The 71,194-nt window shown below is 41.5% G+C and overlaps 5 protein-coding genes across 8 annotated transcripts; 3 read left to right on the top strand and 2 right to left on the bottom strand.

Annotated features, from left to right (window-relative positions):
- Window positions 1–14,937: 14,937 nt before the first annotated feature.
- On the top strand, window positions 14,938–19,422 carry LOC147860551 (uncharacterized). 2 transcript variants are annotated; one of them, XM_087324991.1, is made up of 4 exons: window positions 14,938–15,047; window positions 18,288–18,410; window positions 18,516–18,613; window positions 18,705–19,422. In XM_087324991.1, exons 2-4 carry the CDS (start codon window positions 18,312–18,314, stop codon window positions 18,793–18,795), a joined length of 288 nt encoding a protein of 95 aa, XP_087181117.1. In that variant the 5' UTR covers window positions 14,938–15,047; window positions 18,288–18,311; the 3' UTR covers window positions 18,796–19,422. The 2 variants fall into 2 exon arrangements, with proteins under 2 accessions (XP_087181117.1, XP_087181118.1); XM_087324992.1 differs by lacking the exon at window positions 14,938–15,047 and adding an exon at window positions 16,680–18,136.
- Window positions 19,423–21,505: 2,083 nt separating this feature from the next.
- LOC147860550 (pentatricopeptide repeat-containing protein At3g09040, mitochondrial-like) lies at window positions 21,506–24,361 on the top strand. Its single transcript, XM_087325055.1, has one exon. The coding sequence runs from the start codon at window positions 21,765–21,767 to the stop codon at window positions 24,309–24,311; it is 2,547 nt and encodes an 848-aa protein (XP_087181181.1). The 5' UTR covers window positions 21,506–21,764; the 3' UTR covers window positions 24,312–24,361.
- Window positions 24,362–25,989: 1,628 nt separating this feature from the next.
- On the bottom strand, window positions 25,990–30,423 carry LOC147860549 (uncharacterized). Of its 3 annotated transcripts, none has more exons than XM_087324483.1 (5): window positions 30,111–30,423; window positions 29,052–29,172; window positions 28,438–28,605; window positions 27,723–27,985; window positions 25,990–27,269 (listed from the first exon to the last, which is right to left on the bottom strand). In XM_087324483.1, the coding sequence occupies exons 1-5, from the start codon at window positions 30,296–30,298 to the stop codon at window positions 26,228–26,230; spliced, it is 1,782 nt and encodes a 593-aa protein (XP_087180609.1). In that variant the 5' UTR covers window positions 30,299–30,423; the 3' UTR covers window positions 25,990–26,227. The 3 variants fall into 3 exon arrangements, with proteins under 3 accessions (XP_087180609.1, XP_087180608.1, XP_087180607.1); XM_087324482.1 differs by having other exon boundaries at window positions 25,990–27,985; window positions 30,111–30,341; window positions 30,384–30,400; XM_087324481.1 differs by having other exon boundaries at window positions 25,990–27,985; window positions 30,111–30,422.
- A 4,418-nt stretch (window positions 30,424–34,841) lies between these two features.
- Window positions 34,842–50,527, top strand: HAF01 (HAC13 protein (HAC13)). Its single transcript, XM_087324875.1, has 20 exons — window positions 34,842–35,308; window positions 37,925–37,987; window positions 38,070–38,109; window positions 38,472–38,759; window positions 38,849–38,946; window positions 39,388–39,547; window positions 40,639–41,731; window positions 41,833–42,038; window positions 42,108–42,345; window positions 43,478–43,817; window positions 44,490–44,699; window positions 45,086–45,178; window positions 45,263–45,469; window positions 45,546–45,752; window positions 45,879–46,356; window positions 46,474–46,685; window positions 46,767–46,886; window positions 47,573–47,638; window positions 47,725–49,419; window positions 49,680–50,527. The coding sequence occupies exons 1-20, from the start codon at window positions 35,177–35,179 to the stop codon at window positions 50,097–50,099; spliced, it is 6,366 nt and encodes a 2,121-aa protein (XP_087181001.1). The 5' UTR covers window positions 34,842–35,176; the 3' UTR covers window positions 50,100–50,527.
- Window positions 50,528–52,565: 2,038 nt separating this feature from the next.
- Window positions 52,566–69,118, bottom strand: LOC147860547 (uncharacterized). Its single transcript, XM_087324120.1, has 4 exons — window positions 69,089–69,118; window positions 68,785–68,808; window positions 66,680–67,216; window positions 52,566–52,614 (listed from the first exon to the last, which is right to left on the bottom strand). The coding sequence occupies exons 3-4, from the start codon at window positions 67,201–67,203 to the stop codon at window positions 52,566–52,568; spliced, it is 573 nt and encodes a 190-aa protein (XP_087180246.1). The 5' UTR covers window positions 67,204–67,216; window positions 68,785–68,808; window positions 69,089–69,118.
- Between the last annotated feature and the right edge of the window lie 2,076 nt (window positions 69,119–71,194).

Raw genomic sequence — 71,194 nt, 5'->3', positions numbered from 1 at the left:
TAACCGGGTACTCCTCATCCGGTAATCACCGGGTCTGTATCATCCGGCTCTCCGTAGCCGGGTACTCCTCATCCGGTCTTCACCGGGTCTGTATCATCCGGCTCTCCGTAGCCGGGTCCACCTCATACGGTTTCGGCCTCGGCCGAGTTTGTTTATCGGCACTGTTCTTCTCCCTTCCCATCCGGAGGGACCTGTCTCCCAACAAATGAGGGCGTGTGCGATCTACACCGTCCAATCTGGATGAAGAAAAAGCGCGAAAAAGCAGGCCGTCAAAAGTCCAATTTTTGGGGAGCCCGACTCTATGAATGGGATTGAGTATAAAAACCCATACCTATCATTTTTGCCTGTTTACAAACAGGTAGCCAGAGGTTTAGGGTTTAGGGTTTAGGGTTTAGGAGCGAGGCGCACCACCTGCTGGTATGTATCATATTTCTTGTCTATTTATGAAATGCTTAAGATTTGTGTGTTCAATTTGTGAAGCTCAGAAATCTCATCCTATTTACTGAAGATGACATGCCCATGTATTTTTCTCTTGGAATTGTTGGAGAAAAAAAATGATATGATATCTATCCTAAACAAGTCTTTCTAGCCTTTAAGCTAATTCACAACGTTTCTATGTACTTGGTTTTTTTATGAATGAGGAACTACTTAGAAGGCTATGCATGCTAATGTGACAGCATTTATGTTACTTAAAATCCTCCATGAGATAACAATAATGTTCTTATGGTGTATCCTACTCCATTTTGTATTCAATCAACCCAGACAAAAATAGTCTTCTCCAGTTTTGGCCATGTTGCAATACTTCCTTCTCAAGTTGGTGACATACTCTTGATAAACTTAGGTAATAAGAAAAAACCTAAACAAAACATAGAGTCTATTTAATAGTCCATAAACTCCTCAATATCATAATATGGTGAAGAATAGGATCATGATGAAATTGTTCTCTCACATAATCTGAAGCGTTTAGATTGTCCGTAAAATATGATGATGAGCTTCTCTATGAGCATGGCATAGTCATGTAATTGTTCTCTTGCATAGTTTGAAGTATGATAGGTTAAGTGTTTAAGTTGTCCACTAAAGCAACTACAATGAGCTTCTCTATGGGCATAGCATAATCACGGTCCTGAAGCCCCTTTATAAATTCTTCTTGTCTCTACATTTGGTTGCATTCTTAATTTGAAAAGCTGAACAATTGGAAGCAATGAAAGTGATGTGACTATTATCCTTACAAATGAAGGGGTCAATCTTTTGCATCAATTTGATTTATAAAAACCATTCCAGCTAGTTTGGGATGTCTTATAAAGTAAGATTGATACAATTAGTAGTAATTCTAAGTTATTTTTAGATGTCCAAATATGATCTTAGATCCATTGGTGGTTTTTGAAGATGGCATATGTTTTGTACAGATGGCTAGTTGGTCCAAGACCTTCATAGACTTTGATGCGGATTGGGGTGAAACAATACCCTATGAAGGGAGGTATGGCCTGAATAATTTCTGAAGTATATATTGTGTATAGTCGGTAAGTTCCGTTATCGAAAACTTTCCAAACCTCATATGGCCCGAACCACCTTTTCGCGAACTTCCGCATCGTTGTATGTTGATGATCCAAACTACTGTCGTAGACAATCACCCAATCTCCTTCTTCAATCTTCCGCGGTCGTAGTTGGTGCTTTGTGTCGAACCGGCCTTTATTCCGGAATCGCGCTTCTTGTTGTCGGCGTATTGCTTCCGCTATGTCTTCCGGTCTTCCCTCCAGTTGTCGTATCCGGACTGCTAGTAGTTCTTCCTGGCTCATCTCTTCCTTCCATGGTAGCATTGTCCATGTCGCGATTGCGGTTTCCATCGGCATTACCGGTGCTTATCCGGTCATAAGTTCTGCCGGCATGTAACCGGTTACGGAGCTATGCAACGTTCGATCCACCCATAGTGCATACGGAAGCATCTGCGGCCAATCCTTCACCCTTCCAGCGCATGCCTTCGCAAGTGCTTTGACAATCGGACTATGTCCTCGTTCGATCTTCCTGTTGGCTTCCAGATTGTATGTCGTTGTCAGTGTTAACCGAACTCCATGTTTAGTGAAGAATTCCTTAGCTTTAATAGAGTCGAGTTCTCCCTGATCCGCAATCACTTGTCCTACGCACCCGTACCTGCAAAACACTTCTTCCAAAAGGAATTGGCATACCGTAGAACACGTTTTCCTCCGTAGCACTCGACCTTCTACTTGGTTTGTGAGATCTTCCCGAGCTAACACCAAGTACTTCTTTTGTCCGATCCCGGTTGGCATGGTTACAATATCGACCATCCATTTGAAGTTGATTGTCTGTGAGAATGTCGGATGTAACTCATCTCGGTGTTGAACTCCGGAGTAGATTTGACACTTCTCGCAGCTTTCCGTGAACTCCGCTATATCTTTGTACATGTTCTTCCACCAATATTTTTGTTTGATTTTCACAAAAGTTGCCCATGTTCCTCGATGTCCAACCCAATCGGATTCGTGAAATTCGGACATTATCCGGTTTCGTTGCTCTTTCGTCCCGACTACTCGAAGTGGTATGCCATCCGGTCTTTTCGGCTCCCTCCATAGTAATCCACTTTTCAAGAAGAACTTTCGGACTTGCCGTTTTTTACTTTGGATCTTGGCTCTCTTCTCTTTATTGTCCGATGATTCCTCGATTTCTCGTAGCATTTTCCCGATCAACAAGCTTTCTCCCTCGTATTCTTCTTCCCGGAATTCTTGGATTACGTCCACCCGGCATATGTGCTCCGAAGCAAAGTAGTCTTTGGAAACTTCTTCATTATCGGATTCGGTTATGTCATCTCCAAACCGCGCCCTTGATAGCATATCCGCTACAGCGTTGTCTTTTCCGGAGATGTGTCTTACCTCCGGATTAAGTGACTTAACATATGCAATCCATCTTAGCATAGCCACATCCGGTATTGTGCAACACCACATCATCCCGAGTATCGGAAGACAATCCGTTTCGATCACTACTTCGTCTCCGATCAAATAATCTCGATCCGATTTGATTGCCGACACGACTCCCCATAATTCTCTTTTAACTTGTGCATATCCGCGTTGCCTTTTGTTGAGAACCTTTGCTCCAAATCGGATCGGATATCGCGAACCTTCCGGATCGGCTTGATTGATGACCCATCCGATTCCGGTTGGACTTGTGTCAACCGTTACTATGATCGGTTGGTCATAGTTCGGCTTCTTTAGTGCTTCTGCCCTCCGTAGTGATTTCTTGAGCTTCTTCATGGCTTTAGTATGCTCCGGTTTCCATTCAAACTTCTTACCCTTCCGCAACAAGTGATAGAGTGGGTCCGCTATATGCGGAATCCATATGTGGTAGAATGCACATGCTCCAAGAAACCTTCGAACTTCGGATTGTGACTCGCATACTTCTTTCATAGCTAAACTTTCTTCTATTAACATGGAGGTGCAAGGTTCGATTCTTGCCCTATGCATGTAATATATAATTTTATACTTTCTTCTATTTACAAATATGTCTCTTCATCTAGTGAGAGACTCTCACCAGCCTTCTTCATCCGGCTCTTGCCGGTTCTACTTCATCCGGTTCTCACTGGTTTTCTTTATCCGGTTCTTACCGGATCCTTCTTACCGGTCCTCTTTGTCTGTTTCTCACCGACTCTCACCGGCCTTATTCATCCGGCTCTTGCCTGTCTCCTTACCGGTTTCGGTCCTCACCGGTTCTTCCTTCCGATTCTCACTGGGTACTCCATATCCTATCCGGAGAAACCAAAAATGTAATTTTTCACGTAGTGTGCGAATTACACTACGACACCGCGGTGCCCGGCCCAGGGACTCTCATGGTAGGCCTCCAACAACTCCTCCTGTTCCTCCTTCTTCGCCACCACTCGGAGTGGGATGTCGTCCCTCTTCTTCGGGTGCTTCCATATGTACCCGCCCTGGAGGAAGAATCGGTACGCTTTCTTCCGGATCCGGTTGGTCTCTTCCTTTGTCCACGCCGCATCCGGTGTCATTGTTTTTAGGAGCCCATCGATCTGGAGTCACTCCCCGTCATACTTGCTCTCGTCGAATTCGTTGAGCGCCGAAGTGCTCCCCTTTCTGGTTGTCACGTATGCCGCCTCGAAGAAATCTACGCCGACTTCCTCGTCCTCCGAAACCATGTCATCTTCGTTTTCGAACCTCGCCCTTGAGAGCATGTCAGCCATGGCATTGTCTTTTCCGGAAATGTGTCGCATCTCCAAATTCAAGGACTTGATGTACGCTATCCACTTGAGCATTGTCAGGTCCGGCTTCGCGCATCCAGAAACCATGCCGAGAATCAGTAGGCAGTCCGTCTCGATTATTACCTCTGTCCCGATCAAGTAGTCTTTATTGGTCTTCACCGCCAAAACAATACCCTAGAGTTCGCGTTTAACCTGGGCGTATCCTCGCTATCGCTCACTGAGGACCTTCACACCGAACCAGATGGGGAACCTTGTGCCGACGTCATCCTCTTGGTTGATCACCTCGGGCTCGTGTCCACCGTCACGTAGATGGGAACGCCCTTGCCGTAAGCCGCTTTATGGAGAGCTGGTGCTACCATAAGCGCCTTCTTTAGTCTCCAGACCGACTCCGTGTGCTCCATCCTCCACTCGAACCTACGCCCTTTCTTCAATAGCCTGTAGAGCAGCTCCGCAACATGCGCGTAGTGCAGAATCCAGATGTGGTAGAACGCGCACGCCCCCAAGAATATGCGGACCTCCGTAACTGACCCGCAGTCGTCCTTCATTGCGGAGATGGCTTCTACCTTTGCCGGAGACGGTTTACCACCGTAAGGCCCGCACAGGTGTCCGACCACCAAGATCTCTGACTGCCCGAACGCCGATTTTTCTCCGGAGAAGGTGAGTCGCGCGCTCTCGAGCCTCTGCAGCACCTTCTCGCAGTCGTTGATGTGGTTCACGACGAACCTCAGGCATCCGTTCGGCCCGACAGTCTCGTCCGCATCTCCCACCGAACACCCCTTTATTGGGATGTCGTCCAAGAATGGCATGGTGATTTTCGGGATGCAGTCCCTCAGCACCTTGTTCATTGTGTTCACCATATGTGCCACCGAATTCGTCCCGCCTTGTGGTAGGGTACACATCCGTACTAGGCCAAGAGGAGTCTGCATCGTCGTAATGTCTCTGCTCTCCACAGCTAGTTGGAATTGATCGTACCCCGAGTACAGATCACCGACAGAGTATATCGACCTTCCGGCGAAGGCCTCCGCAAACTCGTCTATGGTCGGTCTAATTCCTGCGTTCCGAATGGTCACCTTGTTGACCAGTTGCATGTCCTGAATGAAGCGCAGCGTGCCATTCTTCTTTGGCACCATAAACCACTGATTCAAATATGGGGCACTCGACGGTTCGAGGATGCTCATCTCCACCTTTTGCTTCAGAAGCTCCATCAACTTCGGGATGTGAGCTCCCGGCACCGGAATCGGTTTGAGGTTCCACGGCACATGCGGTACCGTGAAGATCACCATCGGTTCCACAGCTGTCGGGTCTACGCACCCGTGCCTCCTGAGCATTCTCCGAAACCGGTCCTCTTCCACCGGCAGTAGAAAGCCACCCCCAACGATCTTGAGCTCTCGTAGCGTTATGTCGGTGAACCGGTTCCCTATGACAGCCGGATTCCAAAAAACTTGGGTCCGACGCGACCCCTTTTATCCGTTCCTCGCTGCCCTCTGGCAAGGGTGCCGCGACCGGCCTTACCGTCCGGTCCACAGTCTTGTACTTTGTACTCACGCGGGCCATCCGATCCGACCCGATCCTTTCCCCGAAGTCCGCGATGACTTCGTACATTCCCATCGAACCTACCGGAACAGTCCGATCTTCTCTAAGGTCTTCACCGATCACCTTTCGCAACTCGCCCAAGGTGTCTTCAAAAGAGACCACCTCCACGGCACCGCTGATCTCTTCGTCAGGGGAGAGGACTCCGTGTCCCCTGAGCCGCTCCTCCGCTCGCTTCCTTTCCCGGCCGTTGACGCCGGCCATAGTACAACCTCCGTTGTTGGAGAACCAAAATTTCCTACCTATGGTACAGGTCTTCTTCCGTACTGTACATTTGTGGGGGTTTTCCGGGGTGTCCGGACTATCGCGGCCCCACGCCTTGATAGCCCTCTCTAAAAATCCCCTCGGGTTTCGCCACCGAGGGTCTCGCAGTTACGCTCATGGTTTGGTCGCACCGTCAGGAACTGGATCGAGTGACGCCCGTCCTGGCTCTTGACTCTTGCGTAGGCCGAACCGTTGTCCAGCACCTTGGTCTCCATCCGTGCCGCCGTGATGTATGGTTCTCCTAGTATAACCGGATGTGAGGACGTCTCCTACACGAAGAAGTGTTGGTCGATCTCGACATCGCTGATTTTCACCCATACGTTTGGGCAGGCTCCATGTAGTTCTTCCGTGGCACGCGTCGTTGCCCGTATTTTCCAGCCGTGTTTGGTGTTGATTGGCCATTTCCCCTTTTTGTAGAAGTCCATGGACATCAAGTTGATTTCTGAACCGTGGTCCACCAACGCCACCACTAGCTCCTGGACATCCCTGATCTTAACAGGGGTCTCCGTGGTCGCTCTGGCCTAGTGCGGCCTCGAATAGTGGCTCTCCGCCAACTCGTCTTCTAGCACCATGTCCTCTATGTGCGTCATTCGCACTTCCACCGGCTTCTCCGGCTCTGGCTCTATCGACAGCCACTTCTTCTTCACCAAGTCTACGATGGAGTCGTGGAACTCCTTCTTGGCGATCCCGAGCACTTCCCTCAGCGACAGTTCCACTTTGTTGTCGAGGTTACGTTCCTCTAGGACCTTTCGTAGGTCCGTGGTCCTTTCGATTTCCATGCTCAACCAGTACCCAGCCTTCTTGGCTTTATCCGGTGCGCCGGTCGCACCAGCCTCATTATGCCTTTGACCGAATCGGGTCTCGTACCGTTGCGAGGGCCCAGCCCCTCCGGTTTTACCTACTTGCTTGTCTTCCACCAGAGCCTCGTAGTTCTGGCATGCGGCTTCAACGAAGCCCGTCTTCTCTTCGACCGGGTCGCTCCACCCGGTTACCTCCCGGACCCGTTCTTCCACGAGGTCCGCTTCTTCTTTCCTTAACCATGCGCCGGCGAGGCCTTCCAGCATCAGCGACCAGAATCCGGCTTCGTTCGTCTTCCGAGCCTCACTACCTCCGACCCGAATCCCAGCCGACGCCAAGTAGTGGACAGTTTCCACATGGCGTGCCGCCACTTCTTCCATCAGCCGTTTCATACCCCCTCATCCGACATTCAAGTCCAGGGCCCTTCGGGTCTTGCTAGCATGCACCCGACCGTTCCATAGGTACACCACGTTGGCTCTCATTGCCTCGGCGAAGTCCCCCCAGTCCTTCCGGACGTGGCCAACCGCGTCGCACCACAAACACCGGTTTCCAGCCAGAGGCTTTCGGTCACGGGCCTATTCGTCGTCGTCCCTCCGTGCCTGTGCAATCTGGAGGTCCTTTACCATCCTAGTCAGCTCCTCTAGAGTTGCTCCTCCGGACGAGCCTTTGACCATGCCGGTCGAAGTCGATCCGGTCTCGAGCCAGTCTCGGGTCTCTTCCCTTTGTGTTGGCGGGGTTGGCTCGAGTTTCCTTGCTGCTACAGAGCCCACCCCTGTTGATCCTTTATCGACCCACTCTCACCGTTTGTCGAAACGGCCACAGACTCTCTTCACCACGGCCCAGTTGGTCGTCAGCCCGTCATCAGTCTCCAGCAGGAGGCCCACTTGCTCTTGGTCCCTCACATCCACCGACTTAACGAACAACAAGATGCGACTTGTGTCTAGTACGGTCCAATCGAGCGCCGAAAGACACGCAAAGCGTTCTTCAAACTCCCGGAGGAGCACCGACGCGTTTCTCCCTTTTTCGGGGGTCTCTACCCATTCCATGAAGTCCCGCTTCGAGAGCCGAAGCGCGTCATCAAGCCCGTTTTTTTCGAGGAGCCGACCTTCAAACTCTTCCCAGGTCCGGCTCTCAGCTCGTACCTCGAGCACCTCCGCATAGATTCCCGGCATCACCACCCAAGGGAATTCGGTCAGTCGCCTTTCTTCCGGAATGTCTCTCATTACCATCTCAGCCCGGTAGGCCTCCAAATAGCTCGTGGCGTCTTTCCCACCGAAACGGCCTATCGTGTCAACGACCACTTCAATAGCCCTATCGAGGGCTCCTGCACCTTCGTGCGCACTCACTATCCAATCCACAGCCGAAGCCATGGCTTCCGCGAGATCCGACCCCCTCATCTTCTTATTCCTCTGCCGCTTGTTTCACGTCGGGTTCACCAAATATGTCGCGTTGTTACGCGCGTGCGTGGGGAACGAGGCGGGACCATCGGGGTCTTGGACCGAGAAATAGCTGAGAAGGAGGAGAGCGGAAAGGCAACGGACGCACTTGCACATGCACAAACACGGGAGCACACAGGAATCACAGTCCAACAACACAGCAAAACGAGACGACTAGAAGCCCGAGTATATGAACACGTATGTATATTAATATATATATATATATATATATATCGAGACGGTTACAACTAACATGCCAGCAAGGCGAACACTGACGCCTGTTCACTCACACACACAGAAGAGCGAGATGGAGACTCTGCCGAAAGCACATGGGCATTCCACAGAGCAGAGTCGGCCTCCTGAAAACCTGCGCAAAAAGGGCTATGGAGAGTGGTAGAAGAGAAGGGCTCGGTCCCAGTCCGGCAGCACTTCGTCCTCTCTAATGCGCGATACCTTTCCCTATTCCTCTCCCTCTCTTTTATAGCCCAAGGAGGGAGGCCGTTATCATCTGTTACATCATATTAATTCTCTGTCCTTTCAGGCAGAGATACACCTCGATTCACTCCCTATTGAATGCATGCTACCTAGGATTTCCTCTCAGCCGACTTGTACCTACCTACTTACTATACAACGAAAAGTGTGATCGCGTGTAAGGGCCGGTTTACACACACTAAACTCGGTTTCCGCCTAGGGACGGTTTTCTTCACGACAATGTATGGATGGAGTACTCGTTGCCCCCCAAGATCAACAAGCGGTTTCATATCGTGGATCCACTATGGGTACAACTAGAAGGCCAAAGCGATAAGGGTGAAGACATACTCACTTGGGTCCCTAAACGGGAATATGTCTTCATTCTGATATTGCACTCAGGGCATTGGGTGCTTTGGTTGAAGATGCGACAAACTCCTATAGGTCTCGATGCCAAGGTGAGGAGCCCAATTGTTTTTTGCGATCCACTAAATAATCATCTGACTGCCGGCATGAAGACATTGGGTGATTTGGTTGTACGACATATCTCTAGCGCCACACACGACCATTGCATCATCAACAACGAGCGGTTCTAGGTATTGCATATCCCAACCCAACCTAATGGGACGGATTGTGGGTATTACGTGATGCAAACCATTTGAATGTTGGTCGAGGAGTTCATTCAAGGATTTGAGTCTGATCAATTTGTAAGTATTTATGAGAATTGAATTTGAGCATTTGTTTTTGTAAGGGCTTAGGTTGATGGCATCTTGTGGTGTAGGGTAAGGAGCAATGGTTTGGATTCGAAGATGTGGAGCTCCTTCAGAAAATCATGGCAAAATGGACACGAAGGACTCTAGGCATAGGGTTATTTTAATCACTAGCATGTTGTACTTTGTAACATCAAAGATATGATCTCGATTTACTATCTCATGCGGATTGCCAACTTTTTTGTAATATCTGGAAAATAGTTGAATCTCATTTTGGTTGTATATGACTCAATTTGATGTACATTCTGGTTGTGAGTCTTATTATTTGAATCTCATTCTAGTTGTATATGACTCAATTTGATGTACATTTTGGTTATGAGTCTTATTATTTGAATCTCGTTCTGGTTGTGAGTCTTATTATTTGAATCTCATTCTGGTTGTGAGTCTTATTATTTGAATCTCATTCTGGTTGTGTATGACTCAATTTGATGTACATTTTGGTTGTGAGTCTTATTATTTGAATCTCATTTTGGTTGTATATGACTCAGTTTGATGTACATTCTGGTTGTGAGTTTTATTATACAATACTAGACAATGCAATGTACAATAATGCAATACTAGACAATTTAATAATATCAATAATGGAGAAGGTAGACAAAGCAATGTACAATTTTTTTTGGTGTAGGGAGCCCGACTGATTAATGAGGAGCCCGACTCATTAATAGTCAATTGCCCAACTACGTGTAATGATGGTGTTTCAATGATCATACTAACGACTACAGCAAATTGATTCACCAAATTCAGTAGCATGCACTAAGAGGTAGACTCATTGAACTCATTCCCTTCCTTAACAGTCTATTAATCACTCACATTAAACATTCTTGAACTAAATCATTGAAGAAGAGCTGAAATAATCCACTCCATTCATGTGAATTATTTGAATTCATTCACTTCATTCATTCGCATAATCTCTCACATTCACTTAATTCACCTCAATCACTGGCATTCTCGATCATATTGTATTTGTTGTGGAGAGCACAATGCATTATGGTGTCTTCGCCATGTCGGAGGATACGTCATGGTCGTCCAATGCATTGTTTGTATCTTAGGACGAATTTGAGATTCCTTTTGAGTCATTAGATTCTGATCTTGAGGATGAGGCGGTCGATCCCTTCATGTATTGTTCCCCCAGGTATTTTGCATTTTCAAGAGGTACGTATAATTTGATGGTTAAAGATTTATTGGGACAAGTTAAGGTAACATTGGAAGCGTTACATGATGTCGCAAGGGGAGCACCTCTTTCACTTCATGCATGGAGGCGCCTGAAGAGTCTTCTCATACTCGGGAATGAGAGTGCAATTTACCTTAAAACATCACCTAATCTTCAAGTATTATATGTTGAGAGATGGAGGGAAGTAGTATTAGCGTCACATGGTGACACATCCCATCACACGTTTTCAAAGACTCTTAAAGAGTTAAAGCTAGTTTATGCGACTGATGTACGTGATTATGGCATCCCACAGGAGTACGTAAAAGCACTCATTACAAGTTTTGGTTGCCAAATGGTATCGAAGGTCGACCCGATAGAAGGTTTGGGATCAAGCATGGCCAAATATAACAAGACCCTACCCATAGAAGTGATCAAGGTAGAAACCCACCAGTTAGATTATGTGCTCACAGATTTGCAAACCAAGTACCACACACGTTTAAGGAAAGGAGTCAAGAAGGGTATGCGTGTGACTAGGTATAGTTGTCATCGTGTTGGGACATCTTGACTTGCATCTAATTCCACTCGATGACGCAGGTGCACACCCCGATGTGGGTGCACATTCCCTGTGGACGTTAGAATGAATGACTGTGTTGACAATGAGACACTTACCATTTCAATATATGGACCTCATAGTGGTCATGTACCATGTAGTAGGTCGGATGTGTACCATTTGTCAGTACACCCCAATGTCATAAGTTGCAAAGATGACCTATTTGATGTTGGGTGTGCAAGGCATGTGGCACGAATGAACATGCGTAAGGAAGCATATCATAAGTCCAAGGCTAGTCCATTAGAGCTTGTTAGCGATCAGTTCTTTATGATACCAAAGGAGGTCCATAACATGGCAAATAGGTTAAAATTCGGGAGTGCCATGACTAAGGTTGATTGGGTTTTGATGATGCAAGATGCTTATGCACTTCAAGATCTTGGGAAAGTGGTTCATGTTCAACCCTACCTGCCTGGTGAACCAGGATCTCCCACCAAACAACCATTTATCTTGATACTTCAAGATCAATGGATGTTGGAAATGTGTGAGCGGTTGACCCTAAACAACTCTTGGGCAATTGACTCAACATTTAAAACAAATCAATTCGGGCTCCCATTATATGCAGTAGTTGCCCCCAACACCACAGGAATTGGGATCCCATTATGGTACATGCTTTGTAGTTCTGATAAGGGGTCAAACCATGAGCAAGTCGCATTAGAAACTTGTTTGAGAGTCATATTCACAAGGATGCCCACGGTGAGGCCAAATGCGATAGTGATTGATAAATGTTGGACATCATATAATGCCATAACTAATGTGGTTGCAACATACCGTCAATCTTGGATTGTTGTAAATGGGCAACGGTCATAAACACATTGTTGACTCCTGTGTGTTAGGTTCACGCCAAAAAGTCATGGGTGGACAACTTGTTGCCAAAAGTAAGTGCAACTTAGAGAAGCCATCTTTATCAACGAATGTGCCAACTGATGCAATGCATTACTGAATCCACATTCAATGCGATGTGTGAGGAGTTAAAGGTAGAATATGCAGACAAGCCCGGTGTTTGGCAATATATAGAGGAGGATGGTGTGGTCTAACATGTGTGTGGAGGAAACTCTAGCCCAAGTTTGGTAGAATGTTCAACTATGGACATGTTGACACTGCCAATATTGTGGAAAGACATTGGCAATTTATCAAGTATATTGCCTTGAGAGGAACAATAAACCAATCAATTATCAACCTTCTGCATGTCTTAATCGGGAACAGTGAAACTGGCACTTGCATAGGAGGGACGGTAATAGAGTGGTACAAGCAACAACAAGAAATATGTGAGAGTGGTCGGTTTGCACCCCGTGCGAATTGTAGGGATCAAAGGTTCCGACTTAAAGAAGCGGAGAGAATATTGGAAAGGTATGTCGACGATACTTTCACAATGGAAATTGTCGACGAGGCCCAATATTGGTTTAGAATCTTGAGCATGACGACTCCCACTCTATGGGATAATGTCTCACTCCAATGTTCATATTGTGATTGCCAAGACATTGCGAGTAAATGTAAGCATTTACTCGGTATCCGAATGATTATTGAGAGGCATATGCCACATTTATGTGGCTCATTGCCTTTTATAGATCACGTGACCCAAATGCGAATGGACCATAATACAAAAATAGAAGTGGAGGCAGAGGTAGAACGAGTCAAGGAGACAAACCCCACAACATCCGAGATTGAATAATTCAAGTCCAAAATACAAACGGTCGTGAAAGCGCTTCAATGTCTCGAGCAAGGGTTAGGAACCTTCGACCGTGCAACTACTGTCGAAGGTATACAAACATTGGAAGATGTGGTTGAGAAGGTGTATTGCGTTGGTGCACCAAAATCAACCAATGAAGAAGATGGCAGATCAATAAGTCGTAACCAACAAATCGGTGCCAAAAGAAATGCAACAATAGACATCTCACAAGAACTTACTGGTAGCTCCCCAAACACTTCCAAATCCCACTCCGGAAAACTACAAAGAGGTGCAAATCGGGCTAGGTGACCATGAGAAGGTTCGGTGTTTGCATTGCGATGGCTTGACCTTGACTTCAAGGGACTCGAATTTTACATGTAAAAATTGTGGTTGCATCTTGCAATCATCCCGACATGAGCCATAATCTTAATATGTAACGTGTATATTCATATTTCATTTTAGGGTTGTCAACATTTGATGTTTTAATATTTTATGTAAGACTTGTTATTTGAATCTTTAGGTTTTTTTGAGAAATTTTATGATCATTTTCATGGCAAATATTTGTTGTACACTTACCACTTTTTGGAGTTTTTGATGTTTGTTTTTAAGTCGGGCTCCTTCCTTGAGTCGGTCGGGCTTCTGATGACAAAGGTTGTCAAACAGCGAGGCTCCTTTTGACAGAGTCGGGCTCCTTTACATAGAGGTTGTCTGACAGTGGAGCTCCTTTTCACAGAGGATGTCAGAGAGTCGGGCTCCTTTACACAGAGTTGGGCTCCTAGTGATAGACGTTATCAGCTTTTTATCCATCTTGGACGGTGGAGATCGAACGCGCCATCAGCGGTGCGACCTACACCGTCCCTCTCCGCGATTCCCTCACTTGCCCTCTTAAATATTTGGTAGTAGTTAGTCACGAGCGTATATGTATATGCATAGAACGTAATATTCGTGTTCGTGCAAGCATTCCAACGTTTGGAAACGTTTGGAAACGAACACGTTTGAAATGGGAAAAATATGTGCTCCTTTTTTTTTCTTTTTTTTCATTTATTGTTATTATAATTTAGCTTACTCTAGTGGTGATGAGTCATGCTATCGTTGAGTATGTCTTAGGTTTAATTCTCAATTTTCTCATCTCTTTCTCTCTCTCTCATTAGTACCATGTCATAGCAAAATTTTATATTAGTGTTATAATAGTTTTTTTCTTTTACTTTTATTATTTCAACTATGCACAACTTAGTGGTAAGTTGTTATGCTACTATTACTTGTGACTTGGGTTCAATTCCTAGCTTTCTCACATCCTCTTGTTAGTGTCATGGCAAAATTTTATATTTGTGTCATGTTCCTTTTTCTTCTTTTTCTTTCTTTCTTTGTTATTAGAAATTAGCTCACTCGAGTGGTAAGTTATTATGCTACTACTACCTATGTCATGGCAAAATTTTATGTTAGTGTCATGTTCCTTTTTCTTTCTTTCTTTCTTTCTTTCTTTCTTTGTTATTAGAAATTAGGTCACCCTAGTGGTAAGTTGTTATGTTACTACTGCGTATGTCATGTTTTCTTCATATTCTCGAATATACGTTTTATGAGTTTTTGAACGTTTGATTAAAATTTATAATGACATATTTTGATTCAATCATTATAGTTCATACTCATTTTTTTGTAAAGTTCTAAAGTGAGGATGATAGAGATGTCTTGATTCGCATCCCAAAAGTATGCATGTGATACAATGCAAATATTGTAACCATACTTATGTTGGTGGTTCACAATGGATTAGAGTCCACTTATTAGGATTGAGAGTGAATAAATATATAATATAGACCCTAGTCAATCTAATCTAACTTTGAGATTATTTACCATACACGTTTGATTGAAGCATACTCGAATGCGAATGAACGTATGGTACGTATGGTTCATTCTATGTGTATATGTATATGTAGTATGTATGTATGTATGTACGTATGTATGTGACTCACATGAACCCTTTCTTCAACACTACATCGTATGAGAGGCGGACTTTAGCTTAGGCTTCAATGATGGCATCCCGCTCATGCGAATCCTTTCTCTTCTGTTGCAGAATCTGATCAGGTTCTCTCTCTCTCCGAGCTTCTCTTTTTTGTGCTGTAAGACAGTATATGACAGGTTTTCTGCTCTCTGCTCGTTTCCTTTAGTATGACTGAGATGTGATTTTCATTTTTGTTGAGATAACTTTCCAAAGTAAACATGGATTCAAGATCAAGAGAACATTACTAGAACTGAACTCTGAGAAGGTTGCATAAGAAAGAAATGCCGAACATGGGAATATAATTTGTATACAAGGAACCCCTACAATCTTACAATACAAAATCTTACTATTTGAGAATGCCTGCAAGGCCTTGAAAGATTTGGCTAGACTTTCATGGGCCAGCCTTCTCCATCATTTGTCAAATGGTGGTGGGGTTTGGGTAGAGGGTGACGTTCTTTTCTCTGATGTGGTTGAAAGCTGAAAACTTACACACCAAATTTTCCTCGCTTTCAATCTCACATTACATAATTTGCAAAAAAATGCAGCGCTAGGTAAGCTGAGGACTCGTCCTACCTCAATCTCTACTTGGTAAGAGGAAACTTTGAGGTAATTTTTGGAGATGCCATGGTTCAAATCCTGCTGCCAAGATTCATTGTATGGAATAATGCTTCCACCATTGTGGGGATGCTGCGTGTTCTTAATGTCGAGGTTATTGTTGAACCATTTCATCACATCTGAGTTTTATGATCGTTCTGCATGTTCTGTTGTCACCATTTGCGTTAATGCTTTAGTTGCCTTACATATAATTCTTTGAGGTGGCATGGTTCAAATCCCGTTGATGAGATTCATTGTCTGGCATAATTCTTCTATCATCATGGCTGGTGCCGAAAATTCAGCAACAATGATCTTGTGTGGGCTGGATGATTTACGATGTAGCATCCATAATTACATCTTGACTAATAAACTCTCTACTTGTGTTCACATGTACATGGGGAGGACTGGATCCCATATGGATGCATTGTACACGAGTGTATGATGGGCCATGATGTTGAATAACCATACTTTGGAGTGGTGCTCCTGGAAGTGTGCCTGGTGGCATTGCCATTATAGCATGGCTTGAGTTGCATACTCTGAAGTAAACACGTTGGATCATAAGGAAGACCACATTCATGCTTGTAAATGCAACTCCTAGATATACATAGGAATCCAGTACTTCAACTTGCCATCCTGATAGGTAAAGACAGTGTGTCAGCAAGTTACTGCAGTTGAGATCATGGCCTTAGTATGTCCTAGGTTTACTGTGAGCGCGTTTTCACAGTAAAAACCATTTAGGGGATCTAGATGACGTTGTAGATCTGCATGAGATTCAGTGAAGAAGAATATGTCATCAGCATAAAGAAGATTGTGAATGGAACCTTGCTTTGGTCCCCACTTTACGGCTCATGGGAGAGTCATGTCTTGGAACTCAAGAACCTCACCACGTTTCCCATTCCATTGATCATGGGAGAGTCACATACATCTTGGGAGCGAAGAACCTCACTACAGTTCCCATTCCATTGAACATCATGGAAGAGTCATGTTTTGGGACTCAAGAACCTCACTATGGTCCCTGATTCATGGTTCATGACAACATATAATATCTTTTGTCCTCATTGAGATTCAGTGACGAAGAATATGTCATCAGCATAAGGAAGAATGTGAATGGAACCTTGCTTTGGTCCTCACTTCCCGGCTCATGGGAGAGTCACATCTTGGAACTCAAGAACATCACCACGTTTCCCATTCCATTGATCATGGGAGAGTCACGTCTTGGGAGCCAAAAACCTCACTACAGTTCCCATTCCATTGAACATCATGGAAGAGTCATGTCTTGGGACTCAAGAACCTCACTATGGTCCCTGATTCATGGTTCATGACAACATATAATATCTTTGGTTCTCATTGAGATTCAGTGACAAAGAATATGTCATCAACATAAGGAAGAATGTGAATGGGTGTATCTAATCTGGGAATTCCCTCGTGGCCTCCATGAATGATGTAATCTGCTACCTCATTGATGCAGAGTCCGAAGAGACTCAAGAACCTCACCACGTTTCCCATTCCATTGATCATGGGAGAGTCATGTCTTGGGACCCAAGAACCTCATCACCGTTCCCATTATATTGAACATCATGGAAGAGTCATATATTGGGACCCAAGAACCTCACAATGGTCCTCTACGTCTTTACACATGTTCTGGAAAGGCCCTCTACCAAGGCCTTATCAAACATGTGGATAGGAACAAGTGTGCGTATTGCATATATGAGGTGTTCGCCTTGTAGCTTGTATCCCTGTATGGTCAGATGATTGTACATATTGAAGGTCCCATGACCTTCTCAACCTTGTATGAGGTAAAGAAATTGAAGGTAGTAGGGTGCATCTCAGATTATCATGGTAAAAGGGAGGGACGTGATACAAACTTTCCACATATGAATCCCATAGTTGTGGATCCTTGATCAGGATCAGGTTTTGGGGTTCTTGTGTCAAGCAGCAGCCAAGTCTTTGCTCATGAAAAGGTGGTATCAATCCCAATGCTGTGCATTATAATGGTGCAATTGTTTTGGCACGTAAAGGTTCACATTTGCTTGTGAACATTTTGTTATGTAATCTCTCAAAGGTTTATGTTTGTTGGAAGTTTCAATACATCCTTTATAATCCTGGTTGTACCAATGATTTTGGAGCATATTCCTAGGAATCTGGCGTCTGGATGTATGATAAGGAAAATGATTGATGGCGAGATATGGAGTATGGTACAGAGTTGGAAGGTGTGGGTATCAAGGGGTGTGGTTGGATCTAGATTGTAAGAGTCCTTAATGGACATGTTGAATATAAGTTTCCACAAGTTCATAGGTAAAGTGAATGACTGTGCATTAGGCTTATAGTGTGGATGCGCATATATGTTCTGAACACAATCTCGAAGTGGATATATAAAGGGATAGTTACCCTATTGTACACTCTTCTTGATCATTCATTCAGTTATGATGTTGATATTTATCCCAGTACACCCTTGTAATGATGGCTTGCATGAACTATCAAGTGTACATGTTCATATCCAAACTATGTGCTAGAAGCTTCTAACTATGGCATAGCACATAGCCAGGGCTTCAGCTTGGAGGATTTGGTGTGTAAAAGGGTAATACCCTCACCTTCAATTTTCTTGATAACATGTTTAATTTGATTTGTTTGTTGACGTAGGAACTTGATGCAAAATTCATCTTTATAGTAGATTATAGATACCATGCAAGTAGTATAGAGAATTTTTATGATTTGCTGTTGTATTACAGGTTACTTATTGTAAAAGCCTGAGTATGGCATCCGGTGGTGCATTCGGCGGTGCTCGTGGATTACAACCTGTTGCTCCAGAAAAGGGAGTTTTTCCTTTGGATCATTTCCAACAGTGCAAGGAAGTGTGTGTTTTCTCTTTTTTTTATCACTCTGTTTAATGTTCCTTTTGTAGTGGTGGTGGTTTTCTGCAGTTAATGTTCTCTGATGTGCATTTTCATCAAGCACAGGCTATGAAAGACTACATGTCTTGTCTCGAGCAAAACAAACTTGAAGCTGAGAAATGCCGAAGCTTATCAAAACGTTATCTCGAGTGCCGCATGGAAAAGTAGGAGTCTTCTTGGCTAAGCTTTGATAGGGATGGTAAAACATGCTTTGCTAGTATGTTTTGAAATATATTCATATACTCTATTTTGCAGAAACTTAATGGCAAAGCAGGATTTGGCACAGCTTGGATTTAAGGAGAAAATTAGTTCAGATAATAGTTTATCTATGGAAAATCAGCAATGACTGTACTATTTTGTTGAAGATGTGATATATAACCTCTGATCCAAAAATATTCAAGAGCAAGCTTTCCAGATGATGCCATGCATTCTCTTCTGTAATAGGTGGGAAACCCAAGCTTGAATTTGAAATGGTAAGCCCCACACAACAAATGATTACAAACAAAATGGTACCAGATCACTTTCATCTCTTCTAAAGACCAGACATTCAAAGAAGAGGACATACATGCATTATCAACTTATCTCTTTTGAGACATCTCATTGAGAAGTGTGGTAATACAGTTTTCCTGTTATCATTGAGATCAATGGGGTTTTCTTTCATTGGCAGCGAATTTGATCCAAATAATAAATATTGCATGTATGGCAACTCACCCCAAGAAGTTGGTGATGTAAATGGCGTCAAATAAAAAAAAGAGTTTTTGTATGAAACCACAACAGCACAAAAGTTGGCTAGGTCTGGTCACAGGACGAAGGATTCCATTATCAGATGCAATTTGAAAGGCCTTGTGATAAGATATTTTCACAAATCATTTAAACAGTGCTTGTGTAGAAGTTAGAAAAGCATGTAAATGTTACTTTAATATGTTTCACCTTTTTGGTGATATACTGTCTATTTTCAGTCCCTTCTTCTGAATGCCCTGTGTGAAATGTATGTCATTTATACGAAATTTCTCATAACATTTGTTGTGGCCACAACATTCATGTGAACCTAGCCTAAGGTTGTAAGTCATTATTCAAAACGGGCATATGATTTGTAATGCATATGTGTGAATTTGAGGAGTAATAAATATATTGGGATATTGATTATAATAAGATTAGGAAATAAAGAATAGTAACCAATGACTAAAATTGAACTTTAATGAGAATATTCCTCTTGAGAAGATGTTAATATATCTTTCTTTCTTTCTTGAGAAAGCTATCTATTTATTTATTTTTTTCAAAGTACTTTTCCATGTTTAGCAAAAGATTATATTTTTGTGGGGAACATTTAAATTTCCATGATGCAAGTGATTGGAAGTATGTAGTTTATTGATGTATGAGATTTAAATTGATTGCAATAATACATGCATGGGCAATAGATTTAAGAAATGTGAGGGCCAACACTATAGAGATGGTTTGTTTGTTTCTATGGTAATGAGTCATATAGTTTACCTTTTCCTAAATCTTTTTAAGGTTTGTTGGAGTTAGGACAGCTTGAGTATCACCTAATCCCTCATGACCTACAAATAATGAAGATAAATATTGACAAGTTCATTGCTCGTAGGCCCACTGCTCAAAGATGCAAAAAGACTATTCTTAAGTCACTCAAGTCTGCCAAATATGGCAACTTTGCTATACATAATAGTATACATATATAGAAAATCATACACATTGCATGTGTAGGCTCATTCTATGCTTAGTTGATCTAGGCATCTACATTTTGATGATTTAGAAACCCCGTACCTTCATGTCCCACTTGATAGGCATCTCTCATTGTCCTTGAATTACATCCTCAATCAACTCTTTAGCACTAACTCATGAACAATGAACAATGATCTAGTCACCAATTGATATCAATGATTTCCAACCCTCAGTTTGACACTTTGTTGATCTTCCTTAGCCTTTGATAGATTTCAAGCAGATAGTAAGAGGAGTCTTTGTCGATGCATGAATTTGAATATCCTCAATCTAATTATTCCATAGGGTGAAGTTTGCTCCATCAAACTTGCAAATATTCGAGCCTTATTGACTCATTGATATGGTGGTTATCTTCAAGCGATTTTGCTCCCACCTCAACAAAACTCTTTCTCTTCTTCTCAACAACTGATTAATCATCTCTTCACTTCTGCAAGTCTTTCAAAAAGTTATAGATGTCATGGAGCACAGAGCAATAATAGAACATAAAAAAGACAAAAAAAAAGGAGAAGCAATAGCAATGAAGATAAATATGTGAGTTGATTTCGATAGAAACCAATACACCCAATGTTTGGTGTTGACCTTCTCAAAAACAATGAGAGTTGGAACCCCCCATTTATATTCAACCAAGTATACAAAAGGGATGTCATCACCTTGTACCTTTCTATGCAAAACAAGTGACCACACTTATAACATTAGGTAGACAGTAGAACCATACAATATGTTAACCAATATGAACTATTAAATTTGTTAATGTCTAGCATCAAATTGGCTATAACACGAAGTTATTCCTCTTTAGCTTATTGCGAATGAATTTTGTGCTCATATACTCATTGTTGGAGTTAGAGAAAGCTAAGTATGGCCTACTCCCTCAAGACCCAAAAAGATCCTACGCCATAGCTACAAGGAAGAAGACAAACGGGAACAAGATCCTGACGGTTTAGCATGGCACTCAACAATAGAAAGCATACTTGGCCAACAATGTTGGGCTTCACTATTCACAGTAACATATAAAATATCATCTATAAGACCTCTGCCATCATTGGTAGGATCGATCAAGTGATGAGTAGTTGTGCAACACCAGACTCGAGACGATACTTCTTCGAGTTTATAGAATTGAGAAGCCATTCAAAGATTTTCATATGAAGCGATGCAAAGTGTTTTAGAGCGGATCGATTAGACCCACTCGCCCGGTAGTTGCTCGAAGGACATTCTGAGCTCTACCCACTTTCGAAAGCTTCACTTACCACAACACATTCGATCGCTCGGAGAAGTGATCCACATTCGGGGTCTATTGATCGATCCACTTCGAATATCAAATACAGCCTGATTTTGAGGGGTTGGGGGTATATTTCTGAATAATTTTCCGTGTACTGGGATCTTTGAGCTATAATCTCGAGCTTCTTGTTTCACATCGATGAAAGCTTCTTGTTGGATCATGCAGAGCTTTGCTGAGATCAAGCTCTGCACACTGATGGGGAGCTATGGCTGGAAAAAGAAAAAAACGAAGGAATTTCATCATAGGAAACGATGCTTTTGCTCACCATCATCGTCAGTTGAGAGCGTTATCACGAAGCCCACATGAGAAAGTATTCGCTCTTGCTTAAATCTTTTGCACAACAGAAGGATCTATGTCAAGGAATCAGAGTACATGCTGATGTAGTAAAATTAGGGTTTCTGGACCAAGATATCTATGTGGGCAGTTCCTTGGTAAATATGTATGCGAAATGTGGCTCACTTGAAGAGGCACAAGAAGTATTTGATAGGCTTCCTATACAAAATGTAGTGGCATGGACTTCTCTCATAGAAGGGTATTCCCATCATGGCTACGATGAGGAAGCACTGAAATGTTTTGAATATATGCAATGCAAAGGAATATTTCCAGATGCCTTTGCATTCATTTGCATCTTGAAAGCTTGTGGTAATATAAGAGACGCTGAAAAGGGCCAAAAAATACATTCTCAGATCGTCAAGGGAGGAGGTTTTCAGGAAAAGGATGAGGATACTATGCTTGGCACGGCATTGGTGGATATGTACATAAAATGTGGTATGATTATGAAAGCACAAGTAGTATTTGATGAGATTAGGATAAGAGATGTAGTATCGTGGAGTGTGTTGATCACAGGATATGCCAAACATGGAGATGGCCAGAAAGCACTTGATTTCTTTGAACAAATGCAGAGAGAGGGAGTGTTGCCTGATGTGGTCACGTTTCTCTCTATCTTGAAAGCTTGTGGTAGCATTCGAAGCCTTGATAAGGGTCAAAAAGTACATGGTGAGATTATTAAAGAGGGCCTTTTGTTCCTGGATAAGGGTAGATTGATTGGAACTGCATTGGTGGATATGTATGGTAAATGTGGGGCACTTGCAAAAGCACAAGAAGTCTTTGATAACCTTCATGATCGAGATGGAATAGCTTGGAATGTGTTGATTGCAAATTATGCTGAACATGAGCATGCTGAAGAAGCATTGAAATGGTTCAAATCTATGAGCTGTGAGGGATTGTCTCCGGATGCAGCTACTTTTGTTTCTGTCTTAAAAGCATGTGGGAGCATCAACATAGGGAAGGAAGTACACGCCAAGATTCTAAGCCAGCCATTGGTAAGGAATAATATTATGGTAGGGAATGCATTGGTGAATATGTATGCCAAATGTGGTGAACTCACTCAAGCAAAAGAGATTTTTAGTGGATTTCTAGCTAGAGATGTGACTTGCTGGAACACAATTATCACAGGAAATAGTCAATATGGGCAAGATGAAGAAGCATTGAATCATTTTGGATCATTGCAACGCGAGAGCATCTTGCCAAATATGGTCACTTATTTTTGCATCTTAAAGAGCTGTGGTAATCTAGGGGAGGTCGAGAAGGGCAAAATGATACATACTCGGCTTCATAAAGAAGAATTGTTTGATAAAGAGATTCTTCTTCAGAATGAATTGATTCATATGTATGCCAAATGTGGTGCACTTTTAAGAGCAAGAAAGGTGCTCGAAGAAATTAAGATTCGGGACATTGTATCTTGGACTGCACTCATTTCCGGCTATGCTCAAGAGAAACTTATTGAAGAAGCCTTCGGCTGCTTGAAACAAATGCAACATGAAGGCCAATGGCCCAATGAGGTCACTATCATTTGCATCTTGAAAGCCTGTAGCAGCACAGGAGCACTGGACAAGGGTATCGAAATACATGAATATATCAGTAGAGAAAGGATATGGGAACAAAATACTCAAGTTTGGAATGCATTGGTGGATATGTATAGTAAATGTAATATGCTCACAAAAGCACAAGAAGTGTTTGATGAGCTTTTGGTTCGAGATATTGTCTCTTGGACAACACTTCTTTCAGGATATGCACAGCAAGGGCATGGAGAAGAGGCACTTCAATGCTTTGAAAGAATGCACTGTGAGAGTGCTATGCCAAATGTGGTTACTCTTGTTTGTATGTTGAAAGCATCTGGTAGCATTGGAGCAATTAATAGGGGCAGAGAAATACATGCCAAGATAATAAATGGGCAACTGCAAGAAGATGTCTTGGTGGGCAATGCATTGTTGGACATGTATGCAAAATGTGGCATAGTTGAAAAAGCTCAAACTGAATTTAATGAGATTCAGTGCCAAAATGTGGTATCTTGGACTGCCCTGATAGCTGGATATGGCCATCTAGGCTATGATGAGATGGCTATTGAATTATTCAACAAGATGATAGGAGAAGGTATAGAGCCAAATGCAGTCACGTTTAGTGTAGTCCTTAATGCATGCAGTCACTCTGGTTTGCTTGACATGGGCCAATTATACTTTGAGTCGATGAGCAAATGCTACAACATTATCCCTACTTCAGAGCACTACACATCCATGGTTGATCTTTTTGGTCGGCTCGGATTGTTTGAGCATTCAATAGCACTGATAGAGAAGATCCCAACTTCAGACTATCTTCCAATGTGGGCAGCACTATTGGGTTCTTGTCAAAGATTGGGAAATATAAAACTTGGAAAGTTTGCCTTCGATTATGCAGTACAATTAAATGAAACTGATTCTGTGCCATATGTATGCATGAGAAACATTTATGCAACTGTTCATGTGGAGGAAGATGCCAACGAGATTGAAGCCAATGACGGATATGCCCATTAGCATGTGGATGAACCATTGTTTATCTGAGATTATTTTGTTTATTTTATAAATTTGTGTATTTTGTCACAACCCTAACATTTCCATCATTGAATGGCCATTAACAAAAGAAGCCTGAAGAGGAGAAGGCTAGAGTCATAAGTATACATCAGAGATGTACATTTAAGCACTAATGAACATCAACGAAATAGTAACAGTTGTTGATGCAGATGTCAATGAAGCTACAACTCAAAAACAAACTAATTTTTCTATCTAATGCAACTAGGTATGCCTATGAAACTCGTAGGATGGCAGAATTGGTGGCTTAAGCTGATTAAGAACCAAAAGAATCAGTAGCCTTACGTACCTCATGTAATAAAAGAAACATTAAGCAAAAAACCAAAGTAAATAGAGCTTTAGGGAGAGAGATCATATAAGGTCAATCAAATATTACTTAAAGCCCAAAGATGAACTTTTGCATCTGATCCTATTTAAACTCTCATACTACTAGGTAAACACATGTATACAAATTGGGCCATAAGACTTCTAATAATGTGCGTACTATATCCCATGATGCAAGAATACAATGTGTGTATTGATGAAAGCATGTCGGTTTTGTTTCAGACAGATTTCTATCCATGTACATCTAAATTTTGATTTTATGACTCAAAATTTGAGGGCATTGTGTTTATTATATATATTTTTTCAATCCATCGCTAATAAAAGCACATTTTTTATAACAAAATTTGTTCAATCTTTATTCATGCAAATGTTCATTTTGCATATTTTGTCACATCTTTGTATTATCATAATGTTTATTTTGTGGATACTCAAGAATCTCTCCTTATAAACCATGGGCTTATATACATTTGTAACTCAATGGATTGGCTCTTACGTTACTCAGTAAGGCCAAGTTATATGGGTGTGGCGTCTCCATGCATGAGACACTAGAATTGGTAAGACAAACAATGAAATTCTTGTCACGTTTTTACTGCTGACATTTATAGTCTTCAATGTATCTGCATCACTGGGCTACTCCCCCCAAGTCTTTCTTACTCTCTGATTTCCTGAATCAGAAAGTCCTTTTTTAAAATGCATCATTGGGGTACTCTCTCCTGAGTTCTTCCTCTGATTTTCTGAATCAGAAAGCCCTTTCCTAAAATCTCTCGTTAATCTATTTCAACATTCTGCATCCTAATTCAGGGATTTGGTTATGGAATTTCAACTATCATATTACTCAGATTTACAAAATTTCAATTAATTCCTGAAATCATTATTAGAACTTACTTCAATGCTTCATTCATACATGCATAAATATATTTTAAGTATTAATTTACTTATTTTCCACAACCGTGGATATTTTTTGGAACCAAATAAAGCTTCATACCACAATTTATAGCTTCTCTTGGGTTAGTTGGTTTTTGTTGCTGCACATTGCAATAATTTCATGGAACATTCAAGCAAAGCCAACAGCAATTCAGTTTGTCCCTAAGTCATGTTGGTATTAATCACAACTGATCTTTGTTATAAATCACTCTTGCATGAATTTCTTGCATACGGAACAGAAACTGTTCTTATTAATTAAGAAGAAACCCCAATATACAATTGTTCGTTGAGGTTACCACCCTTTTAGGGTGTGGAAAACTTGACATACCACGTGAGAATTCGATGGAATAACACCAAAAGTAACTACTTACAACACAAATGAATAGTAAAAAAATCACCATAAAAGAGATAATCCCACAATATGTCATAGTCAAGTACATACATACAACAGGTGAAAGATAAACACATGACATGCTGAATGATTGCTCAGTTAGGAGAATGCAACAAGATAAATCTACCACATTCGGTCAGAAACCAAACATAACCATCAGTAAGCCTTGTGCTATCTGTTATGAGCTTGTTTAGGGTTGAACTGCAAACTTATAAATTGTAATTTATGATCTTTGGAAAGTGTTCTCGTTGCTGTCTCCTATTGATCGCTTAATAAAATGAGTGCGTCTTCTCACACTTTCTTCTACAGAAGCGATGTTCCCTTCTGCTGCTGCCCCATAGATATTTCTTGCAGTCACATCAAGAAAGTTGTTTCCATTAACCGTTCCTCTAGCTTCTTCGAGCTTATCCGCATCAGAGGCCTTCTTTAGACGATGCCAGCGCTGCTCTTCATGAACCTCTGCATCTATCTGCATTGCTCTCAGGCGTTCTGCCTTTTCTTCTTCAGAAAGTTTTCCCACTTTATGTTTATACCTTTGTCTGTTCTCTTCCATGTTATCAAGACCAATACACTTTTCCTCGTTCTTGACAGCAACTTCAACTTTCTTGTCAATTGAGATTTCCTTCTTTTCTCTTGACTTCATCCATTGTTTACCAACATCGGAGGAATCAGGACTATCATATCTTCTGTCATGCCGAACTCTAGGAGGGCTTTTACTGTCCCATCTCCTCGGTCCTCTTTTAGGACTATCACCCTGCCTATGGGAATAGTCAACTCTCCTTTTTGGACTCCTGGAGCTTCTCCTGGGACTCCCAGACTTATGATGCCTTCTATATTGAATATCATTTGCCTTTGCCACATCATGTTTTTTGAATGACAGTTCCATCCCATGAGAATCAAAGCCATCTGGGCTTCTACTATCATGCCTTCTGGATCCCCTTCTAGGACTCAAACTGTTGACATGGTTACTTCTACCTTCATCGCTGTCTACTGTATCTTGTTTTGACGATTCCCGTTCCTTGGATGACCTTCTTGCGTTTGCTGATTGATCCCTAGTAGGGCTACTGTGCCTCCTATATGTGGCTTGCCTCCTTTCTCCAACAGAATCTGGGCTGTCGCGCCTTTCCTTAGGACTCTCCTGCCTCTTGTATGGATCTCGCCTACTTTCTACCACAGAATCAGGGCTGTGACGCCCTTTCCTGAAACTCTCTTGAATCCTATATGCATCTCGTCTCCCTTCTCCAACAGAATCAGGGCTGTCATGCCTTCTCCTTTCCTTAGGACAATCCTGCCCCTTACTAGGATTCTCATGTCTACTAACGTATGGACTGTGGTCTGCCTTGGAATTGTCTCCCCTCCTTTCTCCAACAGAATCTGCACCATAATGCCTTTTCCTTGGACTGTCCTGCTGCCTCCTAGAATTCTCATATCTACTAGTGTGTGGACTATGTTCTGCCCTGTAAGTGTGTCGCCTCCTTTCTCCAACAGAATCAGGACTGTCGTGCCTTTTCCTTGGACTATCCTGCCTTCTCCTAGGACTCTCATGTCTACTGATGTGTGGACGGTGTTCTGCCCTGTAAGTGTCTTGCCTCATTTCTCCACTAGAATCAGGGCCGTCATGCCTTTTCCTAGGACTCTTATGTCTACGGATATGTGGACTGTATTCTGCCCTGTAAGTGTCTCGCCTCCTTTCTATGGCAGAGTCAGGGCTGTCATGCCTTTTCTTAGGACTCTCCTTCATCTTCCTAGGACTTTCACGTCTACTAATATGTGAACTGTGTTCAGCCTCCCTCCTTTCTTTTCTGGCCTTCACCTTCTCATCCTTTACATCATCAGCTTTGTCCTTTCCCTTGTTATCCAAATTCTGATTGTCGATAGATTCTTCAGAGTCAGATGAATGCTTCCTCTTTCTTTGCTTTTCCTTGTGCTTCTTCTCTTTGTGCCTTTGCTTCTTCTCCTTCTTTGAGATCTTCTCCACGATCTGGTAGAGGAAAACATAGAATAGATGAGAAAATGTAAAACATCGAGTTAGAAGATAAAAATGTCGGGAGTAGAAGATAGAACATTTTCAATGCATAAAGAGATATAGAAATCATTTTTAATATAACACATCGAAAAGCTCATTTTCCTTGACTAAGTTTGTGTTTAGATCATATCTAAAGGCACATGTTTCAAATAATAAAAATGAAAGCTTTACATCCTCTTAGAGAGGAAATCAAAGCATGTTCTTGTTATATGTGTCTTTCATGACACTAGGGCTTGAATGGGATCACTATATTTGAATCATGAACACTAACTGCAGATCTCACGTGACTAGAAAACTACAATGCCACATGCTAGATTCTCATTATGCTATATTTAACCTTATTTCTTTATAGTAGCTCATTGCAGTAAATCATATTTCAGACGGCTAAGAGGTATATAGATACATACCGATTTCTTTATCATCTCCATTTTCACTGGATTGTTCTTAATGCGTGCAAGTGCAGCTTGTTCCTGTTGCCTTATCAGTAAAAGAGGATCAGAATGAAGTTTTCGCCATTGATCATTTGCAGATTGTGGCTTCTCATCAACAAAAAGTGCACCAGGAGCCGCTGCTGACTGTTACGAAAGCAATCATTCTCATCGATATCTCCAACTCTGATCAATCATAATATTGCATGTTGCAAATGCAATGTGCTGGGATAGAGGTTATGGTGTGGATAAAACAGCTAGAAAATATATCATTTAAAATAAATACCCGTGCTTAACTTCCACTCTATATATAGAATGTAACCAAGAAATACCCTAAAGTTAGCTAAAAAGGATCTAATGCTGTTCCTTTTAATGGCAGAATATTCTAAGCCAACAACTTGAGAGAGTGGCTGTAAGTGAGAGAGAAATGGATGTTACAAACTATAGAGCTTAGCTACAATGTAAATAAAACTATTCACGAACATGTGGAGAAAAATATAAGCCCTACAAACAGCAAGATATGAGCAAGAAAACAGATTCATGATAAATAGATGCTGAAATTCTTTTTTATCGACTTCAGAATGAGATTTTACCTTTTCAACCTCAGTTTGAGCTTTTTCAGGTTCAACAGGCTTTCCAAGCAAATACTCATCTGTCGAAACTTTTCCAACTGCTAAACCAGAGTCATAAAGAAATTCCAGACGTTCCTGTTTTCTGCACGTTTTAAAAGCACAAAAAATGCAATTGTTTAACTTTGTTATGATTCAAATCAAACTATCTAGTTCATATAGAAGTATTCCTCACCCTGCAACATGGTGATAACAGATTTCAAGCTCAAACCAGTTGAACATTCACACTAAAATGCTAATCCTTGTTCAACATGGCATATGACAAATTTCAAAAGGTAAAACAATTTTATAATCCACAATCTAAATGCTAATCCTTGTTCAACATGGCATATGACAAAATTTTCATGCATCGTCTAAAAAAGGTGAAGTTATACTTCAATATGCTGCCAAATTCATACCTTCCTATGGTTAAGCCAGCGTTTAGTAGGTTAGTAAAATTTCCTCAGATTAAAAAATATTAACTCCGCCCACTGTTCGTAGTCTAAACTCTCTAGATCTTTGCTAACTAAATTTTTGGACTTGAGCCAACTATTTGTGAATCTTGATCACCCTCATTATCATCTTGACTCCATACCAGCATGCTCCTCGAAACTTCATTCAGTATGAATCCTTGAAATCCAAATTTTTTGCATGGTAACAAAAGGAGGCTTTTGCTCATACACAGATGATGTAAGTCAAGTTTGGAAAAGATAACAGAAACTTTGCATCTTCCCTTAATTCGCAAGGTTTTGCAGCCTCTACAACAGCTGCTTCTTTAAAATAACTTCAAAACACTCTCAAGTTTTTATTTTGATTCCCCAAACGCCTTTGATCAGCCTCCCCTCCCTCCTCTAGCAATTATATAGTCAGTCAATCCCCTTTTTCTTCTTTACAGGGATTGCTTGGGGGCATTGGGGGAAACAGCCAAAACATAGTATTCGAGGAAATAAGGAAAAACTGTAGGGGATCTTTTGTATCCTTTCTGTAAAATCTACCCGGTACAAAAGTGCAACGAGAGAGAGAGAGAGAGAGAGAAGTACTTACGGTATTAGGCCTGCTTGTTCTTGGAGAAGGCGAAACTCCTGTGCTTCTCTCTCGTCTTGGATCTGCTTCTTCAACTCTTCGAGCTTCTTCTCCTCCGCTTCATGCTTCTGCTCTGCCTTCCACACGTTCTCGATGTTGCGGAGGCTCCCAGTGTGCCATCCCTTCTTGTTGAGAAACTTGAGGGCCATCGCTCTGAGCTCCTCCCCCCTGCCCCGCCCTCTATACCTGTACCTGTACCTGTTTCTGTCTCCGTACCTGTCCTTGTCTCTGTACCTGTCTCTGTACTGTCTCTGTACCTGTCTCTGTCTGCGATCCCTTGTCTCTGTCTCAGATACTCGCCTCTGTTTCCGCCTTCTCTGTCTCTCTCGCCATTTCTCTGTTCTATTTTCATTATTATTAGGTTTTGCTTTATACCCTTCTAATATCAGAAAATTACCAAATTGTCCTCTATTTTCGTAAATTACCAAAATGCCCTCCGATTTTAGTAAATTGCCAAAATGCCCCTCTGCGTGCCCACAAATTACCAAATTGTCCTCTATTTTCGTAAATTACCAAAATGCCCTCCGATTTTAGTAAATTGCCAAAATGCTCCTCTGCGTGCCCACCTGGAGGATGGTTCATCATCGTTTCTCTTTCTACATGTAAAATGCATATATAATCACATCATTCTAAAAATGCCATGCTTATTTCATATTAGACATGGCACCGGATAGAAAGTCGTATTGAACGTGCTTGTTTGTGCTCGATAATCGCCTACCTCACTACTTTCAAGCGCGTGTTTCTCTCGTTCAGATACTCTGATTCTTGACACTTGATTTTTAAAATAGAAGAAGCTAGTGAAAATCGCTAGAGAATCATATCAAATGCCATTTTATGCTCGGTAATCACATTTTATTGTTTCTCTCAATTAGACATTGATTAAGATGCCAAGATTTCAAATATTGGAGTCAATGTTTGTGTGTTTGACTTGCTTTGAGCATTCTCTGTTGGTTATGGTCCCCACCTCAGAAATCAATCCTCTCGACAGATATACGTGCAAGGTGATTTCATATTCACAAAAATAGAGTCTACTTCTATGAATTGGTTCTTCTTCAAAGCAATCTTTGAATTGCCGTCATTTTAGGATGAATCACACTAAACTTTGCATGAGGAGTGTCGTGACCAATGCAACGCAAAACCAAATACTCGAGATTTGAACCTATGTTGCAAGCATGTGTAAGCTCAAGTTTCCAATGTTTGAAGCATTAGTGTTAGATATTTTAAGGATGATCATTGATGCTTGCAAATATCCACTTCCTCTTGATCCATTGGCATTTCTTTTTTGTTCAGTTCACGATCTTGTCAAGAATGTTGTTGAGAGCCACACTCCCAAATATACATGAAAATAATGAACAATTAAAATCATAAATAAAAAGAAACAAGAGTTGTATCCATGATCCAATGTCCACTATCTTCTTTCTTGTTTTGTGCTATTATGCTCTTCTCTTCAAGAATGTTGTTTTAGGGAAGGGAAATTTTTTCCTTCTACTCCATTCCTTTCACAAATTTTTCACCTCCATCTTTGTTCTCACCCACAAGGTCAAGGTAAGCAAAGGATTCTATTTTTATTTATTAATCCAATTTTGTTTGTTTGTTCATTCCCATTGATGGTGTAAACTATTAGAAATATCATGAATCCCCGACAAAAAACTATCATTAGTCTCAATCATATTTCAATGTGTTTCCCATTGTCATATGTGTGTGCTCGTGTATGTGTAAAGTACCTTTGTTATTTGTATGAATAGATGCTCGTAAAGAAAATTGATCATATTTGAATATTGCCAAAACATGGTCTTCCTTTTTATGGGAATGATCAAATATGAAAACCGAACTACATGCTTATACATCAACATTCTCAATATATGGTAGCATGGATACTTTGTCTTCCTTTAACGACAACAAATTGAGATTGAATTATGAGGTTTTAATTTGTATTCATATTCGAAAATGATTTCAAGCTTCCATTTGCATATGAGAATCCTTGAATATCATTGTTCATTTGATGTAATTTTTGTGTATTGTTGTGCTAGTGTGAAAGTTTTGTTGGATTAATGTTGAGGAAGATTGAAATGTGTCATTCAAGGCATGCCTTCAGTGTGATATCGAGGTTAGTGATGGAGTCAATGAGGAACAAAATAAAGGTAATGTTTAATTCTAGTTTACAATGTCCATATATACCAAATCTTAGTTCTCATATGTATGTTTGCATCCCTTGATTCTCATCACCTCTGATTTCTACTATCATGTCATCTAGTGCGTCTCTTCCATCTTCTTCATCTTCTCTATATTAAGCATGTCATGTGATAGCCCATTCTAACTCTTTCATTGTAGGAACTAAAAATTGTTATCAACTATCATTATAGTAAATTTATTGCGTCTAGTTATGTTTACAAAGCCATGCATATCTTATGGTTCCTAATATTATGATGGCTTTGTAATACCGGCGTGAATCAATCAAATGAGCATGAGATAAAAAATATTAACAAAATGTACAAACATCATTCCTTTCCTTGTCGCATTACACACGCACCAATGGTGAAAATATCTGAAGCAAGGGCAACATTCTTCTCCATCAATGATCCACCCCAAGTTACCACTTGTGTGGACAATTAATTGTAGCCCCCAATTAGCGGGGAGAAATCCATAAATGTTGCTGGAAACAAGCTACAAATGTACTCCTAACACAATAGCTATCACTTAATTTGTAAAGACAACCCTCGTTTAATTGTTTGCGATGTTTTATGCAATAGTCAACAACGGTTTATAATTTCCCATGCACAAAGTCATGCATTAGTCTTGCACCCACGATTGCCACACATGACGACCTACGAGTACCTCCTTTAAGAGAGGAAAGAAATACCATCACGTCGGCAATACCAAAGGCCAACTCCCAATACATATTATGTAATCACTACCTTGGATTCGTGAAATTGCATTATCTGTTCCATCGGTTCTACCAAAAACACTAATGCTTACGTTATTGATATGGACTTGATCTACCTAGCGTACTAGTTCTTACTCATTTCACATAACCATCACCCCCATAAATGCTCGCAATACTTGATCAGTGATCGACATCTTAATCTTAACTACACATCTCAATCTAGGCATATGTTGTTAAAATCAAGTTCTCACACATCATGGGGAAGAATGGAATGATACTAAAGAGGCTACCTAGAAGACAAAGACAAGGAAAATGCATTTCAAAATGTGATGGTAAACAAACTGCCTATAAATCGAAAAGGAAAAGATTCAGAAGCACACAAATAGAGAAGAAAAGAAGGTCTATGGAAAGACATTGGTATAATATAAATACATCTAAAAATAAGTACAAAATCAACTAGAAATATTCATATGAAAATACAAATACGAGTGAATACATATAAAAAATATAGGCATGGATATGTAGAGACATAAATACAACTATCCATAACAATACAAATACAAATGTAATACATATAAATACATGTATAAAATAGAGATTTAAGCTACAAGTATTTTACAGACAAAAAAGAATGAAAGAAAATGGAAATAAATAGATAAATAAAAGGTAAAAGTACCAAGATACCCCTGGAAGTTCATCTATTTACAAGAATGCCCCTGGAAGTTCCAAATTTACCAAACTACCCCTATGTCCCAAAAAATACACTTTATAAAGTAATTATACACTCAAATCTACAATCCCTATTTACTAGAATACCCTTCAAACACAAAATTCGATGGTTGATGTCTCTCATAGAATGACTTTGGTGGAGGGAAGGCAATGGTAGATGGTTTTGATTGATTGGTGGTGATTCCCCCCCTCTTGTATGAATTCAACACCTCTGATGCAGCTACATCTAATCACAGTGACACCTTGTTGGCGATAGCCACCACAGAATTAGGGCTTGCACTGAAAACCGGTAAAGAAAAAGCCCCCATTCGATTAAGCTAATCCTCCTTTGTATAGTTTATGTAGTTAAAAACCACAACTCCTAATTCTTGGGCCCAAACCACCATGGATCCGAAAGCTAACCATCTAAAACCCTAAAAAATGCTACACCCTCAAGCCCCTACATACCTAAGTTACAAAAGGATATGATCCAATTTTGAGCCTTGCCGAATACCTGTGCTTGGGTTGGGGCCGTCTTCAGATGATCGAATTCTAGGTTACTGAGTTCGATCAACGATTGATTTATGAAAATCTGTAGCACGAAGACAGATCAAGTCCCCCGAATGACAAGCAAGGAAAGGAATTGCAAACATCGAATCAAGCTAAGGCCATAGAGGATTAAGGCGATTACTGTGACCTCGGATTTGCAGGTTATGGCAGTAGTGAATTATCATTGCCAGTGCAACCTGCCGGGATGGCGACTGATTGATTTGTTGCTTGATTCAGATGTCTCTCAGAAATGGCTTCGAAGGGTATTTTGGTAAATAGGGCTTGTAGATTTGAGTGTATAAATTACTTTATAAAGTGTATTTTTTTGGACATAGGGGTAGAGTTTGGTAAATTTGGAACTTCCAAGGGCATTCTGGTAAATAGACGAACTTCTAGGGGTATCCTGGTACTTTTCCCTAAATAAAAGTAGAAATACGAGTATAAATAAGAATAGAAATACACGTATGTACATAAATGTAAATACGTATATATATATATATGTATAATCGTACGTGTCTGTGTGTATATATAGAATACAGAAGAATACATCTTTCTTCAGTAGTCTTTGGTGAAGAGCGGCTTCTCGGCGTCCGCGAGGAGAACTCAGAAGGCAAATCTAGTGAAAACCCAACAAAAATCCTCGCGGTTTCTGCACAGAAAATCCATTAAAGCTCGCAGATTCTTGCAGAAAAAACAGTGAATAAGAACAGCGGAAACAGACAGACAGAGAGAGAGAGAGAGAAATAGGTATAAGAACAGGAATAGGTAAGGAGAGCAAGAGGCATGTACATAGAATCGGGGGTTTTGTACGGTTTCTGGAACCCACACAAAAAAAACAGGAAACCATTCCATTGAGCGAGTTATGGTCGCTCTGTAGATCCGAACCATGGGTGATTATAACAGACACTCTGGTGATGAAGATGAAGATGAAGACGAGGAGAGGACTGGTCCCATGCTTGGCTTCTTGTTCGGGAATGTGGACGTTTCTGGAGACCTGGACGAGGAGTATCTCGATCAGGTCTTTCTGCCTCTATCTCTCTGTTCTAGATTTTGTTGTATTTTTTTTCCTCTTTTGATTTCATTTTTTGATAGGACGTCTTCATTTTCCTTCAGGTAGGCCTCTTAAAAGATGTCGATATATATTTCTCTTTTTCTGTGTCTGCCAAATTTTTTTTTGGTCTCTCCAATATGAACATATAAATATTTGAGCCTTGAGGCCTTCTATTTGATGCCTCACATTGAATTTGGGCTGTATCTGAGAATGAAAGAAAACTCAGACACAGTAAAAAGCACACTATTGGGTTGTATTAAGAAGGCAAGGTGTCAATAGAGTACTGATACTGGGTCTCCATTTTAAGGTTAGGGCTCCATAAAGAACCATATTGGTTTGTATTGAGAAGGCTAGAGTTCATTAGAGGACACTATTGTATTGTATTTAAAAGGCTAGGGGCCGGTAGAGAACATTATTGGTTTATGTTCAGAAGTTTAGGGCTTGATAGAGAACATTATTGGGTTATATTTCAGAAGTCTAGGGCCCCGATAGAGAAATTATCAGGCTGTCTTGAGAAGTAAAGAACAATAACAGGGAGGGATATGTCTGAAGTGATCACAATATCGGGTGGCACTCAGAAGGTCAGGACTCAATGAACTATAAATAACAATGGGTTTTATCACAAGGTTAGGGCTCAATAGATCATAATACTTGAACCCTCTGGAAATAATCCCACAAATTTGGTCGTATAATAACATGAGAACTAGAGGATAATATTGGAATCAGAAGGCTAGGCTCACTAGAACACAATATTTGGACCAATGAACAGAAATCTGAGTTTGCTTGAGTAATTTTGAATACTTCTCGTATCGTTTTTTTAGTCAGTTTGTGAGGGCTTATATAGAAGCCAAATCAATATATAATTTTTTTCTTAAGGTTTCAGGGATCTTTACCGGTTTTTTGTTTTAAACAAACATATTAAATAAAAAACTCTGATTCCTGCCCATATTAAATTTTTCTACAGAGCACACATTATTTTTTTATGAAAATGTTAAGGTTCAATAGAAAATGTATCATAGGACAATGCTTAACAAAGAACGATATGCGTGCCTTCAGTAAAGAGAATCCATGCATACTATAATTTTGTAATGAGTTTGCAAGTTTTATGGATTCTGGAGCTGAGGGCTGTATGGTAGCTAGACAGATGACTGAACTCAATCTGTAAAGGTTTTCGAGACATATCCTTGTTTCTGAAATTTTGGATCCCTACTCATATTTACACCAATAGAAGGAAGATTTTGTCTGCACGGGTTATATATATTTATTGTATTGAATGCAATTTTAATCTTAACTTTAGATTTGGATCAAAAGGAGAAGTTTTACGAACAAATTTTCCATACTTAGTGCATTACATTTGAAAGACTCAGAAGCTAATTCACATGAAATGCAGCTTTTTGAAGCATAATGTCATGTTAAAGTGCATATTGCACAAGAAATCCTACCTGAATGTAAACTTCTTCTTCACCAACACTTTGCATGACATCATAATGTATTGATCAACCTTTTGCTTCAGTGTCGATATCGCACTAGAGAATATTTTCTTAAGCACCTGATTACTACATCTGAATTATCTTAACCTTATAAGGGTTGCAATTCTATCATGATGTGAAGATAAGGTTCTTCTCTCAAACTGTAAGGCATTCACAATATGGGGATAGTTTTTCTCTCCCTTCTTCAAAGATCAACATCATCTCTAAGAACTGCAACAAAATTCAGCACTTATTTTTGTTAAGACTCATGTCTCTTTATCGTTGAAAGTTTTCGTCAAGCAATAAAACCAACCCACATATGTCAATGAAATTGCTCTCTCATATGGATGAGCTGGCATATGTATAGTCAAACTGCCAAATTATTAGGTCTCATAGGTCATTGATACCTTGTATTTGAGATGATAATGCAACATCTTTGTCTATTTTTCATCCATCTTTGAGATATCATGACTGCAGTAAAAAATGCACGATATGATTGGATCGACCATATTGTATAAGAGAAAAAATCTGAGCCTGCTAATCAATCTAGCTAAATTCCTGTATTGTATAAGGGAAAAAATCCTAGCCTACCATAATGTATAAGTTGAGATAACAATACACATTGTATTTGAGTCTAGGGTTGTTGACAATATCTTAATTTTGTTTATCATTCTATAAATCAGGGTAATTTCTTTGGCCTCCTAGGTCATTTTGGCATTTGAAGGTGTTAATTAATATAGCATTTCAGTTGTGATTGATGAGACATTGTATCAGGTCTCACTTGAATCTAAATTTTTTAGTCACATCGATCATTTTGGCCTCTGGAATATGTCCGTCCTTATATCATTTTATTTCCTTCCTCTCTTAAATTTTGGCCATATTTGAGATCATGGTTTTTCTCAGTCTGATTTTTCAGCTCTAGTAGAGGTTATACAGATTTTCTGCTCTGTTGTAAATTATGCTCAATATTTGTAAGGATTACTTGTTAAAATGGCTTATTATAAATTGGGATCTATTAATATTTCCAAGTAAGAAAATTAGTTCTTATGATAAAATAATTTATATAGGTTTATGTAATGTTGAAATATGGTTCTCACTTGCTTCCTGTGAATAGGATGTCAAGGAACACCTCTCTGCATTAGCCGGACAGCTGAGGGAATCCTTGGTGGACATTAAGGTATGCAATCTTGAATGTATATATATATATGTCCTTGCAGATTGTTGAATGACTGGATCAAGTTTCTCATTGTTTATGACAGGAATCTGGCACTCTTGCAGATGCTAGTGAGGAGCAAGAAGGTAAGAATCACTTGTAAAATCATATACATGACTGTGTGCCTTCTCTATGCACTCACAACACAAGCATATATATGTATATGTATATGTATATGTATATCTAGAGAGAGATAGAAACAAAATACAAACCGATACATGCATAAATGCACTAATGAATGTCTTTATGTGGAGCTCATAATTTGACCTTTTGAAAAAAGTACTATCAAGTTGCATAATCAAGAGCAAGATTATACTTTTAGTATTATTTTTTACATTTACTAGTATGAAACAAGATATTCTGTGGTATAATAAGTATTTAATCCCTCATAAAGATTTAGACATGTGTCCAGAGTGAAGCTTAACTAAAAAGTTGTTTCTGTCTGTAGATTATGACAGAAAAGCTGATAATGCAGTTGATTATGAAGATATTCAAGAAAAATATGAGGGTCCAGAGGTACAATTGCAGCCACAAGATGAAGATGCAATATCTCAAGATCAAACATTCTACGCTCAGGCCGCTTTGGAAAGAACGTCAGTACCCCTTGGAGAGGATGAAGACTATGATGAAGAAGATGACTACGACAAAGAGGGAGGTCATCCGGCTGAAGATCTTAAGGACTCTGAAGAACTTGCTGAGCATCCAGGAGAGAATGCAGCAGAGGTGCCAGATGAAGGTGGTGCACTATCTGGAACTAGTTGACTATTGCTCTTGGTTATCAATCCAGATTGGTGGATTGATGGAAATCAATTTTCTTCTTTGTAGGAATCTTGACTTTGCCTCAGGAACCTAAGGACTTGAGTAGTGACATCATAGATCACGGGGCTACTTTGGTGGAAGAAATTAATCATGTTATATCTAAGGTAATTCCTTGTTATTTTTTCGAAACAATCTCATGGTTAACAATGCATAGGTTCATCTGTCTGCATTGGGAATTCTCTTTATCTTATTAAAAGGTAGCAAGCTCTACAAGCACATACTTAACAAATGTGACCTGTTAATATCTTCTAGTTAGATAGCAATTGAGATCTGAGACATGAATTGGAGTGGGCAGTGTGTACAATAGTTGGCAGCTCCCATTGTAGTTATGTTACATTGAACTCTAATATGTTGGGAAAACCCTAATAAGGATTTTGTGAAAGCGATCATCCTTTTAGTACTTATAGGACATTTTAGTACTTTCATTAAAAAACATGCTCTTACTTAGACTTTATTTTTGTGACAGCATTTCTGATTGTTTGTTTTGGGACATTGTAATACTGTCATTAAAAACTATGATCCTAGCATTTATTTTGGTTATACAGGATGATACGTTTCTAAATATTCCCTTGAAGCATGATTTGCCTGTCCTGTATGAGGAAGATGGTAAAGAAGTGCTGAGGTTTTCTGAGCTCTTTGGTCAGCATGAGCTTCCCTGGGGTTACAAGAAGGACAAGAAGTATCATAAGCGCCTAGTTTTTAGAGGTGAGTTGAAAAAAACGGCGTAACTAGTCTGATCCTTATTTATGTTATACAATTTAAAAGAATACATATGATCAAAACCTTTACTCGAATGCCATTATGCTATCATTTTAAAGGATTTGATCTATCAGACATTATTAGCTCACATCGTCATGTAAATGTTTTTTGCGTCATAGATATTTTTGGAGCTTCGACAAAGAAGAGTACACATATATGCTCCTGTAACTTCTGAAATATAGCTAGAATGTAAAGGTTGTCTCAATTTAAGCTGGAAAGTCCTATATGTGTTAGAAATAGGTCACTGTCCACAGCCCAAAATTGTATCCATGGATAGAAAATGGATGGTTGCTGAAGAGCCCGAGGTATGCAAAAAAAACATTCCAGATTTATGAGATGGGAATCCTAATCGGGGGTAATGAGTGATTTGCTGTAATAAGGTAGATGTTTATGGACAAGTTCATAGCAGATGAAGGATGGATATGTCGATATGTGCACATGCCCCACAAGTGGCGGGGGTAATCTTACGAGATTGTAGTGACAGTCCTATCGGTAGAATCCTGACTCCAAGCAAGCACCTACAAAGCAATACTCGTTCTTGGAACAGTACTTTATATAATCAAGCTTCCTATTCCCACACACATGCATATTAAATGTATATACATATGTTTTTATATGTATGTGTGTGTCTGTGGTGACAAACTTTGCTTATATCTAAATTGGTTCACTTTAATATTTCTTTACTTTGAATGACTGCCCTAGGCAATATCTAAATCATGGTTAGATATAGTCATTTATGATTGATCAAGAACAGACTCTAGAATGCTTACCTTGCTAAAAACCAAGAACATATGAAGTATTCCCTTATATTATAGGCTGCAACAGCAGGTTTGGTTGGGTTGAAGTGGTTACTTTTAGCAAAGAACCATAATGATTCACACGGTGAACAGTCAATCAAATTAGAAATTTGAAGTTTGGTGTTTAAAGATTGGATTAGGAAGTCTACATTAGATTATTTGTTTGGATTATATGGAATGCAGCACTATTTCTCTGCAGGATTTTCGAGCTTACAGCCAATTTCACTTTATTGTATCCAGAGAAGCCCCAATCCATTCATTATGAGTCACTGGAGGAAGATGAATCACTATTGCTGAAATGTTGTTCCACAAGGATAAATGATGCATTAAATCGTGTTTCTGATTCTGAAGAAGCTGAGAGTGATGAGGGTTCAGGGGATTCGTTGGAGGAATCGATGTTCTTGAAACCAAAGTCTTGTGCATTCAAAAGTGCACAGCCCATGAAAGAGGATGCAGATGACTGGCGCATGATTTTGGAATCTATACATGTCCCCTCGTCCAATCTTCAATTGGTTCATCAGGAAGATTGGGAGACAGGTATTATTTGGGATGAAGGTTATTGCCAAAAGGTAAGAGAAGATCATGTTGACAATGCTATGGACAGATCAGGATCCAATGAGGAAGTTGGCCTGAACACGAGAAAGGAAGATGCCCTATGCATGAAAGAAAGAGATGAATTTTGGCAAACAACAGTGGAGTCTCCCAATCATGATATTGCAAAAAGCAACATGATGTGGCAATCTTCCAGATCCATTGTACTTGAGCCCCTTTGCCAAGGAAAGGCAGAAATCAAACATTTCCCTGAAGCAAAACATCCACAGTTATTAAGGCTAGAAGCACATTCACCAAAGAATGTTGGTGATGTTGCAAGACAGAAAACACAGCCTGACAAGATTGCAAAAATATCAAGCTATTTTAAAAGTTTGAATTTACAGTCTTCTGAAATACAATCTGGAAATTGGCTTGACAATATTCTTTGGGATGAAGAAAATGTGTCAGCTGCAAAGCTTCACAGATCAAAAGTGATTTTCAATTTACAGGATGATCAAATGGTATTTGAAGTATTGGAGGGTAAGGATGTACATCATTCTCATGCAGCAGCAATGATGATTACACCGAAGTTGCGGAATCATGGCACCGAGAATGGAGAAATACATCATCTGGGGTTGTCTTCATTAGCACGCTTCAATATTTCAAATGATAAATATTATATGAACAAGAAAAATCAACAACAGCAGAAATCAAACTTCAAGAAACGAACGACACATGGGATCAAAGTCCTCCATTCAACCCCTTCAATTAAATTACAGACCATGAAACCAAAGCTGACAAAGTATGCACTTTTGGTTTCTACCCTCTTTATATGCATCATTTAAAATGTTTTTTGTTGCAACGTTAACTCATTATTTTGTTTTCATGTGATCCTTATTGCAGTAAAGATCTCGCAAATTTTCATAGGCCAAAGGCAGTTTGGTATCCTCATCATAATGAAGTTGCTGCAAAAGAACAAGGGACACTTTCAGTCTCAGGACCTATGAAAGTCATATTAAAGACCATGGGAGGCAAAGGCAGCAGACTTATTGTTGATGCATCTGATTCTTTGGAATCTGTGAAGGTGAAAGCTGCCAGAAAATTTGGAGGTAAAATTTGTGAGGTTTTTCAAATAGATACTTATGAATGAATCAGAAGTTCTCATTTTTGATATTCAGATTTGAGGACATCAGAGAAAACCAAAATCTTTTACTGCGGAAAGGAGCTGCAGGATAATATTACTCTTGCTCAACAGGAAGTGAAACCTAATTCTATTCTTCATCTTGTCCGGGCCAAGATACACCCATGGCCGAAGGCACAAAGACTTCCTGGAGAGTCTAAGCCAACTCGACCCCCAGGAGCCTTTAAAAGAAAGTCAGATCTGTCTGTAAAAGATGGGCATGTGTTCATTGCAGAGTAAGTTGCCACTAAAGAAATTTCATTGCATATGTTGCAGAGAAATCATTAAAATTCTTTTTTGGCATACCTCATGCTTAATTACACTCTATCTCGAATGCATCATTTTATTGTGATGCATGGAACACGATCATAAATCCGGTGCATGAATTGTGTACGAGGGGTTCTCGTGATACTTAAAGTAAACAATACTTTTCTTCTATTTTAATGGCTATGACTGCCACTCGTAAGAAGAAAAAAGAAAGCAATCATAAAGGGAATCTCCACTTCAATATCAGAACTTGGCTGTCTCATTAATTTTAGATTTAAATTTCAGATAACATCAATCTATATAAAGTTTAAATGGTCATTTCGTAAAAGAACCTTATGAAAAGAAAGTTGCCTGCAGTGTTCACGTGACAACCAGAATATAGCATTAAAACTTTTAATGATTATGCATCTCTTTCTTAAAACAGTATCAGTTAAGGTGGGTATAGTGTATGTTGCCTGTTGCACCTATTAGTGGAACATGCATTGTACAATTTCAGCATCCATTGACATCCAAGCACATAATGAGCCAAAACCTTTGAATGGCGGCCTTGCATAGCAAGAGGTTGGAAAACATTCACCCACTCAACCCATAGATATTGGCTATGCATGTTATGCTTGTAAACCACATCTAATAATTATTCCAGCACATACATTAATACCATTATCATGGATCTTTAGGATACCTAGATCTTTTGTTTTTATTCTATCGTGGATAACATGAATTCACCGGATTTATGATTGTGTTCCATGCATCACAATAAAATGATTCATTTGAGATAGAGTGTAGTTAAGCATGAGGTATGCCAAAAAAGAATTTTAATGATTTCTCTGCGACATATGCTGATTTTGGGCATCTCTAGTGTGTTCATATATCTTTTATTCTTTCATTGTTTTCTATTATATTACATATGATATATGCATGGGAACTGTATGCCAACACACATATTCTATATATCTATGTTGCATATGTATATGTTTACACATGTTTTTATATATATGCATGTGTGTGCAGAACAAAGTCTAGGAAAAGCATAACTTAGGTATGCATGTGAATGCAGTAAATTTTTGTTTATATGTAGTAAATTAAAAAGAGCATGTTCAGGTACTGTGAAGAAAGACCATTGCTGCTTAATAATGTGGGAATGGGAGCTCGGTTATGCACGTACTATAGGAAAACCTCTGCTACTGATTCTACTGCAGCAACACTTCGAAACGATCGAGGCGCATCAGTCGGCATTCCTGTTCCGTTAGAGCCTTTGGAGGATTCTCCTTTCCTTGGTGATATAAGGCCTGGTGACACTCAAACATGCATTGAGACAAACATGTTTAGAGCTCCAGCCTTTCATCATAAAGTACAGTACACAGATTTCCTCCTTGTACGTTCAGCAAAAGGCAAGTTATCTCTGAGGAGAATTGACCGCAATTATGTCATTGGACAGCAGGTTTATTTCTTACCCTGTCTCACTTCATCTATTCAAAGTCAATGGGTTTTCTAAAACTAGTTTATGATTGAGTACTTCCCATGCATATACTTATACCCTCACATGCTCTTTGTTTATTATTGGGGCGAAATCAATGGGTTTTCTTAAATAATTTTGTGGTTGTGCACTCCTATGCATGTACTTCTACCCACACATCCTCTTTGATGAATAGAGTCGAAAACTAAATGTATTCTATGATGCAATGAGGGCATTAAAATATGGTTTTGCTGATTATTGCCCAAGATAAACATGCACATGAATGCAGCTGATTTATTGACTGAAAGAGCTGCTAGCATGCTTTATTATATTGATTCATTCTTATTCATTGCTGAAAATGATAACACTTACAGAAATCTTAATTGGAAGGTGTACAGTAGATATTTGGGTCTTAAGATGCTGTCATTATAATATGCGCAGAAAAGGCTGAACCTTTTATGTGTTAATAACCTACATATACGTAATGAAGGGGCCAGTGGAGCCAGTTAGTTGTTTATAGTTGCTTAGGGCATTCTGTTTCAAAGCTTTCATGAACATTCGTTCTATTCTTAGTAAAGTGACATTTGTCTCTTATGAGATTCTCATTTAATTTCCTCAAATCCATTCTAAATCATGGTATCTTATTTTTATTTTTAGGAGCCCCACATGGAAGTGTTTTCTCCAAGCTCAAAAATTGTTCAGACATATCTTCATAACAGGTTTTTGGTATACTTGTACCGTGAGTTTCGAAGCAATGAGAAACCAGGAGCTCTGACAAGGTTACGCGCTGACGAGGTTATAGCACAGTTTCCATCACTTAGTGATGGGTTTTTGAGGAAGCGCTTGAGGCATTGCGCAGATCTTCAGGCAAAAATCAATATCTTTTAATTTCTGCTTTGCCAAATTTGAAAAGAATGACATCTTTTTTTGTCTGTATGAATTATAAAAACCTGTGCTTGGAAATCTTACATATGGTATCATAAAGCTATTTTAGTCTGTAAACTATCATAAAACGTTGTCTATTATGACCTAAAGTGCAGTGATAAGTAGCATATGGTATCATAAAATTATTTTAGTCCGTAAACTGTCTTTGATGACTCCAAGTGAGTCTTTGGGTATTTGTGTAAAGTTCAAGAAACACAGTTCTATCTTTCTGGTTGAGTAAACTGATCCTATAGATCTCGGACTTTCTACAGTGTTGAATTCTGTTGGAGAGTTTTCATTTATTTGAGAAATTGTGTGATGGATTGTAGAGAGCTTTTGGTGGTGAGATGTGGATTGTTATGAAACCAAATTTCAGAATTCCATCAGAAGAGGAGCTTCGAAGAATGCTTACCCCTGAAAATGTAATTATTATTTAGCATTGTAATATTGGTTAATCCCATGTATCCCTACCCTTAGTCAACTGACATTTTTTGTGTTCTGGTCAGGTCTGCGCATATGAAAGTATGCAGGCTGGTGTGTATCATCTGAAGCGCATCGGTGTAAGCAGATTGACGCACCCATCAGGGCTCAGTGCGGCAATGAACCAGTTACCTGATGAAGCTCTTGTGCTGGCGGCAGCATCCCATATAGAGAGGGAACTGCAAATCACACCATGGAATCTTAGTTGCAACTTTGTTGCAGCCAATCTGCAGGTAAGACCTTTTAAATTGATCACATGTCAAAATTTCCTTATGCAAGTGTTCAACCTCAAACTTTCTATGTTATCAGGGTCGTAGAAGTCTTGAGAGGCTTGAAATTACAGGAGCAGGCGATCCATCAGGAAGAGGTCTTGGTTTCAGCTATTTGAGAGTTGCTCCAAAACCCCCTGGATCTACTGCAATTGTAGAAAAGAAAGCAGCCGCAGCACGAGGCGGAGGGGCTGTCACGGGCACAAATGCTGACCTACGACGCCTTAGTATGGATGCTGCTCGTGAAGTGAGTTTCTACTTAATCTACTGTAGGTTTAAACCAACTTGCATGGTTAGATGTAAGAATAAAAGGGAGCAGTCTATAAATTTCGATATCAAATTGGACCTACAAAGTTTGGTTTCTCAATTACAGGTTCTCCTCAAGTTTAATGTTGCCGAGAGCCAAATTGAAAAATTGACACGATGGCACCGTATTGCATTGGTTAGAAAACTCTCTAGTGAGCAGGCTGCATCAGGAATCAAGCTGGGCGATTCAGCTCTTAATAAGTTTGCACGTGGTCAGCGCATGTCCTTTCTTCAACTTCAGCAACAAATTCGAGAAAAATGCCAAGAGATTTGGGATCGCCAAGCCCAGAGTCTTTCAGTGGTTGATGAAGAAAATTCTGAAAGTGAAGGTGAGGCAAATGAGGATCTGGACTCATTTGCTGGTGATCTTGAAAATCTCTTGGAAGCAGAGGAAGGGGAGACTGAGGAAGTGACCAGTACAAAAAATAAAAAAGAAGCAATCAGAGGAACTGGTGCACGGCGGAGAGCATTGGAAGCCCAGCGAGAGGAGGATATAGAAGATGAAGTGGCAGAAGCAGCAGAGCTTCGACGTATGTTAATGGAAGGTATGTATTAAGAAGAGTGTAGATCGAGAGTTCATGGACATCATTATTCTCCCTGATCTGGAAGATGTCATGTTACTAAGAGAAAGGTATTTATGTTCCTATTATCCCTCTATACAGATGATGAAGCAGACGATGTCAAAAAGAAGAAAAAAATGTGGATTAATGAGAAGGAGCCTGATACTATCTTGAAAGCACAAAAAACAGAGCCACAAGATGATGGCAAAGTGGGGGAAACCAAGAAAAAGAAAATCATTAAACGCATTATCCGCACCAAACAGTCAGATGGCACTTACATATCAAGAGAAGTTCTAATTACTGACCCTAAGGAGGTAACCATTTATTTCCCTGAAAACCAATGTATCATGTGTATCACGATTACTTCCTTAACCTTGGTAAATTTTGTTGTGTAGGTGGCGTTATATTTGGCTAGGAAGAATGGCTCACAGAATGGAGGTTTCTTCAAGGAAAAGAAAATGTTACCTCTATCCAAAAAAGTGAAACAGACAACTTTCATGAAGGATGGGAAGAAGGTTAGACACTTTCTTTGAATCAAACTACATGAATTAAAACAAACACTTGCATTATATATTTAACATAGCGACCACATAACCAAAGTTCTGCTGACATCTCCAACCTTCATTCTTCATGCCATGCTTTGCGCGTCCATGTGTCTTGCGTGCAGGCTTCCATTTCTCTTGTTTGGTCTTATAGGCCATTTTGGCCTCGTAAAAGACATTAATATATCTTTCTTCTTTGTTTCTTGCTCTCCATCACCCCATGATGGGAATGTGTGGTTTCTTTGGCTGAGTAATGCTGAAGATTCTTTTGCTTAGAGTAGTGTGCTGGACATCAATTTATGAGCGAGAATAGATATGGATTTCTTATTTTTTGCCACATTCATGTGAGTTTGGTTAACTTGCTGCCATTAATAATGTTCTTCATGGTGCTATAGTATAAATAAGTTTAGCTACCACTTAATCTTTTACCTAGAAACTTCTGTGGTATGAAAATTTCAAATCTTGTATGTTGAGCAAATTAGCAAGCTTTTTCTCAAAAAAACCTTCGGCTCTCTCATGTTTTCATACAATGCCAAGCTGTATCAGTATGGGATCAGGGTCGGGGACGTGTAATTCTTTCTGTATACCCTCATAGTTAGAGAGAATGTCCGATGAAGGTTATAAGATGCTTATTATTGATTAATTTGTGGTTATTGCAGCTAAAGAAACCAATGAAAGGTGAAGGCAGAGAGGGAATACATTTAATTTGTGGAGCTTGTGGACGGGTAAACAGTACTTCCTGATGAGAATATTTTCTTGGACATTCAGCTGCTTATACTGTATTTCTAACTATGATGCTATTTTAATGCAGATGGGCCACATGCGCACAAATAAGAAAGTATGTCCTTTATACACAGAGGAAGGAAGAGCTACTGCTCAGAAAATTGAAAATATTGATGCTGGTGATCTGACACAACCCTCCCGGCAAGGCCTCAAGATCACATTGAAAAGTGCCAATGGCCCTGTTCAAGAGAAAGACCAAGCTTCTTTTCCTGAAAGCAGTATTGTGATGCCAAAAATCACCTTGAAAGGTGCCAAAACTCCTGCACCAGAAAAGGAAGAGCCTCCTATGCCAATAAACAACATTGTAACACCAAAGATAACTGTAAAAACTGTAATTGGTCAAGTCAAAGACAAAGACCAACAACTACCTTCACCTACTAACAACATTTTGACCCCGAGGATCACATTGAAAATTTCCTCTGGCCCTGCATCTGGTCTAGTGCAAGAGAAAGAGCAATGTCCTGTGCCTATGGTAACACCAAAGACAGCTACCAGTGCCACCATACAAAAGATTCCAAGCCTTAAAATAAAGCTTCCATTTTCTGGCAATTTTGATTCTGTACCATCAAGCACAAATACAGCATCAGAAAAGAGTAGTCTCATAAAGAAGATTAAGCTTCCTTTTCCTAGCAATTTTGATGCAGCACTACCAAGCACAAGTAGAGTGGTTGATAGTTCTGTGCCCCCTGCCAGCAGTGGTAAAGTTTCAACAGGAGATGCATCAAAAGCGATTGAAAAAAGTTTTAGTGTTGTAAAGAAGATAAAGATTCATAAAAGACCAAGAAGCAACTTGGAAATTCGTGAAAATAAAGAAATCAAGATTAACAGTTTGGAATCAGCTAGTCATTGTGAATCACCTAGCAGAGAAAAGAAAGAAACATCAGGGATGTTTGCTTGGGATCACGCACAGCATGGTTTTTATATGAAAACTGAGGCTGATACTGAGAGTGATGGTCGTTTCAGGACTAAAATTCCAACATTCCCTAGAAAATTTACCGAAGAGAACCTCTTCCGCACACAGTCAGACGACGAAAGGTTGGAGAAAGAACTGTTTGAAGTAAGTAGCAAGCGTGAAGAAAAGAAAATTCGGAGAGAAGAAAAGGAAAAACGTAAGGCCTTAGCAAGAGAGGAAAAGAAACGGAGAAGAGCAGAAGAGGAAAAAGAAAGGCAGATAGAGTTGAAGGAAAATGCAGATGCTGAAAGAAAGTTGCTGGAACGGAAGATGGGAGAGCAATCGCAAAAAGAAAAGTTCAGAAAAGAAAGGCAGTGGTTAGCAATGGATCATCAGAAGCTGGAAATAGAGAGGGGGCAGCAAAGAAGAGATGTAGTGCAGCCAAGACCACAAATGGGGAGGGCCTACCAATGGCAAGAAACTGAGAGGGACATGCTGAGGAAAGAGTCAGAGCGTCACTGGGAAAGGGAAAGGGAGCTACATAGGGAACAAACCGAGAGACAAAGATGGCAAGAGGAAACGGAGTCGGAGCAGGAACAAGAGGAAATTGAATGGGAACATCCACCGGCAAGAAAACATCCTGACAGGGATAAGCACAATACAAGAAAAGATAGGGTTAAATCTCATGGAAAAAGGGCTTCTAGAGATAAAACATCACCATATCAGGAGAGGAGCATCAATGCAAAGAGGCGGGCCTCAATTGATGAGGACTCTCTGGATAATGCTCCAGAGTATGCTCACCACCAGCATAAAAGGAGGAAGGGTGGAGAGGTGCATTCCTCACTTATCCATATCAGTTCTGTTTCGTTTAAAACCAAAAACAGTGTTCCTGTAATCTAGATGTGTTCGTCAGATTACAGGAACACTGTTTTTGGTTTTGACAGCAGCGCTTTACCCACTATGATATTGTTGAGTGTTTTGAAATTTGTTTCTAATTACTTTTTGTAATGCTTAATTTTACTGTGTTGCCAGATTTCAGTTCCACTTTTTGGTGACCTCTGTACCCTGTATAACTGTTTGCTTTCTGGCAGGTACTGCTGGCAAATATTCTTGAGAGTGTTGCTGATATCTTGAGAAAAAGTGATGTTTCTTTGCTGTTTTTGAAGCCAGTTACAAAAAAAGATGCACCTGATTACTTGGATGTGATCAAGTACCCAATGGACTTGGCAACAATACGTGAGAAAGCGAGGAAGTTGACTTACAAAAGCGGAGAGGAGTTCCGTAGTGATGTATGGCAAATAGCAGAGAATGCACATATTTACAATGATCACCGGAATCCAGGAATTCCACCTTTGGCAGATCGTTTGGTAATGATATGCGATAAGCTGTTACAAGAAAGAGCTTGTGAACTAGCTGAAGCAGAGTCAACAATTGAAAGGTTTGATGATCATCAGATTTATACTGCTCCATCAAGGGCTACATGTCGGAGATCTACACACCACCCTTATTGATTGTCTGTTCCACTGTCTATTCTCATTGATCTGTTTCCTCTCATGTTTGGGCTGGGAACAGTTGTAAATTAGCTCTAGCGTTTCTTGTAAATCTATCTATCCTTAGCCTGAATTTCTTCCCAATTTAAGCTTGTGGGCAAGAAGTGTTCAAAAGGAAAGTAAAGTGTACCTCATTCTTTGTACAATAATTCGAGCATATATCCTGCAGTTTTCTTCCACAAGAGGCCATCCGCGTCCTATCCATTTTTGGATGCCTTTTGTTTAGTGCAGCCCAATGTTTAGGGCAGTTAGTTAGCTGATGAGTCAAAAACGATGGTTGTAACAATTTATGTTAGAACTCTACTTTACGCCGGGATGAAAATGATGATTGAGAATCATGTGTTAATATTCACTAAATCTCTATATGAAATCAAATTGCAGTAATTGTAGGTTTGGCAGTTGATTCATCAAATCTTTATAAAGAGGTTAAGAAGTGAACCAGAGGGATTTTTTTGTAGTTTGGTGTATCTGGGTTGGCGGCAAGGGCAAACCGGTTAAGCCTTAACTGGTTTGGGACTTTCAAACTTGAACTGAACTGGTTCTTAAACTGGTGAAGCCATCTGACCAAACTTGTTAAGCCTAAACTGGTTTAGCCAAGCCGATTAAGCCCTAACAGGTTTGGCCCAAGTTGGTTCGGTTGGGCTTGTGCCATCCCAAACTGAGCCCAAACCGGCAATAGCTCAGCTCAAGCTTAAACCGAACTGAACCAAACTGTTTAGAACAGCTTAATTGTTCGGTTTAGGCTTGAGCCGAGCTGTTGCCGATGGCCCGATTCCTACTTGTGTATATTTGTACATGTGTGTGTTTATGTGAGGTATGCAGGGGTATTTGAGGAAATTGAGCTTCCGTCACTCATGGGTGGGTCTAAAGAATGAGTGAGTGTGAAAAATGGAGGGGGGGGGAGATGATTGACGTAGGGATGATGTCAACACATCAAGTGGTTGTAGGTAGGGATCGGCAACGGCTCGGCTCAAGCCTAAACCGTTTGGCTTAGCCGGCTTGAAAACGGCTTAGCGGCTTAGCGGCTCGGCTCGGTTTAGGCTTGGACTTGCCTTAACGGTTTGAGCTCGGCTCGGCTTGGCTTCAGCCTCGCCAAACCGGCTCAAGCCGGCTAAGCCGGCTAAACCGTTTAAGCCGTTTATAAACTTTAGAGAGGGGGAGAGAGACAACAGACAAGGGGAAAGAGAGAGAGAGAGTAAGGGAGGGAGAACTACATAGACGAGGAGAGAGAGAGAGAGAGGGAGGGAGACAACATATAAGGAGAGAGAGAGAGAGAGAGAGGGAGGGAGACAACATATAAGGAGAGAGAGAGAGAGAGAGAGTACACAAACGAGGAGAGAGGGAGGGAGACAACATATAAGGAGAGAGAGAGAGAGAGACTACACAAACGAGGAGAGAGAGAGGGAGGGAGACAACATATAAGGAGAGAGAGAGAGAGAGAGAGGAACTACATAGAGGGGAGAGACAGAGAGACTACACAGAGGGGAGAGAGAGAGAGAGAGAGGAACTACATAGAGGGGAGAGAGAGAGAGACTACATAGAGGGGAGAGAGAGAGAGAGATGAACTACATAGAGGGGAGAGAGAGAGAGAGGGAGGGAGAGTCGAGACCATAGACGTGAGAGACAGAGAGAGAGAGGAACTACATAGAGGGGAGAGAGAGAGGATTTACATAGAGGGGAGAGAGAGGGAGAGGGAGAGAGGGAGAGGAAGAGAGAGTCGAGACCACAGAAGTGAGAGAGAGTGGGAGGGATCATCTGAGAGAGAGAGGGAGGTAGGGAGAGAGAGAGAGAGAGAGACAGAGGTTTCTAAACCGGTTTCCAAGCCGGTTTGGAAACCGGTTTACAAGCCGGTTTAGCCTAAACCGGTTTGTGAACCGGCTCGGCTCGGCTCAGGTTTGAGATCCTGTAAACGGTTTAGGCTTAGCCGGTTTGGCCTGGATCAGGCCAAACCGGCTAAGCCTAAACCGAACCGTTGCCGATCCCTAGTTGTAGGTACTATGTTGGGTGTTATGTTTGGCTTGTGTCGCCTTGGGAGAAGTAGTCCTTCCTTTGTTGCCCCTTTGTTCTTTTTTCTTCCTTCTGCTGTTGCTTGTAGCAAGCAGTAGAGGTTGCCTAGCCTCTTATTCTTTCCGCTTTCATGGAGGAGGATTTCCACTAGCCATCAAGATTCAATCCATGGAGAGTCTCTTCCCGACAAATCCCATTTGATTAATGGAACACCTGAGTTTTAGCTCAGTTTACAGGTTATGATGATCAGATTTCTTCTCTCTGACATAGAATACGCTTTGGTGCTTGGATTTTCAAGCACAAAACATTTTGTTCTGATTGTCTCGAAGTGCTTAAGGGAGAATAAAAATTCAACCATGGGAATTCTTAGATAGAATTTCACCTCTTATGAAAATAACACTTCTTTACATAGGTTTTTGCTCAAGAATTAGAATTTCGATCTGAAAATATTGTGGCAAACCTCAAGTAGCTACAAATTTTCATAACAATTTATAATCCACCAAATTACACCATTCATCCAAAAGTAAATTCTCTAATACATCAAGATCAAATTTTGTTAGCTTTCATCTCATGGTGGAACTTGCCACTTGGTTTTATAAAGATTAACATTGTTCATAGTGTGTAAGAAATAAAGAAAATTAAATATCAAATAGAATTTTTGTTGGAGTGATCCTCGGGTTTCGGTATAGTATGTACAATTGCCGACCACTTGGGATTGTTTTCGTTTTCTCTCAATCATATCCCTTATGCTATCCATGGATGACGAGTTTTTTCTATACCTACCAAATAACTTCTTGACCCATATACATGTAGTCTTTTAGCCACCATTTCAAGAACATTGGGCCATGCAAATTTTTTCTTTAGCTTAGTTTCTAGTTATGGTATACATTCATGCATTACAAGGCTTTTGATGTATAGGTGACTCATTGTAGGGTTAGAACTTAGTATTTTGAGAGGCAGCACCACTAGTTCTAAACATTCAAAAAGTGTTATTTTCATGCTAATTACAAAACATTATATGCTCACCCCATCCTCATGATAAGATTTCATGTCTATGAGATACAATCTCAATCCACTGTAACTAGTATACGTAACCAATTCAACACTTAATTATAGATTGTCCAAGGTGATTGTCCATTCATCATATTTCAAGGAACATTAGTAGCTTTTGGCCTCTAAGCTAGTAAAATGGCTTCCATGTCGGTGGTCATGGATTGGTCATCTATTAAGGGGTTACGCTCTTGTTCATGCACTTCTCGTATGTAAACTTGAATTCAATAGGTTTTGTTTTCCTTCCTCGTAGAGAAGATATCATTACAAGGGTCAATAGCCAACTTACCTGCTCGAAAGCGGACAACCAAGTGGGTAGCCATAAGGGTATTTGGTTAGCAAATTGAGTGACAATGAAAGTAATGGAATATTCCACGCCATATATGTCAGTAGTATGAGTGACATTGTTAACTATTACAATGGATGTGAAGTTCGAATCATCTACTTCAAATGGGGTGAATTCTAGAGCAGTACCCACTCAGGTATGGTAGGGAATGTTAGTGTTTCTAGCCACAATGTTTAGGTGTATTTCTAATCACTTTTTAAAAGTAAGAAAAGGGGGAAAAACAAACATTCTTGGACATCACCATCTTTATCCAATTAAGACATCATCTTCCCTTGCGAAATGGATGTGCACTTGCAAATGGTTTGACTAGGGTGAGACATTCACTTACCAAAGCTTAAACCTTGTTTCTCATGTTTTTGTAATTTTGGATCATGCATTAGGTGCGATGGGGTCATGTGAGTCCCCATGGCTAGTGAGTTTGGGGACCATTTTGCTAATTTTTGTCATTTCCCCCCTATCGTTAACAATGACGTTTTTTTTTCCATAAAAACTATGCTCCATTGGTATTAAAATTAAAAATTCCAAAGGCAGTATACAAATAGTACATAATATTTTCCATCTCCACAAGTCTATATCATCAAAGAAAGGACCAAATATAAGCGATGGCATTTGGCAAGATAAGGCTAATTATAATCCATGAAAACAACCCTCAACCTTTGCCAATAACACCTTTGATACGAGCTGGGGTATTAGTTTGTTGGCGATTGACAACTATTGATGGCGTGTGTCGCCACCAATCTTGAAATATCATTCTCTAGTCATTGGATGTCTAAACCAAAGTGGGATATTGCAAGGTGGGCAGTTTATATTGGACAAGTGCTTCCAAAGAGTAATGAAGGTGTGCAAATGTAGTTGGTATTCAAGTGGCCAACTTGCATGCTCAACTCTTTTCTCTACCGGATGATGGAATCTTTTAGTGTTTCTCTATCTCATTTGCTTGTAGTTTCTTTTGCTTGTAGTTTGCTTGTGTTCTTTCCAAGTTCTTTTCTCAATTCTTTTGCTAGAAGTATTGTTCGTTCTATAGGTTTCTTTCCAAGTTGTTATAAAATTTCTTCAGAATTTGGTTTCAATGCAATGAGTTTCTATTAAATAACTAGAACACCTATGTAATTCTCACTTGATTACTCTTAAGCTCTATGGTGAGCTCCTCGTGGTTTTGTTCAAGGATTGTTACATTGTTCAACTCATGGCAATGAGTTGAGCCTTCTATTCTGTAGCTTGACATTTTTATCTCAGATACGACATGCTAGAGTGCTAGGTTTGTAGTTAGAGTTCCCATAGGGAAGAGGAAATTGGACCATTTACAAGGCCAAATCCCACATTCCTTACTATGGTAGGGGGAGTCATTTAATCAAGACGGGTTGTATACATATGCTTTCAAGGAGACTCGATTGAGTCAAGTTTGACTTGATTTTGTCAAAGATGACTATTTTCCTTCTTCAATCAAATTTGACTTTATTGTGTCACATATGAGAAATATGACTCAATTGAGCTGATTCCCTCGATTGAGTCAAGTTTGACTTGATTTTGTCAAAGATGACTATTTTCCTTCTTCAATCAAATTTGACTTTATTGTGTCACATATGAGAAATATGACTCAATTGAGCTGATTCCTACTCAATTAAGCCATTTTGAGTTAATTGAGTCAAAGATGAGCAATTTGACTTGATTAAGTCGATGGTCAGTAATCTAACTCAATGGAATCAATGTTGTCTAGATTGACTAATTGACACATTGATGACCAACTCAATTGAGTCACATGTGTGTTGACTTTTAGGCTTATATAACTAACTCTAGGATTGATAAATAACCATAGTATGGATAATTGAATTAATTGGTGACCTTATAAAGATATAATTGCATGATTAATCATATGAAGGGAGCTCTTAGGGCGATCAAGAAGTTAATGGGGCATCAAAAATAAAATGAAATCTTTTTCTTTTAACCTTAAGTATTGTTGATTAGATATGGGAATGAAAATTTAAAAAACCTATTGTATTTAGGATATATTGAACCATCAAGTTTACAACAAACTTGGTTTCAAGTGGAAAATTTTCACCACACTTGGAAAATAAAGAAAATCAACGTCAATGGATGTTTGGAGCATGTCTCCTTCCAATTACATCAAAATAAACCACCCTCGATATATTTTGTTTGTTGTCTTGTTTCTACCCCGATGTTGCACTAAGGAGGTAGGAAGATTTACTTTTATGTACATTGAGTAGTGTGTGAGATCGATGGAGAAGATAACTCTTCCCCATATGACAAAGTAGTAGGTTGTGCTAGTTGAGATCAACAATATCTCAAGCTTCCTCTGATTCTTGTCTCTTGTGCCTCTTTTTAATTGATCACCCTCCCTCTCTATTTTTTGACGTTGTTTTTCACTTTTTTTTTCTTATTTTCAACCAAGCGGATTTTTTTTTTTCTTTTTACTTTTCGTTTCTTACTTTACCTTTCCGTAGTGGCATATGGACAATAAGTAAAATGTAGTGCAACAATTATACAAATAGCCCCTACCTTTTTAGTTATATTGCATTTTGGTTGTCGGTTCCACTTGAGTGGAAAAATCCCCACAATTCTTTCCCTCCATCTCAAGTGGGGGGCATAACCAAACTTGTTTTTTGTTTGCAAGCTTCAAGCTTCTCTCTTCGCAACCACTTTGTCATCATCATGTTGAAGCCATTCTCAACATGCATTTGCATTTCTTCAAGCACATCTCGATCCAATGGTATCTCACATCAATGTGTTTAGACTTAGAATAAAAGGAAGAGTTCTTGCATAAATGTATCACACTCTGACTATCACAATGCAAATTATACCTTTCTTGCACCAAGCCCAACTCATGTAGGAATTGCTTCAACCATAACATCTCTTTACAAGCTTTCTGTGGATAAAAGCACACATTTTTGAAGTCTCGATTGCTAAGAGACAACTCCCTTGTAGAGAAACAAGCTCAACATAGTGCAACGTGTGAACACACCTTTTGAGAATCTATAATTACTCAAAGGTCAAGAGTCACACCACTACGCTCTACACATTAACTATGTGTCATAGAATCATATTCTATGACACATAACTAATGAGTTACATATTCCCCATGACTACCAATCTTCACATTCCCCAAGAGAGAGTGGTTGTTGTAGTTAGTTAATGAAGAGAGAGGGTGACTATATATAAAACACCATCCTCATACTTCATATTAAGTAGGTTGTGACTCCTTGTAATGCTAAATTTTTGTATCTATTACTTTACTTGTGAATATACATCTTCTTCTTGAGTATTCCTTTATCTATCTATCTTGTGTTCTCTCTTCTCTCCTCTAATTCATCTCACACATACACATAACACACATCTCTTCCGTTACACAAGAATCATACTCGATTCTTTACATGGTATTAGAGCAGTTTGGTAGCTCGATCTACGCCCATCCATGTGTGTTGTGTTCTACGTCGACGTTCGAGAAGAACCACTCCATCTCTATTGTAGTGCGACTACATAACTCGTGTTCGAAAGAGGAGGAAAAAAGAAGAAAGAAAGCTTCATCAACATAATGAATACTCAAATGGGGAGCGCTCTACCTAGCGAGAAGCTAGATCGAAATACCTTTGCATCTTGGGAGTACAAGATGCACCAATACCTTGTCGGCCAAGGCTATTGGGGTTACATCAAAGGAGCACAAGAAAACCGACCCGACCCAAAAAACGCCGACTACGCAACATGGGTGTAAGCGGCAAGCCGAGTGATGTATTCCTTGGAGACATGTGTTCATGACCACATGCTCGGCTACATTCGAGAAGCCGAGACACCAAAGGAAGTGTGGGAGAATTTACGAAAGATTTTTGCCGCCAACAGAACCGCGAGAAAGCTTCAACTCCGCCAAGAGTTGAACAACATCCAACAAAGGGATATGTCCATCAAGAGCCACACCTTGAAGATCAAGGAGCTTTGTGACTCACACGACTCGATAAGCCTCAATGTGGATGATGATGAGATGGTGCAAATATGCCTCGACGACCTTGCACCACGGTTCGGCGCGATAAGGACCGTTGTATTAGCACAGGAGAATCCGCCCTCCTTCTTCAATCTTCAATCCATGTTGTTGGTCAAAGAAAACCATGTTCGAACAAGGAGCAATGCCTCGGAGGCCACATGCTTTACTCACACTCAGACGGAGGAAGAGGACGCGACCGTGCAAGAAGAGGTCGATTCGGCCAAGGACGAGGTGGACGAGGCCCAACTTACGAAAACAACTCTCAATTTCGGCATCAAGACGGAAGCCATCGAGGAACCTTCAGAAGAAGGAGGAGTTTCCATTCCGGTTCGAGCCGACAAAACTCGGTCGAATGCGGATATTGCGGAAAAATCGGTCACCACAAAGAAGAGTGTCGTAAGAAGATGTGTGAGTCGGCTTCCACTAGCCGACAACTCACCAATTACGCCACCAACTCTGACTATGACGATCGTGGCGGAATGTTCGTGATAAGACATAGAGTAAATTCTATGTCGGCTTCTACTTCAACTAGTGCCTCCGGTCTGGAAGACGTATGGTTCGTCGACTCTGGTGCCTTGAACCATATGACGTCTCATCAAGAATGGTTCCGAGAACTTCGAGAGCCGGAACGACCTGGCTACCCGATTCGACACATCGGCAATGTCCCATTCGGTAAAGAAGGTAACCAAACTTTTATTAAAAATGTCTTGCATATACCAACCATTACGAAGAATTTGGTCTCTGTCGGCCAAATTGTTGAGCAAGGGATGCAAGTACGATTTAATCAAGGCGTTTGCCTCATTGAAAAAGAGGGATGACTCATCACTCGCGGACGAAGAGAGGGCCAAATGTTCATCCTCGACTCGCACGAGGTGAAATCCGCCATGTTCGCAAAGGGCACGAAAGCTAATTCTAACATAGAATTATGGCACAAGCGGATTGACCATATCAACCTCCCAAAGCTCAAGGCAATGCAATCGAAAGGAGTCATCATCGGGCTCCCGACATTCAAGGATAAAGAGATTGAAGGCATGTGTGCCGCTTGCCAATTCGGCAAGAACCATCGGCACCCATTTTCGAAGGAGAGGAACGTGAGCAAAGGTGTACTCGACGTAATTCATTTCGATGTATGGGGTCCAGCTCAAACGGCTACATTCGGCGGATGCCGATACTACGTGGCCTTCATCGACTACTTCTCTAGGCACACCTGGATCTACCCCATGCAGCAAAAGAGCGAAGTGTTCGGACACTTCCAAAAATTTAAGAGTGAAGTTAGAAAGCCACATGCTGACATGTACGATATCTTCGGTCGGATGGAGGCAAGGAGTACTTCTCTGACGAATATTCGGCTTTTCTACAAAAAGAAGGAATTCAACGAGAGTTTTTGTGTCGACATACGCCACAACAAAACGAAGTCACTAAACAAAAGAATCAGCACATCCTCGAAGTAGCACGGGCCATGATGAACGAAAAGTACCTGCTGAAGTCGTACTGGGCAGAAATGGCTAACACGGCCGTATTCCTCATGAATCAGTGTACGACATCAGGTGTGCACGAACTTACTCCGCACAAGAAGTTTTTCAGAAACAAGCTGGACCTATCACTTGTTCGGATATTCGGCTCCATTGCGTACGTGCACATCCCCGACGAAAAGGGACAAAATCTCGACCCGAAGTCAGAGAAATGTATCCTCGTAGGTAACTCACTGGAGCAAAAGGGGTACAAGTGCTATAACCCCTCAACTTGAAAATCTCGAGTAAGTTGAGACATCGTTTTTGACGAGTCTACATCTTGGTACGCACAGAGACAACTTTGACTCCAATTCCGCTCGACCCGGAATTTGCCGAAATAGAGATAGAAGTTGGAGATCGGCTCATGCGCATGTTTGAAGAAATCCCGATTACGACAAGGCTTAGTGGGCCACAAGAGCCTCCAAGCAAACAGAGCACATCTCGGTCATGTCCGAAGTTGGACAAAGGGAAGGCGAAAATGCCAGAGTATGAAGATGATCACTTCAACGACAACGAATTGACTCACTCCCTCGATAGTGAGTTTGAAGGCTTTGACATCCAGACAAATGGAGCGAAGAAATCCTTAGTATCCGCAAACGAGAAGCTCCGCCAATCCACCTGTGAAAAGAACCCTGTAAGCCGATTCGGGTACAAAGCTTATATGGCGTACCATTACGCCTTTATGATGAAGGTAGTGATAGTACGGGAGCCAAAAATGTTTTCCGAAGCCGCGAAGGACCCAGATGGGATGAAGCGATGAATGAGGAGATGCAAGCACTCTCCAAAAACAAGACATGGGATCTTGTCCCCCACTCACCGCACAAAAAGGCAATTGGATGTAGATGGAACTACAAGGTGAAGTATAACGCCGACGGCTCCATAAACCACTACAAAGCTCGACTCATAGCAAAAGGATGCACAGACGCATGGAGTCAACTACGAAGAGACATTTGCCCCGGTGGCAAAGATGACGACTGTGCGGACTGTGATCGCACTCGCTGCAACGAAAGGATGGCACCTCCACCAAATGGACGTCAAGAACGCCTTTCTTCAAGGTGAATTAGAAGAGGAGGCATGGTACAACCACCCGGCTTCGAATCCAACATTCATCCGAAAGCCGTATGCCAATTCAAGAAGCCTCTCTACGGCCTCAAGCAAGCACCACGTTCTTGACATTCGAAGATTACGCAATATCTTCATCAAATCGTCTTTTGAATGTCGAAATCCAAAAACTCCCTCTATGTATGAAACGACTCTAGAAGCTCGATTGTCATCATCCTATATGTGGATGATCTATGTATCGATGGAGTAAGCTCCTTGATATCGTGGTGAGATTCGGATCGGCGTATACCCTCTTGATGGCGAATCTGCCAGAGATGGTTGTCGGATACCTCCGAGCCTCACACTCACTCAACAATTAGTAAATGATTGAGCACGATATCTCTCTCACTCTCTCAAGCTCTCTCTCATAGACAATAGATTAATAGATATAGACAATAAGAAGGAAGAGCACGTCTATTATTAACCCTCTTTGCTAAGAGGTCTAGCACCAACAAGGAGAGAGATTAGTGTTCTCTAACTAAACACTTCACTAATCTCTCTTAAGCTCAAAGGTTACAAGAAGGAGGAGAGGACGCTCTAGCTCTCATCAATAGGAGATCTTTACAAATGGGAGAACCCCTACAAAGCCACTACTATGTGGTTTATATAACTTTCACGTTTAGGGTATGGGCCTTTCACACTTGACCGTCTCTTTGCTTTCCTTTCCTCTTGTCGTTTCCTCTCCGTACTATGTCCTTGTTGATGCGTTCTTATTCATTACTGGTTGTGTTGTTATTCCAGCGCTTAACATCCCCCCCAACCTAATGAGTGCACACTCCTGGGTGCATTGTGGGAGGGGAGCTTCGGGCGTCAGGGGCGAGTAGAATTGAGTAGGGGGGTTCGTCGGGGGGGCGGGTGGCGGTGCAGATGATGGCGAAGACGACGGATGTTCAGTGGTGGTAGCCGGATTTCCTGCAGTTGGTCGGTTGTTGTGAATAAATCTTTCTTGGGGCCGGTGAGATAGGTGCAGGTGTTGTGGCTGGCGAAGGGAGAAGGGGGGTTTCGATTAAAGCTTATGTAAGCGGGGAAAAGACACGTGTCAATCATGGTTTCAAAATCCCGTTTGTAGGTGGCAGGGAGTATGTTGACACGGGTCCAAAGGTTGACCAGTTGGCGGCGAGTTGGACCTTTGTTCAAATCGAAGGCGAGGCCCCACGTTGGGTGGTTGTGCTATTGGAAGGGGGGGGCTTCGTACGGGCCAGAGTCAAGGAGAATGAGTAGAAGTTGTAGAAAGCGAAGGCTGGCTTGAATGTCGGGGTCCAGGACGTCGAGGTATGTACGTAGGAATCTTCGCATGACCCGGATCATGCCGGGTTCGGTCGGGGATGTGAGCGGGGGTTGGGGGAACAACAGCCAGTTGAATTGAAGAGTGGGTAGGCGTGCCTGGGCGGCGCGAAAATCGTGCCATGGCCAACGACGAGGGAGGGGAAAAAAGGTGAGGCTGGTGCGCAGCTCGCGGGGGTGGAGGGCGAGCCATTCGCGGAAGGATGTGTGTGCGAACCAAGGGAGATTCGAGGAGGGGGTCGGCGACAGGGTGGTGTCACCCTCGAGTGGGGCTGGGGTTTGCGGCTACCCAAGTAGACATCTTATCGCGGTAAACATGGGGGTAAAGGAAGATGTCGACTTGGGGTTCGGAGGCAACTTCGGGGTACTAGGTGTAGAGGCGGGTGAGGAGTAGGGGGGTCTCGCAAAAGTCAAACTCCCAGGGAATGGGGGCGGCAGATTGATTGTCAAGACGAGTGTCCCAACTGGTACCACTTTCGATGCAATCAAGGGCGGTTTGGAGGCCGTGGGTGAGTTGGTAGCGGTCGACCAAATTAGCGCAGAAGGCCGCAATGTTGAATTGGACGCTAGGTGTCGGGTTCATCAGGTGAGTCATGGTCCCACTCCAGGTCGATCTCCGGGAGGAGGGGAGAAGGGGGGTGTGGGGGTAGGAGGGCACGAGCACGAGCCTCATCGAACGTCATGAGTTGATACTCGTGAGAGACGTCGAGGTATAGGGTTAATTCCGGTATGTCGTCAGCCTCGAGGTCAATGGGCTAGTTGAATGTGGCATATTTGATGCTGAATATGTGAGTACGAACCCCGATGTCCTAGGCGGTTTGCCAAGCGCGTATTAGCTAGAGGAAACCGAAAGGGGGTACAGAGGTTTTTGTGTTTTCCAATAGGGTGTGTATTAGAGATTAGGTACTAAAGTAAGCATAAAATAAGGATATATCAATGATAGATCTAGAAAGAATAGAGAGAAAAGAGAGAAAGAAGGGTGCCGATCCACCCGACCACCCCCGAGCGAAGGGATCGAGACGGACTCGAGCCTCGATCGGCGTCCCATACCACCGCCTTGGCGTCGAGTCGTACCTGGATGATAGCGCGCTTGCTACAAGAGTCGTTCCACTCACGGACAGAGTCTCGACGTAGTCAATGCATGATGAAATGAGGGTAGCTAGGCCTCTTATTTATAGTAATTCTCAAGGCCCCCAGCCATGTTCACACTTGGCCTCATGGGTTGTCTCAATCCCGAGGATTAAAAGTAATCCTCCCCTTCTTTAGACTCTTTGTTTAACCCTCACACTTATCCACGTGTATAGAATACTACGACAATTCTCACCACAGGATATTATATGGTCATGCCCGTAACATACTCCCCCTCTTTAAAACATTGCACTCTTGCAATGGAAAGTTAGGAAAGTTAGTTGTTAGAGTCGTTTCGCGTTCCCATGTGGCATCTTTGATTGATTTATCCATCCATTTTATTTTAAATTCTCGGATTTCCTTAGTACGTAATTTTTTTGTTTTAACATCGAGAATTCTTTCTGGTACATGTGGTTTAGAAGATAAATCTTCAGAAGTAACCAGAGTTTCAGTTGTAACTGTATTGTCGCCAGAACCTAGAAGTTCTTTTAGACGACTTACATGAAAGACTGGATGGATTCCAACACCATCGGGAAGAGCGAGACGATAGGCTAATGATCCAATGCGTTTGAGGACTGTAAAAGGTCCACAAAACCGTGGGGCTAACTTAGCGCACTTACCCGTAGACAATGTCTTAGAATTGTGAGGTACACGTAAAAATACCTTCTGTCCAGGGCTGAATACACGAGGTTGCCTATGATGATCGGCATAAAAACGCGCTCTATCCTGAGCTGTTTTTATATTATCCCGTGCAATATGCAACATATCTTGCATATCCCGAAGAAAGTTTTGCGTACTTCGCAACTCATCATGATGTATATTAACATCAATCGGGGCTCGTGGCTGAAATCCATACATCAACATAAAAGGACTATATCCCGTCGACGTATGCTTGGAGCTGTTATAAGCAAACTCCAAAATTGGGAGGTAACGTTCCCATTTTGTTGGTTTTGCACCAACGTATGCTCGAAGCATGTCCTCAATAATTTGATTTACTCGTTCTGTCTGTCCATCGGATTGAGGATGATCCGTGGAGCTCATGCTCAACGTAGTTTCTAACTTCTTAAAGACTTGCGTCCAGAAGTCACTAGTAAACTTTGGATCTCGGTCACTCACGATATCCATCGGTAACCCGTAAAAACGAAATAACTCATCAACGAATTGGTAAGCCAATTCAGGAGCTGTTACCGTGGTTTTAGTAGCAATAAATCTGGCCATTTTAGTTAGTCTGTCAACCACAACCCATATGGCATCATGACCTTTTTGGGTGCGAGGAAGGCTAACAATAAAATCCATGGATATACTTTCCCACTTATTATTGGGAATGTCCAAGGGATGTAAAAGTCCTGCGGCTTTAAGTCGCTCGGCTTTGTTAACCTGACATTGGTGACATTTAGTCACATAGCTATGTATGTCAGGACGCATCTTAGGCCAATAAAATTGAGTGGAGATGAGAACGAGTGTACGATGTATTCCAGGGTGCCCTGCTGAGGGTGCATCATGGCATTCAAAAAGAATTCTCTTTTTGACCTCAGGCAAATCTGGAACACAAACCTTCCCATTACGGTAGAGCAGACCGTTAGCAATGTGGAAGTATTCCTTCGAGGGTGTGGTGGTGTCTGTTCCAGACTCGACTCTTGCCCAGTATTTTGCAAAATAATTGTCATCAGGATACTTTCCTCGAAGGTGATCATAAAGATCTGATGTTATTTCAGTGAAGCTAAGCATGTTAACTTCACGGATGCGACTTAGTGCATCAGCGACAGTATTCATGGAACCTTTACGATATCGTATGGAAAAATCAAAGTCCTGGATGAGATCAGCCCATCGTGCCTTACGACCTTTCAGGTCTTGTTGGTCACAAAAATATTTCAAGGACTCGTGGTCCGTAGTTACCACAAAGCGATTTCCATAAAGATAATGGCGCCATGTTTTGAGCGCATGTATAACCGCAAATAATTCCTTTTCTTGAACGGTATACCGACATTGAGCAGAATCAAGTTTCTTACTCTCGAATGCTATTGGTTTACCATCTTGATACAAGACAACACCTATAGCATAATCGCTTGCGTCGGTTTCAACCTCAAAAGGTTTTGAAGGATCGGGTAAAAGAAGTGAAGGAGCCTTGCATACCAAGTCCTTGAGTTCCTTAAAGGCGAGGTCTAGTGTAGCATTCCACACAATAGGTTTTGTAGACTTACGCGTTTGACCTTTTAGAAGATCAGTAAACGGCGTCGTCAATTGTGAGTAATTACGAAGAGATTTTCGCAAAAATCCGACAAAACCAAGGAATGATCGAACTTCTCGAATATTCCGAAGAGTGGGCCAAAGCTTGATTTTCTCGATGCGAGAAGGATCAATTTCAACTCCTCGTTCGGTTATGAGATGTCCAAGATAAGTAATTGATTTCTTGAAGAACTCACATTTTGAGATCTTCGCGTAAAATTGTTTGTCACGCAATATTTGTAAAACAAAGCGGACATGTCTAGCATGTTCTTGTAATGTACGGTTATAAACTAAAATATCATCTAAGAAGATAACGACAAATTTTCCAAGTTGTTCTTGGAAAATGTCATTCATTTCTTGTTGAAATGTAGCCGGAGCATTGGTCAAACCAAAAGGCATAACCAAAAACTCATAATGGCCGTAGCGCGTACGAAATGCTGTTTTAGGAACATCGTCCTCACTTATTCGTATTTGATGGTAGCCAGTACGGAGATCAAGTTTCGTAAAATACCGAGCTCCCTGGAGACGGTCAATTAGATCGTCAGCCCGGGGCAATGGGTACGAATTCTTGATTGTCACTTTATTCAAGCGTCGGTAATTAATACACATACGCCATGTGCCCTCTTTCTTTTTAACCAAGAGAACTGGTGCACCCCATGGAGATTTACTATAACGTATATAACCCATTCGTAAATAGTCCTTAAGTTGCTTAGCTACCTCATCCTCTTCAGATCGACTTAGGCGATACGGAGGTATACTAATGGGTGCAACGCCAGGTACAATATCTATACGATGGTCTATATTACGTTTAGGAGGTAAACCATCGGGTAGTTCACTCGGAAAAACATCACGAAAATCGTTTACGATTTCATCAAGTTGTTTTTGTTCAAAATATGTTAATTGACCCGAGACATTATCGATATTGTAAACGTGAATGTCCGGATCAAGTACACAATAAAATAACATAGAACAAGACAACTCGGATATTGATGGACACGAGGAAACAATCGAGAGGGATTGTTTTTTTACACATTGAATAAAATGCGTACAATCGTTGAGTACAAAAGAAATGGAATGGCGAACCCAATCAATAAATAAAGAAGAGCTTTTATTATAAAACCAGGGATAACCCAGTATTACATCGGTGGTACTAAGATTCATTACATGGAAGTCTACTTCCTCTATATAGGTATCAATAGAAATTCCTAAAGAATGAATCGCCCCGTTGATGTGTTGTACTCTTCCATCAGCCAAGTGCACCGTGTAGGTGTGATCACTTACGGTGGGTTGGATTCCCCATATCTGTACCAAACGATCATTCACAAAATTGTGTGAGCTTCCCGAATCAAATAAAAATTGTACGGGAGATCCATTGATATACCCGTTTGCACGTAGTAAATCATTGGGACCCAATACATAATGAGGGAAAGAACATTGACAATTACTCAAATGATGTGTATAGACCTGAAGGACATTAGGAATCTGACCTTTATGGTCTGTAGCTTTAGGTTTGGCGTCGTGCTCTTTTCGTTGGAGCTTACGACATTGCTCTTTTGTATGACCCTTCTTTTTGCAGAATACGCAAAAAGGATGTTGTCGCTTATAATCGCGATCCATGAATTCGTTGGGTGTCTTGCGTTTCCCAACGAATTGCGACTGCTTAGTCCCGGGCGCTTCGTTGGGTTTGTTATGGTCCTTCTTCGAAGTGCGTTGATAGCGAAGAACTATCTCAACGGCCTCTTCGAAGGATTTTGGATCCTTATCGTGCACTATCCAGTGATAGTCCGAATTGGGGATGCCATTGACAAAACAAGCTATTAACCAATTGTCCCCTTCTAGACCCGATTTTTGGATTTGGGTTCTAGCATGGTGGACATAATCTTCTAGCGAGGAAAACTTCCTGCTAGAGAGGTTCATTAAAGCTTGTGCTGCCTCGGTTCGAGAGGGAGGTTGTAGAAATTGACCCTTGAAAACTGTGACAAAGTCTGTCCAGGTCTCGGGCAATCTCCCCAAAGTTCGGAGCCCACGCCACCAAGCGGCGGCCTTACCCCCTAGTTCTCGGCCGACATATGCAATCTTCGTACTATCTGGCGTGGGATAGAGCTCAAAATGAGACTCCCATCGGCCCAGCCACGTGCAGATTGCTTCTTCGGTTCTTTCCTTTTTATCTCCCGTAAATGGCTTTACGACAAATGATGGTTCACCCTGACGCTCATCAGGTCTATTAATCTCATTTTGGAGACTAATGACTCGTGCCTCGAGAGCACTTTGAGATTGCCGAAATTCGGTCAACTGCTGCGCGGTTGAACTTAGGAAATGTTGTACTTGTAAAATATACGCCTCAATGGACATTGTCCCAGGAGGATTTCCTTGAGTTCTTTCCGCTTGAGCGGAGGGCATCGGGTCGTTATTCTGAGCCATTGAATGATTATTTCTGGCAAAGAAATAAGATAAGGTCAGACAAATAGTCATAACATCTTGTCGTGGTGTAAACATATCATGGGCAAACATTAATCGATATCATGATCTCACGTCAATACCCCTCTAGACGTATGAGATGAGGTTCAAGATCAGGTTACTATGGTAACACAGAGGTGTTTTAAAAACCATGGGGGTGACAAATGAATGCCTTTCCCTGATCTCTATATCGATTTTTTTCATGGCGGCTCCCCGAGGCTCAACCATGTATGTTCGCGTCATGAATAGTTTATACACGAAAAAAATGTTAACAATAAACTATGTTTCTGTGCCCACGTATGTGGTTTCGGCTCTTTAAGTCCTATTACGAGGACCCCGAAGTGCACTTAGACCTAAAGTCTAAACATGTATTATAATCATATGTATCAACGATGTTGTATGGTGTTGGTCATATTTGAACTCGAGACCTCGAGGACAAATACATTAAACACTTGAGCCAACCAAGTAGATTGCGCGTCTTGAATGTTTAATGTTTGAGGCGTATTCGAGATATGCGAGGCATTTGCCCCTATATGTTTTTTCTTTAAAAGAAACATATAGGTCAAGTGGCCTTATTTCTCCCTCATTTATTACCCACTATGGTTGTACGCTACCTAACCTCAAGCCTCGTAATTACGATGGCATATGCCAAAGTGTAAGCTAATGGTCAAGCCGAATGAGCCCTTGTGTCTTCGTAGGCTCATGTGGCCCATCACATGGTCACGTCATTACGAATGCCACTCGTAAGAACGAGCTCATGGTGGCATCGTATCCATGTAACGAGGGGAGATGTTGGATACGTGTGTCATTAGAGCGACCCTACTTGATGTGGATCAAGCCCGACGTATTCAACATCATTTTGGCTATACGAGGTTCGTTACGTAACGAAATATCAAAGTGACCAACGGGAATTTCAACAATAAAAATTGTTGATAAAAGGGATGGTGACAACGCCATTCTCACAAAAATGTGAGGACGGCCACCAAAATCCTCTCCCCAAGTAGGAAAACATTTGATATGAATCACGTAATCTAAAATATACACATATGTCCATTTCTCACATATATACGATCAGAGACGTATATAAGTGACCACATATGCGTATACTAAATGAATCGTTTTTTTTATATAGCCAACAATGATGTATTCGGGATACGTAATCGAGGCATATACCTCTACGCACACGAAACATCCGAAAATAAGGTTAAGCGTAATTCACAATTGAGGTATTGACCTCTTACGCATAGTAAATCCAACGCATATCATTTCGAACGAATCGAGGTATTGACCTCGTACGCGAACGTAACATATGTTCGTGAACGTAATACGCAATTGAGGTAGTAACCTCGTACGCATACGACACTCATCACATATGATTTATATGTCAAACGAGGTATTGACCTCGTGGACATATGTAAACGTTTAAGATAACCAATTAAATACCACGTCAACATCATTGAATATATGAAAAAAAAACTACATATTAAGTATACACATGTATAGAAGGGAGAAGAAAAATTAGATAAAAAATTAAGGAAAATTTACCGAAGTTCTTTCGCTAATCCTTGTCTGCATGAAGGCGACCGCACAACGATCAATCGCCATCCCACGCGAAGACAAAAAGAAAACCAAAAGAAACGTTAGTACATATGCTCTGATACCAAATATTAGAGATTAGGTACTAAAGTAAGCATAAAATAAGGATATATCAATGATAGATCTAGAAAGAATAGAGAGAAAAGAGAGAAAGAAGGGTGCCGATCCACCCGACCACCCCCGAGCGAAGGGATCGAGACGGACTCGAGCCTCGATCGGCGTCCCATACCACCGCCTTGGCGTCGAGTCGTACCTGGATGATAGCGCGCTTGCTACAAGAGTCGTTCCACTCACGAACAGAGTCTCGACGTAGTCAATGCATGATGAAATGAGGGTAGCTAGGCCTCTTATTTATAGTAATTCTCAAGGCCCCCAGCCATGTTCACACTTGGCCTCATGGGTTGTCTCAATCCCGAGGATTAAAAGTAATCCTCCCCTTCTTTAGACTCTTTGTTTAACCCTCACACTTATCCACGTGTATAGAATACTACGACAATTCTCACCACGGGATATTATATGGTCATGCCCGTAACAGTGTGGGTGAGGGCGTCGTCGATGTGGTGTAAGCGCACCATTGTTGTGAAGAGGTGGGCTAGCTGGTCTTTGGTGACTTGCATCGTGACATCAAAAAGGGTAGGTGAAATAGATCAGGTCGGAGATGTCTAAGTCAAGGGTGAGGGCGGTGTGAAGGTAGGCCATACCTTCGAGGAACAAAATGGGGAGGTGTTGGGGGAAGAGGTCGTCGATTGGGGGAGCAGGTTCTTCGATGGCTTCCTGGTACAACATGAAGAGGGCAAGGGCGTGGTTGTCTTCGGGGAGTACTCGGATGAAGGTCTGCTGGTTTGGGGGTGTGTTGTTGTCAAAGAATACACGACGCGTGGCGGCTAACGACCGAAGGACGCACGTTGCTTGGATGAGGAGGGTGCGTGGTGTGCGTGGTGGAGTGAAAAGTTCGGAGAGCAGGGAGGTCGAGGTCACGTACATCGAGAGTGCCTGCATCATATTCAGAGAGCCAATTGGGGTAAGGAGAGGGGTCTGAACGGTGGAGGGGTCCGTCACACCGGGGGTGAGGGCGTGTTCCAGGGTGGCTTTGGACGTGCGGAGTTGGAGGATGTCCTTTTCGAGGTCGGCACACTGGCGGTGGTGTTTGATGAGGAGACATCGGTTCCGTTCATTGGCGACTTTGACTTGGTGGACCATGGCGTCTCGTTCAGCCTTGAGGGTGGTGATCTCGCTCGTGAGTTGGTGAGAGGTGGCCATGGCGGCGGCCAGGGCCTCGGACCGTTCGGAGAGATCAGCCGTCACGGCTGCGAGGCGGGCCTCGGTCAGTTGGTGTTGGGTGGTGAGGCGGACGTACTCGGCTGAAAGTTCGGCATATGTTTGTGCTGTGCGTTCCTGGTCGTGGTGCCAGGTTGTCTGAGCTTGTTGGAATTCGTCAGCGGGTAGTAACTGCAGTGAGTGGGGTCGAGCAGGGCACGAAGGTCGGGAGTGGGGGTGGCGGTGGCGGGATTGCCATTTGGGCGGGGGCGATGGTGGGTTGAAGGGGAACGACCGGGGTTGCGGGCGAGGGCTGGTCGGGGGTTTCAGTGTCGAGAGCGGTGTGGCGGGTGAATATATGGGGTCAGTGGTGGTGGATGGGAAAGGCGGGGTAGTTGCGGCCAGGGCGGGGGGAGAGGATTCATGGGGTAGAGGGGTTAGCGAGGTGGGGGGAGGCAGGACTGGCGGGTTCTGTTGGTCACGCAAGATTGACTTAGTGGTGCAGTTGTGTGTACGCTGAGTCGTGGTTGTGTTCTGATGTGACACATAGTGGAAGGTAGTGGATAGGGCCTGGATTTCAGTGGGGTTGAGCTCGTGTGTCTGGAATTCCTTGACCTGATTTGTGATATCCTCAAGGGTGTCGAGGTTAGCTTCGGCTGACACGTGGGTGATCGGGGGTTGTTTGTGCGCTGGTGGCCGTGCCTGTTTGCCTTGGTGTACCTGTCGTAAGAATTTGCGTTCGGGGAGGCGAAGACACTCTAGTTGTCCTGGAACAATGATCTTGCGGAAGCGTTCTTGGCAACGTATGAAGGGAGGGGCGGGGGGTCCGATGCTGAACTTTGCGCACAAGTAACGGGTGAGGAACCACGCAAAATTGACAGTCGATTTGGGCCGTGTGTGCCATTCTCGGACCCAGCGGACAAGCTCATGAACCCATTGGACCGGTTGCGGATCATGTGCCCATTTGAGGTACTCGCAGGTGATACGAGTGGTGGCATCGGTAGATGCGGTGTCGCCAATTTGGGCAATTGCGCCACAACGGTCGTGGAGATGGAGAGGGATTTCGGTGTAACGCCAACCTTCGTGTCCAGAATATTCAGCG

The sequence above is a fragment of the Azolla caroliniana genome, unplaced genomic scaffold, assembly GCF_043228905.1.
Source record: "Azolla caroliniana isolate FFs.n. ecotype wild unplaced genomic scaffold, voAzoCaro1.0.p SCAF_9, whole genome shotgun sequence".
NCBI lineage: Eukaryota > Viridiplantae > Streptophyta > Polypodiopsida > Salviniales > Salviniaceae > Azolla > Azolla caroliniana.
Note: the sequence above shows the minus strand (reverse complement) of the source record. Positions and strands in the feature narration are given on the sequence as shown.

Coding starts and splice junctions, on each gene's coding strand:
- LOC147860551 (XM_087324991.1), top strand. CDS start 18,312: ATGGCATCCGGTGGTGCATTCGGCGGTGCTCGTGGATTACAACCTGTT. Junction 18,411..18,515: donor ATTTCCAACAGTGCAAGGAA/GTGTGTGTTTTC, acceptor CATCAAGCACAG/GCTATGAAAGACTACATGTC. Junction 18,614..18,704: donor CTCGAGTGCCGCATGGAAAA/GTAGGAGTCTTC, acceptor TCTATTTTGCAG/AAACTTAATGGCAAAGCAGG.
- LOC147860550 (XM_087325055.1), top strand. CDS start 21,765: ATGAGAAAGTATTCGCTCTTGCTTAAATCTTTTGCACAACAGAAGGAT.
- LOC147860549 (XM_087324481.1), bottom strand. CDS start 30,298: ATGGCCCTCAAGTTTCTCAACAAGAAGGGATGGCACACTGGGAGCCTC. Junction 29,173..30,110: donor GAACAAGCAGGCCTAATACC/GTAAGTACTTCT, acceptor TAAAACGTGCAG/AAAACAGGAACGTCTGGAAT. Junction 27,986..28,437: donor TGGAGATGATAAAGAAATCG/GTATGTATCTAT, acceptor TTCCTCTACCAG/ATCGTGGAGAAGATCTCAAA.
- HAF01 (XM_087324875.1), top strand. CDS start 35,177: ATGGGTGATTATAACAGACACTCTGGTGATGAAGATGAAGATGAAGAC. Junction 38,947..39,387: donor TTAATCATGTTATATCTAAG/GTAATTCCTTGT, acceptor TTGGTTATACAG/GATGATACGTTTCTAAATAT. Junction 39,548..40,638: donor TAAGCGCCTAGTTTTTAGAG/GTGAGTTGAAAA, acceptor TATTGTATCCAG/AGAAGCCCCAATCCATTCAT.
- LOC147860547 (XM_087324120.1), bottom strand. CDS start 67,203: ATGGCTCAGAATAACGACCCGATGCCCTCCGCTCAAGCGGAAAGAACT. Junction 52,615..66,679: donor ATGAACCTCTCTAGCAGGAA/GTTTTCCTCGCT, acceptor GAAAATTTGTAG/CTACTTGAGGTTTGCCACAA.